The sequence below is a fragment of the Numenius arquata genome, chromosome 11 (genome assembly GCF_964106895.1).
Source record: "Numenius arquata chromosome 11, bNumArq3.hap1.1, whole genome shotgun sequence".
NCBI classification, from domain to species: Eukaryota; Metazoa; Chordata; class Aves; order Charadriiformes; family Scolopacidae; genus Numenius; species Numenius arquata.
Genome location: NC_133586.1, coordinates 43,760,851 through 43,831,723, shown reverse-complemented (window position 1 = coordinate 43,831,723; position 70,873 = coordinate 43,760,851). Strand labels below are relative to the sequence as shown.

Here is a 70,873-nt window from a genome sequence, read left to right as displayed (position 1 = left end):
GGAAGGGTTTGACACTGAAAGAGGAGAGATGGAGATGAGATGTGGGGAAGAACTTCTTTGGTGTGAGGGTGGTGAGAGCCTGGCCCAGGTTGCCCAGAGAAGCTGTGGCTGCCCCATCCCTGGAGGGGTTCAAGGCCGGGTTGGAGGGGGCTTGGAGCAACCTGGTCTGGTGGGAGGTGTCCCTGCCCAGGGCAGGCGGTGGCACTGGGGGGGCTTTAAGATCCCTTCCAACTATAACCATTCTATGATTCTATGAAATGGGTACCTTTGCCCCTCTGCCCAGCCTGCAAAGCAACACCAGCTACCGGACAAAGAGACGAATCGAGTTTAAAACCGCAGCCCACGCCTCTTCCTGCAAAACACAGTCTTTAACACAGGAACATGGAGATTTGAGGACTGAAACGTGCCCTCTGATACTTAAATCTGATTAATTACAAGAAGAAACCTTCTATAAGGTATTTTCTGGTCCCTGCTGGGATGGGAGGGGTGGACAGGGCTGGCACCGGCTTATCTTCGCTGGATTCGATAAGGTGGATGGGAGCGTGCGGGTCAGTGGGGCTCCGATATGCTCACGGATGCCAGTCCTGAAAAATACACGCTGGGATCTGTTTCACATGTCAAAGAAAATTGAGATTTCTGTAAAGAAACCTGGTGGAAGTCAAGCCTCCCATTTAAAACAAACTAAAAAGTGACTTCAGGAAACACGGCATTAAAAAGAAGAGGTTTTTTTACAGAGTGCAGGCAGGGAAGAAGGAAAGGTGACCTCTGGAAGCCGTGGGAGCTCCACGCTGACACCACAGAGATGTTTTGCCACGTCCTGCTGCACCTCCCTCTCCCTGCTCCGGGAAAGCTGGTGACTTTGCGGAAAAGTGGCAGAATTTGCAGTCCTTACAGATTAATTATCTGGGTGCTGAGCACCCCGCTCCGGGGCTGCCAGCGCAGCGCCTGCCCCCGGACCTTCAGACTTCAGTCGCTTGAGGTTAAGGGTCGGTGTTTTTTCAAATGCTTCCACCGATGCCAAAGGCACTTTGGCTGCAAAATAAACCCGGCTAAATAATAACTTGCCCATGAAACTCGGTTGCTTCCTGTGTTTCCCTCAGTGCCAAATGCCTCCTACCCAGCTGTTCCCTCCACCTCTTCCCATGACATACTGCACAGACAGCAAAAATTCGACGCACAGGGTTGAGCCTTTAAAACCTGTGGGATGTGGTAAACAGCACGGCAGCAGCCGGAGAGGGGTCGCCGTCTATAGGAACTCGCTGGATTTGACCAAAAAACCACACAAACACATCAAATCCATCTGACTCCAAGTACACCTGAAGCTGTAGAGTGAAAAAACACACCGTCTAACTCTAGATGCCATACCGCACACAGCATGTGGGATGTGAGGGGTGATCTATACCGCCCTACTCCATAGGAACAGCCCATCTTCTCCCAAAATACCAGCCTCCCCTGACAGAGGCTCCTGCCCCAGCGCCGCGCAGGGATTGAGCGTGTGTCGACACGGCAAGATTTCACTCGGGCTTGCATTTATTGGGCTTTAAGGCATTCATTGTATGTGTCCAGGAGTATTGCTGACTCCTCGCGAGCAGTACTTGGGGAAAAAAATGGAATTTAACTTAATTGACCTCGTCCTCCAAGGCTGCCTCCATCGCAGCCGGCACCGAGAGCACCACGGGCCCAGCCACAGCCCAACTACCTCCAGCTACAGCTTCCAAACTCTCCGGTACTGGACTAATTATTCATTAACCAGAAAATCAGTAATTCTGTAATGTCCCTGACTAAGCATACTGTAGAGCAAAGTTCACATAAGCTTCCAAGCAAGTGGTCTGAAGGCTCGGAGTAAGAGCTGCTCAAGAAGAACACTGTTAAATCACTTTATTACCATCAAATCCCTCTGACCTTTTCCCATAAGCTCCCAGCTACCGGAGGAGCCAATTCTGCCGGGCGCTGCTGGTGGGAACGCTGTGGATGGAGAAGCTTTCTGAAAAAACTGAAACTGCTGGAGAAGGTGCTCCTGGCTGCCCAAACCGACCCTGCCACCTGCGTTCTCAAACAGAAATCACTAATTAACCACCCTGAGTATCAGCCCATTCACAGCAGAGAAGCAAACGCTAACGGAGCCTCGTGTAAAAGGCCGAGGCTGTAACCCAGGGAAAACCTGACCTCGTTTCGCAGAGTGAATCTGAAGATGAACAGCTCAAGAGATATTAAAAGATCTTCATGGGTTGTCCCTCCATGCTGCACCCTGGGCACTGATGAGACCGGCTCCGCTCAGTGCACGAGTGATGGGCACAGACACCTCCGTGCCCAAGCACAGGGCGGGCTCCCAGGGTTGGGTAGGGCTGCTCATCGCTGCTGGAAAAAGCCAAAAGGGAACAGAAAAATCCTTCAGATGCCTTCAAACCACAGCGATTCACATCCAGCTTCTCACCTCTGTCCGTCCCAAAAGCTCCTGATTTCTGCCTTCCCCCAGAAGTCACGGCAGGGCTGGGGCAGGGGGGGCTGAGCGAGGGGCGAGGAGCCCCAGCAAAGCTTTTGGCGCTCGCTCTGCCCTTCGCAGGGGTCCTGCGAGGTGCCTGGGGGACCTGCCATGCCCTGGCAGTGACGGGCAGCCCAGCCAGGGCGTCCCCAGGGAGACAACCTTCCCCAGCTCAAGGGAATTACCGGGATGCTAACGCCTTGCTCCGGGGAGCAAAAGTGGAGCAAAAACTCTAATTATGGTCAGATCTCAGCACCGTTATCTGGAATTGAAGCAGAAGTAGGTTAAGTGCCAGACAAACGAACCCAAGCCTAACATAACAAAAATACACACGTTAGTGTTTAAATTAATTCCCAAGCACAGCTGGTGGAAAGCGGGAGGGTGGTGAGAGCAGAGCAGCCCCGCTTTGGGGCCAGGACCTGCTAGATCGGCTCAAACCCTCTTTTGTGCAAGCACAGGTAGCACCCATCGGGCGCAGCGACCACCAGGTTAGGTGGAAAATGGGATTATATTTATTTATTTATTTATTTATTTAATTTCATGACACCTGGAGGAGCTGCAGCAGATGAGGAGCTGCTCTGGAGACGGGGAAGGGGGGTGCGCGGGGTGGCTGGGAAAAGGGGTTCCTGTGCCCCAGGAGCACACCGAGGTGCCCGGCTGAGCCCTGTGGAGCAAAAGGGAGCCCTGCAGCCCCCTCACCTCAGCCGTGGGGTCACACCGAACCCCCCTTGACCCCCCGCTTCCACTTCCACACTCATTCCTATCACCCTGGCCTGATAATCTCCTTTTTCACCCGTGCTGTGGACATACTTCTCTGCCATCATCTTTATTTTAAGACTGAGCAGATGACCCAGTCTGGGATCCGCCGTTCCCGGGGTTTAGCACATCCCCGCAGCCCATGGAGCACTGGTGCCGAGCTGGCACCCCCCAGCCTGTTCCCTGGCACCCCCCAGCCTGTTCCCGTCAAGGCACAGTTAATAACAGGAGTTGATGCAACTGCACAAATCAAATAAAACCTCCAGCACTTAATCCTCTACCATCAAGCTTTGCTCCTCAATTGAGTTCTTGGACTGAAGATATTTTTTCACCGAGCTTTCCTGATGGCATGTCCCAACTTGTCTTTCCTAATACAGAGAAAAATATTGGGTACAAAAAGAATCATCTCAAGTTTAACCAAACTGCTGCTTTTCAGCGTTTCACCAGCGCCTGTTTTCCTTGTTTCAAAACCAAAATTCTGTATTTTTTTTCCAAATGTCCATGACAATTTTAAAACAAAACAAGTATCCTTCTTTTCCATCTGGCTTACAGATGGGAACCTGGCACTTGGTTTCCATCTCTGAGCGTGCTGTTGACTCTCTGGCGTGCCCCGGCCCCCCTGGCAAACCCCATCGCTGCGTCCCGTCCCACCCCGGCATGGAAGGCTCTGGTTTGGCATCTGCCAACACGGGTGTTTTGCTGCTCTTTAAGGAGGAACACCATTTCTCCTCCTTTTGCTTCATTTACTACCTCCCCCAGAGCAACTGCTACCTCCAAACCCCACATTAGGAGTTCGTGGCCGCCCTGGGATAACCCCCTCCCTCCGGCAGCAAGCCCTGCGGCACTGTCTGTACAGTGGCTACCAGCCACCCGGCCGTGCCAGCCCACGGGTTATGTCTGCATGCAGCACGTGGGCTGTCGCCGGGCTGTGGCTGCCACTCGCCCACAGCCAGGAGCGGGACCAGCTTCCTAAGCCACCCTTGCCTTGATTTGGTGTCACGAGAGATTCTCGGTGACCGAGCGGGACTGCCAGCACGAATGGCAAGAGACATGCAGACAAGGGTGCCACGTGTGCCGATGGCTTCGCCTTGGGCACGCAAGAGGTGGCTGGTGTCCCCTGCCCACATTCTGTCCCCCCCTCGACCTGGAGCCATTCCCTGCTCGCCTCTGGCCCCGCACGCTTCAGTGCGGCTGAGCTTGTGTCTGCACAGCCCTGGCACAGACCCTGGCCGTGTCCCCGTGGGACAGACCCTGACCATGCCCAGGGCACAGACCCTGGCCATGCCCCCGTGTCCCTGAGGGACAGACCCTGACCGTGTCCCCAGGGCACAGACCCGCAGCCACACGCCTCTCGGTCGGGACCTTTCCTGGCCGTGGCCCCATGCAACGTTTTTTTGGTGGCAGATGTTGCTGCTGAGTCACGGGGACTCGAGACAAGGGCCACCCACCCGCTCCTTGCCCTTGCCCCTCACAACGTGAGCCATCGGCACTTGAGCGGGGCGTCCCTCAGCCACCCGGGGCACAGCCAAAGGGTGCCTGCCGGCTGCCAAACGCCCACGCTGGGTGGAATAAGGATGAGCCCGTTATTCCTTAACCCCTCTCACGCAAGACAGAAGGAACAGCCGCCCCGCAGCTTCAGGGGAATCGTGTTTTCCTTCTCTCCCGCAGCTCCGTGCTCTCTGCCAGCACGGGCAGACAGACAGACAGCGTGTGCCTCCCGCATCATCACGGCACGGCCGCAAAACCCAAACAAGTGCTTACAGAACCCGTCACTGTCGGCGTTCCCGCAGGACACCCTGTACAAACCATGCCATCCTACAGCGTCAAACCGAGCTGAGCGCTTGGCCGCAGCCCGGGGCCAGGCTGGGGCGGGAGCCTGTCACAGCACGCCGGTGGCCACAGACCGCCACAGCACCTGCCTCGCACCAGCTCACCCAGCCCGGTGCCGATGGCCACCAAAGACACTGGGGTGGCTGGCACGGGCTGCTGGGGCCAGCCAGAGCCCACGACTGCTCTGGGGCCAGCTGGGCTCCTTGTGTGTTTACTGGAAAGTGTCCATGTCCATATCCCCATCCACAGCGATACTGGGAACACAGGATTCCATCAGATGGAAAGTTTAACGGGATGGCAGAAGGAAACTACCGGGCTTCTGTTTTCAGCCTTTGCCTACCCCTCCCCAGAAAAGCCCTCCCCAAGCAAATCGGGCTGATGTTTCCGTGGAAAACACTGCGAGAGAACATGAATGGGCAGCTTCTCCCGGGACCATTCACCCCACGTACCCTTCCCTCTCCCTGGAGCATTGCACCCACCCGGACCCCTTCCCCACTGGCTACTGCTCCCGATTCAACCCCCTCTGCCAAGGCACAACGACCCCCCCAGAGCCCCGGCACAGCCTCTCCGTGGCCGAGCACCTGGGTGTCCCTCCCCATCTCTCCTGGAGCCCCTTGAGGGACTGGAAGGGGCTCGAAGGTCTCCCCGGAGCCTTCTCTTCTCCAGGCTGAACCCCCCCAACTCTCTCAGCCTGTCCTCACAGCAGAGGGGCTCCAGCCCTCCCAGCATCTCCGTGGCCTCCTCTGGCCCCGCTCCAACAGCTCCATGTCCTTCTGCTGTTGGTGGCCCCAGAGCTGGAGGCAGCACTGGGGGGGTGTCTCCCCAGAGCGGAGCAGAGGGGCGGGATCCCCTCCCCCGAGCACCCCCGGTGCCGGCAGACCCTCTCCCACCGCTCCCCCCTCACCCCCCGCCGCCCCGCACCTGGGTGACGATGGTGGAGCGATAGATGTCGCGGCTGTACTCCCACCCGTCCAGGCACGGCTCCTGCTCCAGCGACTCCAGCTCCACGTCGAAGCCGGGCCGCAGCCCCAGCGCCGAGAAATTGGCCAGGGCGGCCAGGCGGTACCGGCGGCAGCGGCTCGGCTCCGCCCGCCCGCCCCGCAGCTCCAGCGGGATGCTGGCGTTGCGCCACTCGCTGCTCAGGTTGGCCCCGCGGGGCACGGCGCAGCGGTGCTCGGGGGTACCGGCCAGGAAGACGGCCGACATCCCGTTGAAGCCGTTGGGGACGATGCTGGCGCTGAGGAGGAAGAAGACGAGGCGCTGGAAGCGGCCCCATTCGCCCAGGAAGGCGGTGGCCGCATCGTAGTCGCGCATGGCGCGGTAATTCCGCGGATGGGCGCGCGGCCGCGGAGGCCCCCGCGAGCCGGCCCCGCCCCGCCCCGGCCCCGCCCCGGAGGGAGGGAGGGAGGGAGGGAGGGAGGGGGACACCGGCAGCATCCATCCCCCCCCCCCCAACCCGCCCCGCAGCATCCCCGGTGCCCCAGGGCTGCCCCGGCAGCCGCCGCCGGTGGGGAAGCGGCTCCCGGTGGGATCGCCCCGGAGCAAAGTGGGGGGCTCTGCCGCCCCCAGCCCACCCTCCCGCTCCCGCCCCCGGAGCCCGGCATCCACCCCCCGCGGGAGCCCAAATCGGGTTTCCCTGAAGGAACGCCGTCGCACAAGGCGCTCAAAGCCGAGAGTCGCGGTAATCGTGAATAGATCGGAAAAGGGAGCAATTATGGATCAAAGCAGGGGTTGCCGTTGGGGGGGGGGGGGGGAGCACAGCCGGGGGGCGGCGGGGTGTCTCCCCCCGGAGCTCCCCGGCAGCGGTGGCGTGAGTCCCTCCTACGCACTGGCACGGATAAAAATAAGCATCAGAGGCAGCTTCAGGAACCAAATGCGCTCGCAGCCCCCGAACACCCGCCGCTCTCGCCAGCCCGGTGCCTTTTCCCGGCAGCGTTTACTCCCCGCAGCCCACAAGGTCAGCAGAGGCTGCTCCGAAGAAGCCTGTATCAGCTCCGGCCTCGGGAGAGGAGCTTTTTATATTCCGGTTTGCTATCTGCTAACGATTATTGCTTCACGCGTGACTCTCGGCTTCGCCTGGAGTCAGATACGCAGATTGCCGGGAAAGCCGTGTCAGAAATCTGAGCAGCGCTGTCGTCTTCTGGAGTGAGCCAAGGGGCACGCGCTCAGAAACACGGCGGTGTTTAAAGTATGCACGGGGCTTGGATGGTTGGAGCGATACGAGCGGCCTAATCCTCCTCCCTGGAGGGGCACAGCAAGGTGCCGCTCGGGGACGGGGCGGTTTGGCTGTGCAGAGGTGAGGATACCTGTGCCATGGGCGGGCGAGGGCAGGCCGGGATGGCATCTCTCCAGCAGAGGTGACCAGAGGGTGACATGGAAGGTGGAAGCAGAGAACAGGAGCAATCGCTGCGGCGGTGGCCGGGGAGGAGAAGCAGATGGCGGCATTTATCTGGGCCAGGCAGGGATCCGCTCTTCTCGGGATAAGGGATGGGGAGCCGATGTTATACAATAAACGGAGAAGGTTTAGATCCCTCCTCCTTGGAAAGAGGCTGGAGGTGGCATCTCAATGCCCGGCCTGGGCCACCACACAGCCAAAGCTGTCCCCAGTGATAAGAGGGGAGCCGGAGCCGGGGCGGGGGCTGATTTGGGCAGATCAGGGGCTCGCAGGCAGCAGCCGTGCCCTGCCCTGCCCTGGGGCTCTGCAAGAACCTCGGTGAAAACAGGCCACGCACGCCTGCTCCCACCAGGAAACCAGGAGTTGGGAGTGTATTGTCTCAAGCATTAACGTTAATGCAATCTTAATAATTATGCAGTCGACAGTAATTGTTTACAGAGGAATAATTTGCAGTGCTCATAAAGAACTGTGGTTAGGCTGCAAATTTAGTGTAATAAAAGTAAGCGGAAGACACGTATGACAGACTCAGGTTTATCTGGTTTGCAGATGAATCCCTCATGTATTATAAATTTCACGTGTTCAACAGGAAAACACCATGGGGTTTTCTTTTATATTGTGAATATACATAAATTAGGAGCTATAGAAACACCTCGTGTTCTGGCCAGCTCTGCCACAGCACCAGTCTTCTGCATAGAATTATTTGAGCCCGGAGCGATGCCACTCTCCTGCCAGCCTTTGCTGGATGCTCCCCCGACTGCAAACCCTGCTTGTGATCCGGCATCCAACCCAGGCACGGAGAGGATGGGAACAGCACGGAATTCGTGGCCAGTAAATGGCTCAGGCAGCCACGGAGCAAATCGACTGCAGAGGAAGGTCGGGTCCCAGTTCTCCCCAGTGACCCCTCTGGAAGCGATGTGTTTCACCGCAGCCTTCTCGGACAGGCTGCCAGATGAAGAGCAGTGAGTGGGAAACGAGGGCAGGGAGATTCCAGTAAAGTGCAGTCGGATGCTGAGAAGCTGGCAGAGCAAAGGAGGAGCCCCTCTGGCACAGGGGGGAGAAGGGGCGAATCTTCCAGCAGCTGAGAAACCACCTCTTGTGCAAGTGTTTTGTTCTTGTGCAAATGGATTTTCCAACATGACCCAAACCACTCGGGCAGGGGTTGGTCAGGGAAGCAGAATCATAGAGTCATAGAATGGTCAGAGTTGGAAGGGACCTTAAAGATCATCGAGTTCCAAGCCCCCACCTCCACTAGAGCAGGTTGCTCAAAGCCCCATCCAGCCTGGCCTTAAACACTTCCAGGGATGGGGCATCCACAACTTTCCTGGGCAACCTGTTCCAGTGCTTCACTACCCTCACAGGAAAGAATTTCCTCCTAATATCTAATCTGAATCTCCCCTCTTCCAATTTAAAACCATTACCCCTTGTCCTGTCACTACACTTCCTGACAGAGCGTCCCTCCTCATCTCTCCTGGAGGCTCCCTTCAGATACTGGAAGGCTGCTATGAGGTCTCCCTGGAGCCTTCTCCTCTCCAGGCTGAACAACCCCAGCTCTCTCAGCCTGTCTTCATAGGGGAGGTGCTCCAGCCCTCTGATCATCTTCGTGGCCCTCCGCTGGACCCGTTCCAACAGGTCCATGTCCTTCCTGTGTTGAGGACTCCAAAGCTGGACACCGTATTCCAGGTGGGGTCTCATGAGCGCAGAGTAGAGGGGCAGAATCACCTCCCGCGACCTGCTGGCCGACAGAACCGACTGGCTGCCATGGAGCAGCCCAGCTCCTGCTCGTGTGCGGTCACATCACACTCCCTCTGTGACACTGCCACCCGGTAGGGATGTCACCAGAGCCCCTGGTCTGCTCCAGATTCGGGTGGTTGCTGCTCGCGGAGGCTCCACTCTTCCTCTTCGGCTTGGGCAAAGCCCCTCTTCAGGGATCCTCTGCCGTGCTGGGGCTACCGTATCACCCTCCCAGTAGCCATCTCCAGAGCTGCGAATTAAGAAAACACATGGTAATTTAGTTTTGGAATTCTGTGCTGCTTGTGTAGCACTCGGATCAGAATCCATTCTGTAACTGTGTTTGCTGGGTCTGCAGAGTGTCCCCCGAGGGGCTCCATGTGTCACCCGGCTCTGCCCAAAGCCCCGGACTGACACCCCTGCCCGCCTGCCGGCCACCCTGGAGCAGCTGGAGCCGGCAACCGTGTCCTTTAAGGTCACATCCCTGACATCCCCATGAGTCCTTTGGGGTCACATCCCACTGGGCTGATGGCATCTGGGAAAAAATTATTTTTGGCAGCTCTTGGAAAGTCTCTTGAGTCATTTCAGCCCTGCTGCTCTCCCAGCAATGCCGGGCAGGTACCCACGGAGCGGTGCCGGGCATTGCCCGGTGCACGGCTCACTTGAAACTCTATTAATTTACGGGGCACAGAGCTTTTAGGGGCAGTTGTGGCCATCGTTTGCCAGCATCTGGCCAGTGGTGCGTGAGCTTTCCCTCTCCTAAGCAGAGCTGGGCAGACAAGTGCTCAGGGCAATTATTTTTCAGGCAATCGTATTTGTGGTAGAAATTCCGTAAAAGAGATGGAGCCAGGGTGCTTGCCTGTAGCACAGGTGTGAGGATTTGGGATAAACCCCCCGCCAAAATGCTCCTGCTCGTGCTCCCATACCCTGGGGCAGCACCACCCTGTCCTGCTCCCTGGCCCCTCAGCCTTTGGGTCGGGGCGCGGAGATGTGGGTCAGGGCAGGCAGGGCTGCATCAGAGGAAGGAAAGGCAAGGGATCTTGCCAGAGAAGGGATGAGATGTCTGATGGCACCCAAATGCCCAGGGGACAGGCTCAAACCCATCGCTGCGGCTTCAATCCGCCTCTCCCGGAGCATCTTTGCCGGAGGTTTCCCCAAGCGCTGCCCCCTGGCTGGATTTGGCCGTTCCCACCCGGGAACCACCCCACGACGCCGGGAATCCGCATCCCGCTGGTTCTTCTCCCGCACTGCCTGAAACCCCCGGATATTTCGGTTTCCATCACTAGATGGTGCCCGAGACAGGCGCAGCGACCGCGGGGCTGGGGCTCGGCCTGTCCCCGTGTCCCAGCATCCCGGGGACCCCCTGTGCCCCCCCCGTGCCCCCATTGTGTGGCAGCCCCAAGCACAAATCCAGGCTGGACGGACAATGGCTGGAGAGCAGCCCTGAGGAGAAGGACTTGGGGGTGTTGGTGGATGAGAAGCTCAAAATGAACAGGCAACGTGTGCTGGCAGCCCAGAAACCCCCCGAACCCTGGGCTGCACCCCCAGCAGCGTGGCCAGCAGGGCGAGGGGGGGGATTCCGCACCTCTGCTCCGCTCTGGGGAGACACCCCCCCAGTGCTGCCTCCAGCTCTGGGGCCACCAACAGCAGAAGGACATGGAGCTGTTGGAGCGGGGCCAGAGGAGGCCACGGAGATGCTGGGAGGGCTGGAGCCCCTCTGCTGGGAGGACAGGCTGAGAGAGTTGGGGGGGTTCAGCCTGGAGAAGAGAAGGCTCCGGGGAGACCTTCGAGCAGCTTTCCAGCATCTGAAGTCAGTATCTCTGAGGGCAGGGCAACAACAGCCAGCTGCACCAGTTAACGAGTGGCCGGGAGCTCACATCAGTTCACCCCAGAGGTCTGGGGAAGAACTTCTTTGCTGTGAGGGTGGTGAGAGCCTGGCCCAGGTTGCCCAGAGAAGCTGTGGCTGCCCCATCCCTGGAGGGGTTCAAGGCCAGGTTGGAGGGGGCTTGGAGCAACCTGCTCTGGTTGGAGGTGTCCCTGCCCAGGGCAGGGGGTGGCACTGGATGGGCTTTAAGGTCCCTTCCAACCCCAACCATTCTATGACAATTCTATGTGCCCCTGTGCACCCCAGCACCCCCATGCATCCTCAGGCACCCCTACACATCCCATATAGCCCCCCTCAGGCACCCCCATTTACAATATCTACCCCATGCATCCCATACATTCCTCTGCACTTCCTGCACCCACCCATGCTCCCCCCATATTTTTGGAAACACCCCAGAACGGTGCCTGGGGAGCTGGGAGTCTGCATCTTGAGGATGGACTAGACAGCTTCTGGGAGGGACATGGGTGGCAGGTAAAGCCTGGGGACAGGAGCAGGGAGCAGGTGGCCTCCTGAGGTCCCCCCCCAGCCAGCATAGCCAAGGATGGTGCTCAATGTCCCTCGGGTGAACCCTGGCCACCGCTCGCCCCTGGCGTCCTGGCACCTCTGAGGTTTGGGAGCAAAGAACTACGGTGTTTCTTAAAAAAAAAAAAAAAAAAAAGAAATTAGTTATTTTCATTAAGAGCCTGAAGCGCGTTCGAGCGGCGTCTTTGCACAGCAAGAGAGCGACCCGGAGCACATCACCCTCCGGAAGCGGCCGCGTGTGTGTGTCCCTCTCCCCCTGCTCCCCCTGCGCAAAGGAGCTGCTTTAGGGCCAGGTAAAAATTCAGAATATTTAAACCTCCCGGTGCGAGAAGCTGCTCCCGGGCTGGGGGAGCTCCGTGGGTGTTTCCTCAGACACGGAGACACAGAGAAGGAAAATGACTTGCATGTAAGTTCCCTTACAGTCAGGAGCAGTTTTGTGTGTTTTATTATATGCGTGGGGAAGATTTTTTCCCCCCTGAAGTAATTAAAATAGCCTCTTTCACACATGAGAAAGGGGGGAGAGGGAACTTTTCCAAAGTTCCTCTTTCCAAAGAGCCTCTTCCCTCGGCATCCCCTCCTGTGTCACAAGGACTTTTACCCTGATAAAAATGGACCAGCTGAGATTTTTATTAAGGTTCCTGGGGCAGCCATCCAATAACAAAAGCAAAGTTAAACAACTCCAAACAAAAGCAGCAGAAGAAAGGGGGTGTGGTGGGGGAAATAATGCCCGGCTGAGGAGGAAACTTTAATGATGATACATGGAAAAACTTAAACAATTAGGACTTGAATCACTTTGGTGCCGGTCCCGCCTCGTTTAGTTAATAAACGGTGCCCTTCATCGTGTTTGATCTCACACGTCGTGTTTTCCACAGCAGCGAGGAGCCCGGGGGAGGCTCCTGGGGTTGGGCAGGTCAGACGGCGGCTGCTGTCTGGGGATGGGGAGAGGACCCTGTGTCCCCCCCTTCAGTCTCCCACCCGGGGATCGCCCCAAGGAGCTTGGCCGTGGGGCTGGAGCCCCACAGCAGCAGTGCCCAGGGCAGAAGCGCCCAGGATCATGGTGCCTATAGCATATAAACACATCCGACATACGTATGCATTCAAGGGCGAACAGAAAAATCACTAATTGGAGAGTCATAAGCACATTAATTATTTGAATATGTGCACTAATTAGGCATGGAGTTGCACAGACCCAAACTGTACGGAAATCTTTCGTGCCACACGCAGATCCTCGGAGCCTTTGTCTTTTTAAGTATTTTAGGCACATACAAGCAACAATCGCCATGTATGAACGCTTTCCAAATAAAGCCTTTTAGATTAAATACCTTCTGGAGGCACTTACACATTATTTCTGACCTTCCCACGTACCAGCGCATTGAGTACCGACCGTTAAAACCAGAGCTATCGGGATCTACCTACACAAGCAAACATCCCTCTCGGATGTATCTGCTAAACCCCACAAGCCTGCCCTCATCCTCCTACCCCCCGGCGGGTTCCTGTGGTTCCAGGGGCAGCAGTGAGGGGGTGGCACAGGACTTTTGGAATCGGTTTTGTCCCCTCCCTGTGCCGGTGCAGCAGCTCCAGGCTCCCAGTGCTGGCTTACGGGGAAGGAGCCGGAGCGGTGCCGCAGCCGGGGCTGTGCAAGGGGATTTTTGGGTGCATTATTTGCTTACAGCTGTACCACGGTTTACATCATCCTCGGGAAAAAGGGTGTTTTCCAGCCTGGAAACTGCCTGGATCCCTCTCATGGCGATGGGTCAGGTGACATCCCCAGCCCTGCAGATCTGGGCCATCAGGTGGGAGAAGGCGCCCTTGGAGCAGCAGCGTGGCTGGGTAAACGCTGCTAATAAATCCAGTCCACGGGTGCTCTGCAGGGGCAGATGCAGTGAAGCTCTGGATTGCAGCAGGATGAGCTGGGTCACAGCGATGGAGAGGAGCCGGGCACCCCGGGTGGTCACAAAACAGGAGGAGACACGACGGCCCATCCCGTCTCTGTGCCCAACAGGAGCAGGGACCCAGCGAGGTCTCAGGAGTTAAAAAACCCAACCAACACCCCACCAAAACACAGACCAAACCTCAAACAAGGCTCTCAATGCACAAGGCCGTGAGAAACGCAGCTCTCCATCTCCAAGATGATTTTTAAAGTCTATCCAGCGTCCCCTTATCTGGGTACCGAGGGACCCCTGCACGTGCGGGCACCGCCACGGGAGAGACCCAGCCGGGGCACAGGCAGAGGCCGAGCGAAGTAACGTGAGACATAAAACCCACAATACAATTTTATTTTGTATTTCATACAAACGGCTCCCTCCCCACGTTGTACAGAGTTAAACAGCATTACCCACTGACACCGGAGGCTCCCGGCTCCTACAGACCCCACAACGGCAACGAGGTGGCCCGAAGCCAGGAATCCACGTGCCCCGGGACGGGGTTGTGCGAGGCGAGTCCAGCTTTAGGCTCCTCGGGGGGGTCAAATGAGTTGATTACTCCTAAGGAAGGGTATCACGAGAGAATTGAGTGGAAAAATTCATTCATGGGAACTTGGCTTCAAGTTAAAAGAAACGTCCCGTGCCCAGTGCTCCCAGCACTGTACTGGTGCAGGAGCCGGGCAAGACCAAGGATGCCCTGCAAGCAGCCCACTCTGGCCTTCAAAATGAGGGCAATTAAACAACTGATGAATTTCTAAGGTGTTCCCTGTGCCAGGGCAGGACACAACCGCTGCATGGATGGAGTCGAACGGGGACAAGAGCTGCAGAGTGAAACACAGCCCCAGCTGGGACCGTCTGCCGTGGGAAACGGGAAAAGAACCCTGCGCCACTCCTGTCGTGAGTTTTCCATCGCTCAGCCCAGCTGGATTCAGTCCTGGGTTTGGGTGAAGCCTGGACTTTCAAGCTACAGGCAGGGGAGCTTCGCCCAGCAATGCATGAGCTTAATGGAGGATTTCAGAACAAACGTTTCCGACAATGGCACTAACGAGCTCGGAGCAGAGGCCTGCGAACCAGGGCAGCAATGCTTCCCACCTGATTATTGTTAGTCTCCTCATCAGCTACAGGTGTCCCAAACACTCCCCTACAGACAGTCCAACCTTCCGAGCAAGGCCATGCAGATACAACAAAAACCAGGCTCAGCGCCGTGATAAAAATTTCCAAGTGTTTCTTGTACTTTAATAATTAAAAATCCCGATGGCAGGAGGAGGGGGAGGTGGATGTTCCGCTACTGGCAGGGCCGTGCAGAGCCAGCATCCCTCCGGCTGTGGTACCCAGCCGGGATGCAGGCTCTGGATGCAGCCCTGCTGGGACAGGGCAGGAGCTGCCTAAATCCCTCTAAGGCACCACAGAAAAAGGGTCTAGATGTGGCCCTCTAACACCCTAAAATCCTTACTCCCTCTGGGGTGTAGGAAGAAATTCCATGCCCAGCCCCAACTGGGATAATGCTCCTGACCCTCCTCCAGTCCCGGATTTCTCAGACCCCTGTTATGGAGAGCCAGAAGGGGAAGAAGTGCTTTGGCCATCACTCCATCTCTTACTTTGCTTTTCCATGGAAGGTAAGCGAGCACAGACATTTCTTTTTGTCACTCACATCCTCCCTCTCTGAGGTGAGGAGGAGGAAACAGAAATAACCTCGTGGTACCAAACACACGGCTCCTACCACCACCTAAAGAGAGACTAAACTCTTTCTCCTCCAAACACTAATGTGAAAAAAAAAAAAACATTTCTCTAACAAAGCAACATCCCAAGATCCTCAAAAACTTTTTCCCGGCAAATAAAGTGGACAAAGGACCTGGCCAAAAGCGCAGCCTTGGGATGAGGGTATAAATCTGAACCCGCTGCCCCTGGACTCGGGGCTCACGGCTGGGTCACCCCCACCTCCAGTTACTTCATCGACACCTCCCCGCTGAGAGGCAGATGCAGGTGGGATTCTAGAAATAAAGAACTAAAAAAATATAGCAAAAGCTGGGGAAGAAGAGTCAGAACAGCCAAAGCAGGGACCACCGTGGGGCAGGAGCAGGGAGGCGGGAATAGCCGAGGTGGGCTCCGTGCTATTTCAGTGTCCTTCAAAGGCGCTGCTCGGGTGATTAGATGACAGAGAACAACTGAATTAGGAGTGAAGGAAGGAAAAGAAAAGCCTTGTCACACGCTCAGTGTGGAGATCTCTCAGGGAACTCGGATGGATCTGTGTCAGCCTCAAACTGCAGTGCCCCCATCCAGGGAATTTCACAGCAAATGCCGTTTTAAGAGACCACCCTTCCCTGGCACAACTGCTGGGATGGGGCTGAGCCAGGGACCCCGACCCACCGGTATCGCACCCCAGACTCCTCGGGGGGTCGGTTTTTAATCACTGGGGCAGCCCGAGGGCAGGAGATAGGAGTCAGCTTCTTTTGTTAAAGTGCCTTATTTTCTTTGAGCTTTAAAAACATCTTCCTTGCTTTTTCAGAAGAAGAGAGGGGCAAAAAAGGAAAAAAAAAAAAAAAGGAATACTGGTTTTATACGAAACAAAGTAGAGAATTAATCAATATTTACACAGATCTTGGGTAAGGTTAAGGCACAGACTAATAACCCAACACAGCAACCCAAAAAGCAGAGTGTCAAAAAGAAGGGAAAAACCTGTTCGTATGCTTTCAACACCAGCCCCCGGAGATCCCAAGCGTAAACGGTTTTATCTAGGAAAAAGGCATTTTAACTTGGGCTTTGGTAATGGGGGTTGATTGCAGCCACATTGCGCAGCCGGCGGGGAGGACGTGGGTGGGCGGGTGCCGACCTCTCCAGAGCACAGCCCGGGTTTAGACCAGTTCAACCTTGGCGTTGGGATAAACAGCCACCACGTCATATCCCTCGGGGGGCTTAACCCTCTCCTTGGCGTGCGTCTCGCAGTACAGCTGCTCTTCGATGAAGAAATAGCCTCTCTGCTTCAGGTTGAGGCCGCAGTCGTCGCACATGAAGCACTCGGGGTGGTAGAGCTTGTCCCGAGCTTTGACGATGGTGCCCCTGGGGGAGAGACGGGGAGAGCTCGGGGTGAGACCAGAGAAACAACGAGCACAAACAGCTTCTCCTGCTTGAGTAAAAGGGATTAAAGTGAAGGAAAGCGGCGTGTCGGGGCACGCGAGGGTGTTATCACGGGTTCCCGTCACAACGGCTCAGCCCACCCAAAGCTGCCACCCTGTTCCAGGGTGGCTCCATCACAGAATCACAGAATGGTCTGGGTTGGAAAGGACCTTAAAGATCATCCAGTGCCACCCCCTGCCCTGGGCAGGACACCTCCCGCCAGACCAGGTTGCTCCAAGCCCCGTCCGACCTGCCCATATTTCCATGGGAAGGGATGATCCATTCCCCTTTGTCTGCACCTCCCTGCGGCACCGCTCCAGGTGTCGATGCCAAGCGGAACCTCAAATATCTATGCTCAGCCTGGACCCAAACATTGGGAGCCACCACGGCCGCCGGGGCGCAGCCCTCGGCTCACAGCACCAGCGGGAACACGGGGACAGGCGGCCGCAGAGCAGACCCTCAGCCAGAAAATCCAGCTCGAGCAGAACGTAAATTACCACAGAACGTAAATCACAACACAACGAAGCAGAAAACGGCCTAAAGTCTGAAATCGGACCCGAACTCCATCCCTCAGAGAGTAACCCTTCAACAAACAAACAAAAATAACCCGCAAGCCTCTTCTACTTGACCCTCGAAGCGTTTCTCCCTCCCTAAGGCAGGGAGCCTATGAGCGCCTAAGAGCGCCGCCGGCGCTACTCATAGTCCCCGGGCAGTTACTGTGATAAGCAGGGCAGAAACCATCCCATGAATCATCCTCGTTTTTGCTGCAAGATTCCCTTAAAAGGGGCAATCCAAACCGTATTCCTCAATTCCAGGTTTGCATATACAGTCAGCAAGAACCAGAAAAGGGGTTCAAGGTATTCTGCTATAAACGCAAGGTTTTCCGCTATAAATTCCAGGTATTCTGCTAGAAATCCTAACCCGCGTGTCTGGCAGGACCGGACCCAGCTGTGTCCCTGCGTTACCGTCCCCACTGAACCGGGGGCTCCGGGCAGAGGTGACACTTACACGATGCCGTTCCCACAGCGGGTGCACTCGGGAAGCATCTGCAGCCCGGACATGGCACCTCCGAGCTTCGACACCGGCGACTTGATGTTTCGGGGGTTGCTCAGTTTGTCGAGTTTTTCACCTGCCAAGAATTTTAAACAGACACAGATTGAAAACTTGTCCTCTCAGGGCTTTTTTTTTAATTATTCTCTCTCCCCCCCCCCCCCCCCCTTTTTTTTTTCCCCCCTTAAGGAGTCAGATGAGTCTCTGCGTGTCACAACAGAACCTGCAATTTGCTTGTAAGGAAGTAAAAAGCAAATAGTGAGGCCGACTATCTCAAAGTCACACAGCGTTCAGGTTTGCAGATGAGGGCAGGACACTGTGCTGACCCTCTGCTCATCCTAACGAAGCACCGATGGTGGCAGAAGCCCTTGGCTTCATCAGCAGAGCATCTATCCATGTACCATAGCACCAGCTCAGCAAATACACCTTGTCAAAAGGAAAAGGAGACTTATTCTACAGATGAGAGAATAATTGGGCTCCAATACTATTCAGTGAGTTAAGAAATATAAATAGCAAAGATCTCAGAAAAGTTCCAGAAAGAAGAAATTCTATCACACCAACACTTCAGGTGCACTTGGTAGACACACCATCAGTGTAGGAGACACAGATGAAAGCCTTTTGGAGAATTAGGTAAATTAAAGCAAACAATAACAGAATTACATGCATTTTTCTTCTTAGAACAATCACTTAATCTAAAATAATCTCAAACAAAACATTGTGACAGAAGATAAGGTGTTCTGGGGCACCAAGCCTCCTCTCGTAAAGGTCCAGCGACAGGAAAGGAAGCAAGGAAAGTTTTGTGCACGTGAACAATGTCCTGGCAAAGTTTTCTGTGTTGCAGCTCCCATCCCTACAGATCATCTGTTACTGCCCTCGCACTTCAGACAATACAAACACGCTTGTTCCCAACCCTTGGGACGCTTAAAAGCTTCCAGAATTCACTGCACGGGTTTTCATGGCTCACAACTGACTGGTCTTTCAGGCGTATATTGGTCTGTGGTTCCTCTGTGACGGCCTATGGTTACAGAAGGGAAAAGCTCAGGAAGGACAATGTATTTTATTCCAGGAGCTGACACAGTTTGGAAAAGCAGCAGAGGACCTCTTGGATGAGCACACCGTTCTTCAGCATTGGGGCTTCCTGCATTCCCTGAGCTTCCAGGGTACTCCAGCCCATGGGATGCCCAGGAGGTCTCAGCAGGGTCCCAGGCATTTTCTGACCCAGGTGCCCATACACACTGCACCGGGTTTGGAAACTTCCACTTGGATCTCGCTCTGTAGTGTCCACCACGGCTCCAGGAACGTCTCTGTGTGGACTGTTAGGACCTGGAACTGGTGCGTCGTCGCTGGTGGTTGCTCACTGATCCTGTACAAGTTCATGTGGTACGTTCTAAAGGCCATTACTCTGCAGAGCTTCCTTCCACGGGGAGACCCTGCTGCACCATCCGGCTTGTCTCCAGACTGACGCTGTCCTGGTCCCTCCCTGGGGAGGAGGGACCGATCCCAGCCCCCAGGGTTACCCTGGGGACGCGCAGTCGTCCTCGCACAGCAGAACCCATCTCTGACCCAGAGACCAACGTTGCCAACGGTTCTAGCCAAGCGAGTAAACCCAAAAGGACTATTTTCCCACCAAAGCCCACTTTCCCAAGACATAACGCAGTGTTTGGAGGTGCTGAAGACCTCCACGTGTGCGAGACTGCCTGCCCAGGAGCGGGACCGGGGCTGCTCCACCCCAGAGGGGCTCCAAGCGCTTGGTGGGCTCCAGCCCAACTCGCCTGCCGAGCCCTTCCGCTGCCGTGCTGGGAATGAACCGAAACAACTGCTCAAGCTGTTGGCTTCCCCCAGCATGAGATACGGCGTGCTTAGACTAGACACGCTCATCTGCCAACATTTAACAGTTAAGCTGTCACTGTCTGTCAGACGGAGCGCTTGGATAAGCTGCTTAAAAGAGAGAGGAGGGGGTGGGGGGAGGACATTTTGCAGCAAAACAAGCCCTGCAAGGGCTGCTTCCCATCTTCCCAAACGACGGATCATTTCCTTCTATTTACCAGCCCACAGCCTCATGGTAATTTATGGTCCTCAGCAAGGCACGAGGTGCTTTAACTCCACAATCCTAACCATCGCCATCCCCGTTCGTGGTTCAGTGCTCATCCCTCCCACGCCAAGGGCACCCGTGGAGACGACTGCTGCGATTCCTCCAGCCTCCGCCAGATCCTCAGCACGAAGCTCCTTCCAGGCGCAGGATGGGGCTGGCGATGCTGAAGAAAATACAGCTTCCAGTAGAAACACCTTCCATATAAGACACCCAGCTCCTCAGGAGAGGAGATCTTGACTTTAAAAGGGCAACGCACAGCCGGCCCGGGCCAAAATGTATAATTTTAGGCTTAGGAAAAAAGGAGCAAGGGTGGAAGCTGTAAAACAACCTAGCAGGAACACTCCTGGGGATTTAAACCATGCTGAAAAATCACAGAGCTTTATGCCAGGAGAGATGCTTTTCACTTAATTTCTCATCCCTTATGAAATAAACAGCACCGTAGAGACCGTGCCTGCAGCCGGTCACACATCCCTGCTGCACAGCACAGCTGAGAGGGAACGGGCTGGTGGCAGAGCCCCGGAGGTGGTGGCGAGGTGACCTCTCCAGCCGGCCACAACGCTGGCTGGTACCCACCAGCATCGTCTCAGGCTCCAAACACGCGGTGCTGCATCGGCGATGGGCTGGCACCGAGACACTGCCAGGGCGAGTCCCAGGGTCTGGGGACCGTCCTGGCACCTTTTTGTCCACCCCTTTCCTTTCTCCCAAAGGGCAGCGCTCAGTTTCTCCCTCCCCAGCGCCGTGGGATGTGGGGGGAGGCAGCAGCTTTATTAATTGGGATTAACACAGTCACTTCCTATTTGCTCATTCCTAACGAGGAGACCTGGGGGTGCAGGAGGCACCTCACCGGGAAGCTGCCCGTGCTTGCTCTTGTTGAGGGACCTGAAGGTACATCTGGAACTTGGAATTAACATCAGTTTTCCTGCCAGCCTCAGAGGGAAACACGCAGTACTTCCAAGGCCGATCCCATCTCACGCTTTGCAGACAGCTGAGTAAAACTGGTAGAAACTCTTGATGCTCAGAAGTTACCCACCATCATGCTTCTTGCTTCACAAGAAGCAATATCCTTCTAGTCAAAGAATATCCTCCGCCGTCATTTTATATACACAGAAACTGAAGCGCGACAGCCTGACTCGCTGCCTCTCGCAGCTTCATAATGAGATTTGCAGTAGCTGGTATTTTCCCATAAAATCTAAGTTCCTGGATTCACATGATTGGAGTATGAGGCTCCTGGAAGGAAGCAGAAAGAAGAGTCTTGCCCTAATCATTGTAAAGTGAAGCCTGAAAGTTTGAACGTAAAAGCCCCAATGGTCTTAAAGTTGAAAGGCAAATTAAAAGAGCTGAAATGTATAGTTTGGGGATCTTATTATTTAATGCTCGGAGTTGGCTCCTGCCTGTGCTAATGACAGAGGCAGGAAGCTGTGACAGACCTGAGAAGTGAACCAAGAGCTCCTGATCTCTATCCCTGCTCGTCTGAGGACCATCCCACGTCCTTATGCAAATGCCATTTACTTAAACAGGCCGAGGGTTCTCCACCGGTGATCTTACACAACCGCTCCAGGCCATTACATTTCATAAACCATCTCAGGAAAACAGCTGCTGTGCAGAAGCTCTTTGCAAATCCAACTTTCACACGATGCTCAAGTGGCCGCAAAATTTGGTAAGCCCCCAGATGCTGGCCTGAACCTCTGCTTTGAGCATCTGAAATCCTGGTTTGAAACCTGCCGTCCGGGTGTTTCCCCTCACAGGGTACCTGCACCTTCCCGTGGAGCTGAGCTGCCTCAGCACCCAAGTGATGGGCAATAAAATGATGGAGAGCGGAGGAGTTCGCAAACCCACCCCATCAGCTCTCGTAGATGGCTCCTTCAGAGGATTGTCAAGCTTCTGGACATCAGCAAGGGAAAGAGAAAGAGGTTAAGCCCGCAACTCGGTGGTTGTGGAGCCACGGAATGGGGTGCAGAGGGACTGAATGATGGTTCCAGCCCCGCAGCCCCAGGGACTCACTGGGAGACGCTGTGGGTGCCAACCTCCTTACCGTTCTCGCCAGCCTCCAACATGCCCTGCAAGTATCGGAAGGATCCGGACTGCTTAGGCTCCGAAACGGGCTTTTCATAATCCTGAAGCATCTTGTAGACATCTGATTCCACGTCAATCCCATTTCTGTTCCTTGGGAGCGATTTCAAGGGGTCGAGGCTGTTTTAAGGAAAAGCGAGAAAGGCTCAGGTCAAATGGAAACAGTGACTGTCAGCTCATCAGGGAGGTACTGGAACCTCCACGTTCCCACAGATTCAATTAAACACCTCTCTGTTCCCATGGGTTTCTCCGCCTGGAGGTACGTCTGTCCCAGGAACAGCCATTGATCCAGGGAAGTTAAGCTCGTTCCTGTTGGGCTTCGATTGAGCAACACAGCTAGGGCTGGCCCAGTTACCAGATGCCTCCAGGAAAGAGGGCAGCTGCTTACAAGCACTGTAAATTGCTCAGCCACGCATGGAATTTATTGGAAAAACGGGCAAAACAATGCATTTCATTAATTATGGAGGACAAAGGGATCCACCCACCTGCCATACCACTGTTCACCGGGCTCTGGGAGAGCGGGCGCTGCTGCCTGGCAGCAAATCCCCTTACCATCCACAAACCCTCTGTTGAATTTAGCGTTTCTGTAGGTGACTGCACTAAAAAAATCCATTTGCCAGACCCAGCCCACAACCGAAATGAGAAAACCACCTCACAGGGCTGCTCAGCGCCGAGGATGGGACATGACAGCAGCCCCGTAATCTCCCCCAACGACCTTCAGCGTCCAGACCTGAAGCTGCCCCTTGTCTGTACGTGGCACAACTGGTGTACAATAGGCAACAAATAGTAATTTAAACCATTTTTCCAGTTCATCCAATACATCAAAACATGAAAAGCCTAGTTTGGAACCAAAAATATTTTGGGTACACGTTTAAGCATCCTGCTGAGTAGAGATGAATCCAAGTGCTGTTGTGCTTCGCTGAGGCCCCAAAGCACAGCACGGCTTTGGGGGAAGGGGCTCCTTTTCCTTTTTAAGGAGAAGGTCATCAAGGTCGTTAGAAACCCAATAAAAATAGCAAGAGCCCTGAACCCCAGTAGACAGCTTAACACATTTTAGGTATCATCTGACTCATTTTCTCCACCAGCATTATATTGATACCCACTTAAAAACAAAACAAAACAAAACAAAAAACAACAAACAAAAGAAACAAAATTCAGTTTCAAACAAAGGAAGAAAAAACCTAAACAAAATTCACTTTCAAAGAAAAGCCAAAGCTCTCTTTTCCAGGAGTTACCCACCAGCTTCTCCCGTGGCTCTGGCCTCTCGAGACGAGGGGCAGAAGTGCCTCTGCCATAGGAGAGGACCGATGCCCATGATTTCAGCCTCCCCATGTGCCCCAAGCCTCTATCTGCCCCACTACAGCCCTCCCGTACATCAATTCACACGTTTTCAATGAAAAAAGGCAGGTTTTGACCAGTCCGGCCTGATCAAGTCCACATTCAAAAAAGAACGCACTTCTGACCCAATTCTACTCAAACACCCAAGTTAATCTCCCGGCTTTTGGCTCACACGCAGATAACATCAGATTTTGTTCTCTGTATTTTTTTCGTGCTGTTCTCTTCTTTCCAACTCCATTAACTTTCCTGGAGCAGCAGAGGGAATACGCTGGCTCGCAGCGTCACTGAAAGATGGAGTTGTGCAGGCACCGAGTTCCTGAGCTGAAAAGAAACTCTCTTTCCTCTTTGTACTTGACACAGCCGGTACTTTCTTGCAGAATATTTTGCCAGTCTGGAGGAGCATAAATCAGCAGCAGCGTAAGCCCTGCGACGGCATCGCAGTCCACAACCTGGCCTGCCTCAAAGCCCGCGTTATCCACCCAAACCGTTCTTGGCTACACAAAAGCTTTTTCTCTCCTACGAGCATTATTTATTTCCCAGCCTCCCGCCCAGCTGCGTTGAGCAGATCTTACATTTATAAACATCCCAAGTTTACCGGGGTTAATTTTCTCTGCGGATCCCCCTCCCGCTCTCAGCCTGAGCGCTTGCTCCGGCGTCTGTGGAATTGTGATCCCCGCTCCGAGGAGGGCAAACCCCTTCCATCCTGCCTTGAATACATACTTTGAAAAACCAGGATACTAATGTCTGTGACAACCCCTGGCATTAATCCCAGCCTGGGGACCGGATCCGATGCCGCTAATCCACCTTCCCCCATCGGCAGTAGAAGGATCTTATGTGGATCTGGGAAACCAGCACCTTCACCCATCTCCAAGATGGTTGAACGCTGCTTCAGCATCACGAGCTTAAATTCAGTGTTGCAGTTGCTACATACATACATGTGGCCATTCTGTTCAAAACTTGGCATCTCCAAACCCCCTTTTTTTGCCTTTTTTAAATTTTTCCCTCCCATCTGCACTTGGCTAACAGAGCACCCAACGTCTCTGGAGCTGCAGGAGCACCACAACCTCAACATCCTCTCCCGAAACCGAGTTTGCATGAACAACAGCAGGACTCAGAGCATGGGCAACGATCTCCTCCTACCTCTGGGCCGAGGCGATGTGGAGCCCGCTGAGCTGGCCCGGCAGAGCCGCCTCGGAGCTGCTGTTGGCGTAGAGCCGGGTTGGGTGGTGGTGCTGCAGGTTTGCCACCTGCTTGGTGTCCACGGGGTTGCCCCCAGCCCCGTGGGGCATCGACCTCCTGCTCTGGGCAGGCCCGTTGTCCTGGAAGAGAAGAAAAAGCAGAAGAACCTGTGAGGTTTATAGCTTTTGGTGTGATGCACTCGGAGAGGCTGCGTTGGGACGTGCAGTTTGCACTAAGAATATTTTATATGTACTGTGGAAAACAGAGATATGCAGCAGGAAAAGGAAAACTCAGGCTTGACCAGCAGTTAAATCTTGCTGAATCCCTGCAGCTTCCCTTGGTCTCTGACCAAATGAACTTGCCTGTTTCTCCACGGCAAGCCACTGCCAAGGATCCTGCATTTATTCTCCTGTAAAAGCCTATTTGTTATTTCCGCAAAAGAAAAGGCTGCGAGGGTCTGCTTCTCATTTCGCCTTACATCACTCCCAGAGCACTTATCGCTCTCCTGACTTTGGGGCAATCGCTCCTGATTTGCATTAGCGAAACACGGTAAAACCTGAGCTCTGCAGCTACGAGCACCCGAAGCCAAGGGGCCAGAGTCCTGGTATTTTCATTTACTCGGAACTAACCCCCGTCCACACACATCCCTGTTCATTTTGGGAGGTTTTCTCCCCAAATAAGGTCGGTCGTTAGCAGTGTGAGAAACACATCGGTCAAGGGTTTAGCTTGGGATTCGTATTTTCATTGGCTTTTTAATTCCCAAGGCAAACTATGGAAATATTTTTTGTCCTATGACCTCAAGTCAGGAACTTGGATGCCATTAAAAACGCAAGTTTTCCATATTATTTCACCTACGTAAAGCATTACCTATGTGTTTTTCCAAGGCTTTGTTAGCCAGCCCGGCACACACCCATAAACCCAACAGTACCCGCAGCTAATCTTGCCACAAACCACCCGAGCCAGGCGTCACCCGGGTGGTGTGTGGCAAGAGAGGGGCTCATTCCAGCCACCGGGAAAAGCAGGAGAAAGCTGGACACAGCCTAAGGATAGTCTGCTATTTCCAGCCACATACAGTCAGAAACACGCCTGTACCGAGGGAAGAAATAGATGCTTGTATAAGAGGCTGTAATCTGTTTAATCTGGATTAATCTGTTGGGGGGCAGATCCTCGCACCAGCTTTTCAGTAGGCTGGAGCTGATGCAAAACCAGGCAGAAAAAGAAAACACCGTCCTGTGAACAAATAACAAAGCGCATACTGCGGGGCTGTAACACAAAGCTTACTTTTGACTAAAATAATCCAATAAATACTAATTGGAAACAAATGTCTATCACTGGTGCATGGCAGAAAAACTCTGGTGCTCCCAAGCCTTGTAAAAACGAGCAGCTAAAAGAAATAAAAACCAGATCCTGCTGGAAAAAGATCTGGAAAGTCCAATCCTTCAGCTCTTCCTAAGGCAAAACTCCCATTGATAAAAACCGGGTTTAATTAAGGGCTGCAAAACGGTGCCTTTGAGGTTTGTATTTTTTCTGCCACCAGCTGAAAAACTGCAGACTCCGGCAAGCTCCTGCCCTTCCACCGCCTCGAAAGCCCCGACAGCCGCCCCGAGCCCCCTCGGCACTGCTCCTTCCGCACCATGCGTGCACACACACGTGGGGAGAGCTGCTTCCAACGTAATAACTTCAAATTATCTATTAAAAAAGGGATTTCGCTGCCAGGAATAATATATTTTTAACTGTTCCCCGATTTCTATTCTTTTTTAAAAAAAAAAAAATATATATATATATAAATACAACCAGGCTACGGCTTTCCAGTTCCCAGATTTACATTATGATTTCAAGGGAAATAAAAAAAAAAACAACACTTTCAACTGTGACGCAGAGAGGAAAAGAAGGATCGTAAACGTTTCGGGGAAAAAAGCAATGGGCTGTGCTGCCTGGCAGGCCATTGCAAGCTACAGAGTTATGCTTTTAAAAAGCCATTATCATTAATTAGCTGTGCATGGGGGCCCAGATGCAATCCCTCTGCTCTTCTCTCCTCTGACCCCTCGGGCTCCTCCACACCAGGGGCACCCCAAACCTCGTCAGGGACCACAGTGGCTATTTCTGGCATGAAAACCTCCTCCATCAAAGGGCCCGGAGACCGTAATCTCTACAGACTTGCTTTAATCCAAGGTAGTTTGTAAAATGTTGGCCATTCACTCCTGTTAAGCTCGGCAAATTGTACATCAAGAGCAAATGTGGCTGTAAAGCTAAAACTTATTGCTTGGGTGGTCTCCAAAAGGCATGAAAGCTGGGTGATGGGACTGGGGTGTTTCGGAGCCCTCCCTGCCCTGCCGAGCTGCTCTGTGTCCCTGTTCTCCACCAGCTGCTCATCCCTGCAGGAGGAGGATGCTCATGGTGGTGGCAGCTCACCCCACATCTCCTCCACCGTGCCATAAAGCCACAGGTGACCCAGCAGCATCCATAGGGATTATCAGGCTCTTCCTGATGGACACTGCAGCCCTACTGCTACCCCAAAGTCTACCATTGCAGGCTTTGGAGAGCTGTGCTTTGGTTTTGGGGCAGCTAATGGCTTTTTGGGAAAGTATTTATCCCTCTGAGAGCACACCGGTCTTTGCCTTCCTTGTTGCTCTCAGTTTCTGTGCTATGTAACTTTCCCATTGCACAAAAAGCTGTTCCCGGGACTGAGCTCCATCTCCTTTTTCTCATCTCAAAGCCTGTTTCAGTGTTTTCCCATGAGACCTCTGCAAGGCTTCGCATTGTGCAAAACACTCGCACATTCGTTCTTGGAAACCTAGAACCAGATGGATTTCTTTCCAGTTTTCAAATGCAAGATCAGAAAAAAATCCCCACCCCCACCCCTCCCTTCGGGACCTAATTTGCTTTTCTTCCTGCTTTTTATGGTCTCTCTTAAATTAAGAGGGTTTGCAAACCCTTCCTAAGAGCTGGCCTGCGAAGTTTCACCAAGGAGAACTCTTTTAGCCTGCGAAACAGAAACTCGCAATCTGTTTTCTCACGCTTGCCTTCTAGGACCGTCGATTACGAAGCGTAACCAACCTCCTGACACGCAGCATTTGGAGCTCCTGGAGCCCAGGACTCCCCACTCCTGGCAAACGCCATTCACGCAGCTGTCCCACACCAGATAAACACGAGGCAGAGCTGGAAAGGAGCTGTTTGAAGGCCCAGTTCCCAGGAGCAGGTGGGTTTTGGGGTGGATTTTTGTAGGGGAAGGCAGCACGATGGGCAGTGATTGCCCTCATCGGGTGCCCAGCCAGAGCGACCTTCTATGGTCACCACCTCCCTGGTGTCCCCCAGCCTGTCCCTGCCCACCGGGCAAAGGAATCACCAGCGGAAAAGGGATTATTTGGAGGAGGAAGAGCCAGAGCAAACACAAAAGATGACCTGCAGCAAGCACCAGCCTTGGCCATCCCTTGTGCAGCCTCGTCAAAACACCTCCTCCTCCTCCAGACGCATTTATCAGCGTTGCACAAGCGCAGCCCGTGCCTTATCACGCACAGGTACGGGCTGCCCTTACTGGGACAGTATTTATATCCTGAGGAACTATTTCCAGCAGAAGGAAAACACGACCCAGAGGTGCAGGAACCCGGGTGGGCGTGCAGATGTCGCGGCAGCATGTTCTTGGGTACCAGCATTTATTAAAACAAGAGAAAAGGGAAATTTAAGTGGGTTTTGGATGCCTGGCTCTTGTCCCCACCACACAACGCAGCACCGAGAGCAGGAAAGGAAAGATTTCCCTTTTATATTTAAGGGAAAGATGCTGAATGACAGGTTGCTTGGATTTAATCCTGGGAATTCCTCAAAGAGCCAGAAACAGGGAGAGCTTTTTTCCTTCTTTCTTCTACAAGCACTTACCCAAATTCTAGCAAGTCCCTCTGTTCCGTACTTGCTTATTAGCAAATCTCTTCTCCCCCGTCTCAGCTGAAGGTATTCCGTTTAGCTACGGCGGGATGCCCGGACGCAGCCAGCGCAGCCACGAGCACCATCAGCAGAGTAACCAAGCTCAAATGCTTTTCACAGGGCGTATCGTTTCCAATTTCAGGAAACGTATAGGGGAGCACTGAAAGAAGCAAGCTGAAGATTCCAACAGAAATACAAACATATTCTGTGGCTTCACCAGGCAGAGCTAACGCGGACTGTAGGTAACGAAGATGAAGATAGGCTTTGCCTGCTCGTTGCAGTTGTGCCCCTGACTCTGCTGGGACCCCTCAGGGTTTTTAGTCAAACCTGTAATAGGACAGAAGACTAAAAAATTAAATACCTCTATCAAGTTAATCGCTACTGAAATAAGTGTTCCCCTAAGTAGGAAAACATGTGGCCAACCAGGAATTTTCGAAAGGTTTGAAAATCAGTCTCTGTCCCCATCTCTCTCGGAGAGAGTTTATCATTTTTGAAGCCATCTTTTGCTTCCTCAAGTTTTCTTATTCTTAAGGAAAATAAAAAAAGGATTTTTTTTTTTTTTGACATTTTGCAAAATGCCCTATTTGTCCTTCCAGCCTTTTTAAACTACAAGATTCTAGCTCTAGAGACCACGGGTGTCAGACGCAGCTTTAGAGAACATCAGACTTCATATTCTGACCCAAAGCAATTAAAGCTCATCCACTTCACAGTGTTTTAAATTAGACCTTTAAAAGGCCAGAAGTGCACACAAAATAATTCACCTCATTTCCCAGACTATCAGACAGAGATTAAAATTGAAGATTGCTAATTTGAGAGGCCAACGTTGGCTCCTACAACCTCCACGTGAGCACCTACACCCATGGCCTGATCTGGGAGAGCTTTGAGCCATGGCAGCTTTGGCACATCTGAGAAACCTTCCCCAGGAGCAGACCTGCCAGCACAGAGCCCAACACACCTCCTAAATTACACCTTTGAGCCCCAAATCCCTCCTGGAGCCCACTCGTAGAGTGGGAGAAGATCTGCTGGGACAGGACTGGCCACAGCAGGGATTGCCTGCAAGATGTTTATTTTCCTGAGCCCGGGGGAGCCAGCCCCGCTCTCGTTATAAACGCACCCTGCATCAGACCTAAACAGAGCTGAAGGTCATTAACGGCTTGGCTCAGCCGAAAGCGGGTTTCTGTTTGATGTACTTCAGACTCACTCTCTTCCTAAATCTGGAACACCATCAGTCAGTGTCAGCCAGACATTTGCTGCCAGAATGCTGAATTAGGGATGTGAGCGCTGCTATTTGTGCTCCAGGAGGTCAAAGCATCCCTCAGCCACGGGTTCTCCTGGATGGGGCACCTCCTGTGAGCACGTGTCTGTCCTCCAGCGGCCACAGGATGAGCCTGCGAGCTCCAGCTCCTTGCCAGTGTTTGACTTCTCTCTCCCTCGCTCCGAGCTCGGGTAATTGAGCCCAGCTGAGCTCCGGGAGAGCCAGCCAGCACTTCTCCGACTGTCTGCAATATATGGCGAAAAGCTGCATCCCTGGCGTCGGTCCCTCAGCAGCCTACCATGGAAGAGAAGCGGGCAAGAGCACTTCGCTGCAGAACTGGGCTAATGTTTGTCCACCGCTATTATCCTTACCAGGGCACCATCAGACCCTCTGCCTCAACAGGTAGACCCAAAAGGAGGTCGGCTTAGAGCCATCACGGTTCCTGTGGGGCTGAGCAGCAGTTTGGGACCTGTCCCCACCCTGCCTGTGGTCCAACGTGCCCAGACAACCTGGTGATGGACTCCTCGGCTTCTCCAACGAGCTCGGAGCTGGCAGCCAGAGAAAGGGAGAGGATATTTTTAAAGCAAAGGTGCAACTTCTGCCCGTGGCTGCCTTTTCTTCTGGCCCAGGGTGTACAGTGGGACTTTGATGAGCGGGTTCTGATCTCTCCTGGCAGAGGGCTTTTTGTGGGAGAAATTTTACTGCCTTCATGGCTGCAAGTGCTCTTTCATGCAAAATGTGACAAGAAATTAAGCCCGAAGACATAATCTAGCATATCCTGACACTGAGACATATCCTAGCGTATCCTGACAGCCTCCACACTGAAATCCAGCCTCTGCGCAGAGGACGACTGCAATCCCGTGATCCCTGCTGCTCCTCCCCCCAGCTTTTCAACAGCGAAGGCAGAGCTTTATCTCTGATAAACTGGTTCAGAAGTTGCAGAAATGGAAATCTTATCATTACCCCACCGAGGAGCTGGATGGGACGGACAGCACGGTTTCCATTTGAACCCAAACAGCAGATTTACAGCAGGATCCATTCTCCAGCTCACTGCCTCAAAGGAAGTCCCGTGTCAAACCCTTATGCCAAAGGCTGCCCCCAAAACTGGGGGAAAAGGATCCATTATAAACCTCTACACATTTTAATACGTATTTCCTTACAAGCACAGTTCAGATGGCCTGTCAAGATGCTGGTTTTACAGACAGTGCAGGCTTCAATCTGACTTTAAAAAGCTCTAGTAAGTACGATCCCACTATTTAGCTCAGCTCAGAAGATGAGCCGATAAGAAAAAAAGGTCGGGTGTGGTTTGGTGAAGCCGGATGAACGGAGCGTGTGGGTTATTTTACGAGATGGATTTCAAACATTCTGCCAAGTTCCTCTTTCAGCAGATACCGCGGCCTGAAGAAAAACTTTATCCATCATGGCCATCTCACTACACTCCTTTCACAGTCGTCAGCTAAACACCAAATTCATTTTTCAGATCCCTCTAAGTTAAGAGACCAAACCCTTAAAATCAGATGGTCTTTTCGTTAAAAGGACGCAGCCAACGTTCATGTGATACATGACTCAAGCTGGAGCCTGGCCGAGCCCCAGCCCGCCCCAGGATGCTCCATACCCACAGACTGTTAGTGCCCCCCAGGTGAGATCCTGGGACAGGGGCTCAAAATGAGCCCCACGGCCTCATGCCAGGTCTTGGACATGGTGAAAAAGACCCGTGGGTCATGTCCCAGTGGGCAGAGATAGAGCCCCTGCAAGCATCACTAAGGTTTGTTCAGCTCCGTGGTCTTGGACCCAGCAACCAGGCTCAATTTAAAGTGCTTATTTCTGTATTAAGTGCTGTATTAATTTCTGCTGAAACCCCTGCAAGCTACAGCAAAAGCATTACATGAAGGTCTCCATTACTTCCTATTTAATTGCTGTTACGGCAGCAAGCAGGCTGAGGGAGACAGGCTGAGAGAGTTGGGGGGGTTCAGCCTGGAGAAGAGAAGGCTCCGGGGAGACCTTAGAGCCCCTTCCAGTTCCTCAAGGGGCTCCAGGAGAGATGGGGAGGGACTCTGGATCAGGGAGGGGAGCCATAGGAGGAAGGGGAAGGGTTTGACCCTGAAAGAGGGGAGATGGAGATGAGATCTGGGGAAGAACTTCTTTGGTGTGAGGGTGGTGAGAGCCTGGCCCAGGTTGCCCAGAGAAGCTGTGGCTGCCCCATCCCTGGAGGGGTTCAAGGCCAGGTTGGAGGGGGCTTGGAGCAACCTGGTGTGGTGGGAGGTGTCCCTGCCCAGGGCAGGGGGTGGCACTGGATGGGCTTTAAGGTCCCTTCCAACCCAAACCATTCCATGATTCAATAATCTCCCATCAGTGTGACTTTCCAACCACAAAATCCCATTTCCACAGGTAAAACACACGTACCTTTACATACAGCAGCCTGGCTTTGTTTTTCAGGAAAAAAATCCATAAACACGAGTCCAGCCCAAAAGGTATTATTTTTTAAAAAATGGTTTTAGGCTAAGCTAGGAAAATATTCCAGCTCCACATTTGCACATGCTCTGCACTACATACTGTACAGCCCCCACCTAACCCAGGGACAACCTCTCACAATCAGAGCGAAGCTTCACAGACCCGTCTTAAGGAACAAACACTTTCCTGCCTCGGTTCGGTCACGCTGATGGCCACCAGTGAGGCTCTGGTGGCTGCTAGCTCCCAGTGACTTTGGCAACCAGCTTCACCCCCCGGAGAAGCCACAGCCCTGGTGTGACTTAAAGAACTCAAGAGGGACTTGAGCTGCAAGGCCACGACTTTATCCCTTAAGCTACCTGGCTCCCCAGCGGTCTCTTAAAAATCCCCAGCCATGGAAAAAAAGTTACCCACGACCGGCAAGAATGATTAAAATGTGTTTCCATTTATCTCGCCTGCTCCAGAGCAGAGGGCATGTTTTTAATATCAGCGGTGCAAGGGGGTGTTTAACAAGCAGACAGAGGAGGGCTTTGTACAAATGTCTTGGTTTTATTAACACTTTCATAAAAAAGCAAGATAGCCGGGGATCACAGGCTCCGCGGAACCGGAGGGGCACAGGATATACACACTGGCTGCGCTTTCCAAACGCCTTCGGGCGAAGCTCTGCAGCCAAAGCCCTCCTGTGCAGGCAGCGTAAATACACGGGGAGAGGGGAAAAACTGCCGTATCGCAGTAACAGAATAAACTCAGGCTCGCTGCGAGTATCTCCAGCTCTCACAGTCCTAAACCAGCCTCGGTTTCCCATGCGAGCAGAACTAATATTCATGTAAGCGATTTTAGAAGAGATTAGAGCGGGTGAAGAAGCCTAAGAATAGAAGAATTTCTGTGTATCCTCTAAGCAGCATTTAACTTTCATCCATATAGGAAAACCTAATAACCATTAACAGCGGGTCACACAATTGGCTGCAAAGAGCAATTAATTCACCCTAAGCGAGCAATAAGGAAAAATGAAATGGGGCGAGTTGTTTTTCCTGGTGGGTAAGAAGAGAAACACCAAACTACAGGTGTGCTTCCAAACAAACACTCGGGATTTCTGAGTGCACAAGCAGTTTCCTCACCTGCGTTAACAGAGCCATCACTGAAACTGATGTTATCGAGTAAAATAATAGGGCAAATATCTGTGTGAGCTCCTTATCCAGTGGCATTTTCTATTTTGTCCTACATCAACCCACATTTTAGCTCCTATTTGTCTTTGATGAAGGCCAACTATTCAAGTTTGTTACCTGGACAAAAGAAAACACTATTTTGAAGTTTCCACTCCCATTTTTTTTCCCTTTATCCTAAGATTGTTTTTCCCCTCTTTCACACACCAGGATTATTGAAGCTCACTTATTAAACACGCTCATTTATATAAGAGGTACAGAGGACTTCACATCAAAGGTTACAGCTACAACAGTTTGACGCATCGCAGCAGTACTGAAAAAATGCCTTTGCTTTCAAATGATTCAATATTGTCTCATGGGGAAAAAAAATAAACACAGGTGCACACCAACTTGTGTGTAACCTCTTCACCCTGTAAATCACCGTGTCAGAAATCAGACTTCGGTGGTGCACAAACGCTGATATTTGAGTGTGAAATGCAGCCCGAGTACCCGCAGCCCAAGGCTGACGCCGCTTACAGCAGCCGTCAGGATTCAGCATGTTTCTGCTGTTAAATCAGCCCTCAAACAACACGCTGGGAGTTCCCACGCGACGGCAACCCGCTCCCGTGCCAGGGCATTATCTCATCCTTTGTTTTCCCAAAAGGACGAGGCAGACGTTTTTCCCCTCTTTCCACCCCGAGAGCCCCAGCCGATGCCCACGCGAGAGCTGGTGGAGCTGAGGGTCCCAGCAAGAGCTTCCGCAGGAGCAGCTGTGGCCCATCCTGACGTGCCGACGGCAGAGGAAGGAAGGTCGGTCACCTTGGGAAAGGAAATTCCACCTCTCCAGGGAGGGGGCTTGAACCCCCGGTTCTCAGAAGTAAGTATGGCTTATGCCATTTGCTGGTGCAAACACGTGTGTGGAAGTTTCCTACACATCACCACCCCACTGAGAACTTAAAGCAATACTCAGAGCCAATTAATCAAACGAGGAATTCTACATCCTTAATAGAAAAGCATCGATAATCTACTGAGACCAAAAAAATAAATATGAGACGATTTAAGGCATTTCTAAAGCTGTTAAAATCAGTGCTAGGGGACACATTAGCACTAAACCACATTCCCTGCTCCACTGTGGGACACCACTGCTCTGCCCAGGTCCCAGAGCTGGGACACCAGAGGCTCAGGCTCACACCTGAACCCCACATGTGATTATTTTAATTAGGAGCAAGGATGATCAGCAGCATAGTAGACTGATGCTGTCAGGAGGTGGCTATTGCCGAGGCCAGGGCAGGCATTTCCATTGGCCCGGCTGACACGCGGCGCTGGGTTTCTTGCACTGCCTGGTTCAGGCTGCTCGAACAGCTCTGGTAGACACAAGTTGGCCCCAGTTCCTCCTCTTCACCCCATCCTGGTTGATATTTTCACACTGCAAGCTGCAGATTTCAGTCAGAGCAAACTAACACGAATCCCTACAGGCTGAGAATTTGGCGTCAAGCACAAAATAACACATTATAGAAAAAAGACTTAAGTGATGAGCAGAAGCCACCATGTCTCATCTTTCCTGTGCGATTCCCCTGAGCTATGGAAGGACCAGCTCTTCTCTACTGCTCAGAGCCCACCTCTCAGTCGATGGTTGGGCTTGGAAAGCCCTTAGGGCACAGCATGAGAGAGGACCAAGGCAAGAGGGACCAACCCACCTTCCCCATCCCTTCCCCAAGACCAACCCGGGTGTGGGGGACCACGGCGGGTCTGTGGAACCCTCGATTGAGGGAATGGAGTCAGGAATTGACCTTGCAGAGATTAAAGTACATCCTTGAGAAAGAAGGGAGTAGAAAACATCCTGAGAAGTAAACAACTTTAAGGTACCAGCTGGAGACCGACAAGATAAGGAGTGGCTTTGATGTTTGCAAAAGACAACCAATGACATATTGTTATGACAGTATGTAACCAATAGTAAAAGAACACGTGTTAAGAAAGAGTATATAAGAAAGTACGTGTGGCAATAAAGGTTACTGTTACTGCCTGTTACTGCTTGAAATTCAGAAGAGTGCTGTCTGTGCCATCTGTCCGTCTCAGCAACGACACCCGGGTGCCACTCTGCCAGACGGGTGGCACTGGGATGCCATTCCCGCGGGGACGGGGCTGACGACCGCCTGCGGGAAGTGCCTCTCCCTCTCTGGCAGCTGGAGGAAACCCAGCCTTTCACCCCACGGAGCTTATTTTAGCCAAATGTCCAGGTTTGGGAGGACTCGCATCCTATTCCAGCTCTGGCTACGCGCTACCGATTTAATTTCTGCTGCAATTACTGTCCCAACCAGACACTTGATCTACTGTCAATTAGCACTGACAGGACCCTGCCCCACAGCTCAAAGTCCACGTTTCCAGCCCCCCCGGGCCAGAAAGCTGCCAATTCTGGCAGTACGGGAACGGTCAAGAAAACAAACATCCTCTCCTTTTATTAGCACCACATGGCGGTATTTTGACTAGCGAGCTCAGGCTACAAGAAGCTGAAGACAGTGGGATTTCCAGAAACTGATGGATCGAGGCTCCCGCTCTCCCCGTCTGCCAGGAAGGGATGGCTGGGGATGGTGCCCACAGTGATGCCGGCACCAGGCAAACAGCTGATGGCAAAGCAAGACCCAAGATGCCACCATGCCATCAGTGATGTCACGTCTGCATGATGGGAACGCTGACTGGAGAGCACCGAGCCACCCCGCAGCATCCCCATGGGTCCCACCATCACCCACAACCAGGTCTGACAAAGACACGGTCTGTTGTCAGCGAGGACACAAGTTTGACTGTCACTGAATTTGTGTCCTCCTCCACAGACCCTTGCTGTTAAGGACAGGCTTACACAGTTTTACTAGCTGATAACCAAAGTCTGCTTTTCAAAAAAGATATTATTTCACAAAGGTGACTCACAAGCATCCTGTCCAGTGTCATTTCTGCTCATCGTGAACAAGCAGCTGTCTGCATGTCCAACTTCTTCAGCTGCGAGGGCAGTTATTCCCTGCAGTTGTGCTATTAACCACAGTTTTAATAAGGAGGATTGATTACATTCTTGATCTCTGAGCAGGGGTTTTCCACAAAGCACAACTGTCAAACCGCAAGAGATTTAGAAGGAGCAGAGAGCTCAGCAGCCACTCCATACCTTCCAAGCTCCCTTGCACAAAGGATCAGTGCCAGCCTCACTGCCTTCAAGACAAAGATCGCACATAAATAAACTAAAATATAATTGTAGGGTACGTGCTTTCCTAGAAATCACATGGATTTAGTCTAGCGAAAACTGCTGCAGTCACAAGTCAAAAGACTTTCAAGACATCTTTGCCCGGGATGATAGAAAAGTTGACCGAGTAAAACCTGGGGGAAGGGAAGACTCGTGCTCCATGTTACTGGAAAGGCCACTTGGGGTGAAACTCTCAAAACCCTTCCAAGAAACAACCCCAAAACTATTTTTGTGATTCAAGGGCAGAATTGCAGCAGATTTTATTTCCCCCGCCCCGTGTTTCAAAGCAGATTGCTTTTTTCCAGATGTGAGGAAGTGCACCTAAAGGTTGCACGTTTCAAGCCAAGCTATGACTTTACAGTGAGCCTTTTCTTTCTCACAGGCTATGGAGTGCTTTTGCTACAGGTGCTGAATGAACACGGCACAGGACAGCCTTGGGACACATGGCATTGCTCCACGGGGGACTCCAGCCATGGCCAGGATCTCCGTTCCTGGCGGACGGGATCCCTGCTGCAAGGGTCTGCACTCTGGGGTGCTGATGGATCACCCTTGGCGTCACGCAAGCCAGAGGACATCTGCAATAACGCAGGGGTTAGGAAAAGCTGCTGGCATGTGTCCCGAGCCACCAGCATGAGCCACGCTCAAGGCACAGTCGGTTTGGGGAGGGAGAAGAGTCAACCAGCACATCTTGGGTGCAACCACAGCAAACAACCTCTACTGTGGACATGGTCCCTCCCTTCACCTCCTTCCTGGGAGGCCAGAAAAACCATTACACAAGACGACGTGGAGATACAGCCATCAAAAACCAGAGCAAAACCAGGAACCTGCTGTCTTTACCCCCTTATTCTTCTTCACACGCCTCTCTCCATGCCTTGCCGCAAACACGTCTGTTTTACCCCCCAAGTACTCCCCAGATTTAGATGTTTTCAGTGTGGGCCTGGATTCAGGAAAAATCCATCCCTGCCCCCCTCATTATATTCTATGTAACTGCCTAATTTATAAAAAGATCCATCTGTAACATATATTAATAGTCAGATTCAAATCCAATCTCCATTAAACCTCAGAAATGTTGTATCTGGCAGTGGGACTGCTGCACATTTGGTCCTCATTTAATATTATTCATAGGGTTTTGGGCACATCAAAGTCTATTAAGAAAAAATATCTGTCAAATAAGATTGCTGTAATTGATTAATGAAGCAAACATGGCCAGAACTCAAAGCCCAAGCACAGAGATCACCCTGCTCTGTCAGTCAGGGCAGGCAAGATGAGCAGACCCACCAGTCGCTCGTGTGCGGTACCGGAGAGGGTTTGCTGATGCTGCCGTCCCTCACTGCCAGCGGCAAAGCCCCTCTGCCCACTGTGCCACGTGGGAATGCAAAACGTTTGCAAATTCCACATGGCTGCAACGGCTGATGGATTCACAGGTGGGAACTGGCTAATGAGAAGCTCAACAAGAGCTGGCAACGTGAGCTGGTAGCCCAGAAACCCCACACACACCCTGGGCTGCATCCCCAGCAGCGAGGGGGGGGATTCTGCCCCTCTGCTCCGCTCTGGGGAGACACCCCCCCAGTGCTGCCTCCAGCTCTGGGGCCACCAACAGCAGAAGGACATGGAGCTGTTGGAGCGGGGCCAGAGGAGGCCAGGGAGATGCTGGGAGGGCTGGAGCGCCTCTGCTGTGAGGACAGGCTGAGAGAGTTGGGGGGGTTCAGCCTGGAGAAGAGGAGGCTCCGGGGAGACCTTCGAGCCCCTTCCAGTCCCTCAAGGGGCTCCAGGAAAGCTGGGGAGGGACTCGTGATCAGGGAGGGGAGCCATAGGAGGAGGGGGAAGGGTTTGACCCTCAAAGAGGGGAGATGGAGATGAGATGTGGGGAAGAACTTCTTTGCTGTGAGGGTGGTGAGAGCCTGGCCCAGGTTGCCCAGAGAAACTGTGGCTGCCCCATCCCTGGAGGGGTTCAAGGCCAGGTTGGAGGGGGCTTGGAGCAACCTGGTGTGGTGGGAGGTGTCCCTGCCCAGGGCAGGGGGTGGCACTGGATGGGCTTTACATTGTCTTCCAACTCTAACCACTCCATGATTCTATGGCTATACAGGTCTGCTCTTTGTGGGGTTTGGAGAATCAAACCCCCATCCTCATCATTTGGTGGAGTAGCTGCTGCCAGTGCTTTCTCCCCACTTCTCACTGATGGAAACAAGGCCAACACCACTCCTCATAGCATCAACCCACCCTCTTCTCTCTTTTGAGGTCTTGCATTCCTTCTGGACTGAGCCAAGGGAAGGCTGTGGGGGACCTTGGGGCCCTCGTCAGGACACTCAAAGAGTCACCTCTAGGAACAAGCAGGAAAGCGAAGCCAGCAGTATCTGTGGGCGCGCACCTTGTGAGAGTGAAGAAAAGGCTCTCATGAAACAGCCCATAATAACACAAACCACCTTTGTGGAGAAGGAAACCATATGAGCAATATTTGAAGTCTCAGCACCAGCACAGGAGTGCTCCTGCGTTGCTGTGCCAATCGCAGGAGGTTTTTTGTCAGCCTGAACTGATGTACTTTTGTTTTCCAAAGCCTGCGAACAGCCCTGGTGCCTCTGCTGCTGCTCTGGGAGGGGTTGGTCAACCTACAGCACTGAAGTGCCCAGGTCTCAGAAGGCTTCAAGTCCTGCCATCTATGGGCCCTGGGAAAGCCTGCAGTGAGCACATCAGATCACTGCCCATCCAAGGAGGAGCAAGACAGCAGGAGCTTCCCTCTGCTCCATTCTTTCCTCCTGCTCTCCTCCTCATTCCCCAGATACCTCTACGTCATGCAACATGGACCAGCACATCCAAAAACCCAACAGCCAGCTAAGTCGCAGGCAGGAAGGGGGGAGCGAGACACCGTTCCTCTTCCTTTGGGGAACCAAAGGAGAACAAGAGTCATCTTTGACCTTACTACCAAGCTATTAGTCAAGAGCTGGGTAGGAAGGATGGAAGTCTGCTCAGATCCATCCACCTCCTGGTAGCAGGCTGCTGCTGGAGATGGCTCTGCCCTCGCCCCGGCTCTCAGAGACCCCTGGGTGGGAAGGCAGGGCAGGCTGCAGGCAGGAGGGTCGAGGGAAAGAGCTGAAGACAGAGGGAAGAGACAAGCAAAACAGAAGGAAGAGAAAGGAGTGAGACAGAAGGAAAAAAAAAAAAAAAGAAAAAAAGAGAGACCATCATCACAAAAAAAAAAAAAAAAATCATCCACTGCCACATGACGTGACTCAACGCCACGGGATTAGGAGGGTGCGGTGGATTTTGGAAGCAGCCGAGATGGAGGCACGTCGGCTGAGGCAGGTGCAAACAGACCCCGGGCGTGCTGCAATCCAGGACGGGCAGGCGTCGGGCAGAACCCTTAGAGCTCCCAACGGCTCCATCAATAACAACAAAGCTGACCACAGCCTTGAGGGGGGTCCGGTGCTGGGTGCTCCCCTCCCTGGGGCACATCCCAGCCTCCTCACGCCGCTGGCGAAGGATTCAATAACGAACTTGGGCGGAGAGTAATTAGGGAGCTGGGTTTAAACCAGATCAGTTCAGGGCTCTGGTTCACCACAGGAGCTTGGGCTCCACCAGCCCAAGGAAAGCACAGCACAGAAAAGCCTAACAAACACCACGCTTTAAAACCACGCACAGAAACTCCTTAACCCCTGGAAGGACCGCAGGTGGAGCAGAGGACTTTCCAGATTCTAGATACGGATCTCCCCTCCCCAGAAAAGCGAGCAGGGAGAGCAGCCTGGGCACAGGGCTGCTGGGGCCGTACCTGCGGCTCCGGCTCTATGTTGATCCGATACGCTTGAGCCTTGCCATCTTCCAGAACGGGGGGGGACCAGGTCTTCCCTTCGGCTCTGCAAGGGGAAATTAAGTAAACTCAACTTAAATTGCTTTAAAAAGCTCCACCACCCCACCCCTTCCCCCCTCCAAAAACCTCAAACAACAAAAACACAGACTTCTTAAAAATCAAAACAAAACAAACCCAAATATATATATAGTATATAAGCCTGCTAGGGAATGAATATATATACATGTTTGTCTAAAATTATCCTCAGAAATAGTACAGTGGTAAATAGAGAAGATTTCATGAAGCTGAAAACCATTCTTGAACCCCAGGAGCGACCTTAGCGTGGAGCTTAAGGCACAAACTTATTTCAGTTCAAGAAATCAGCAGACAGACTTGGGGTGGTCCCTGTTTTGCGTACTCCTGGCTGTGCCCCTTTACTCTGCCCCCGAATCCTGAAATGTATTCAGATTATGTGTGTATCTGTCTTTTTTTCCATTCCCTGGCAAGCCTATATACTAGAACACTGCAGGAATCATATAAAAGCCTTTCAGCTACAAGGCTTACATGACCCTTCGTGAATCATCTTGACCCTTTCCACACAGGTGCTTCATAGAAAGAGTCCTAAAAATCCAGTTTTCACAAATGCACCTCCACTCCTGGCAAGCCAGAGCAGGACGTTGCCACCATCCAAAGATTTTCCATGTGCCTGATCATTTTTTCCCCTCAGGGGCATCTGAGGGCACGGCTGGGATGCGAGCACCAGCGTGGTTGTCCTCTCCAGCGCCTGGGGGACGAGGGAGCCGCAGGGGCCCAGCAAGGTCCAGCAGGCACCTACACAGGCTTTTCTGGACGCTGAGAGGTTGAGTTGGGAGATGGAAACCACGTGAAGTACAAGATGACGTTTCCAAATGCAAACTATTCTGTTTATCCTCACAACCTGCATGTGCCCCACGTTCTGACAGGCAGAGATCACTCCCTGGCCAAGCATCCTTCCACGGACTCTGGCCCCTGCCACATACCACCTTCAGCTTTGGTTTAATTATCACCAGAGTCCAAGTTTGAAAATAAGGAGCATAGTTTTAGCCCCGGAATCCCTGAGGTGATTTTTTACCTTTGGTATTTTGCATCTAAAGCAGTCAGCAAACAGAGCCACCTTTCCAAGTTCAGGATCTGATCCAAAACCTCTCAAAAGCAAAGATTCCCACTGGCTTTAACACACTTTGGATCCATCCCCTGAGGATTTAAGCTTTTTTTTGTTCCAAACCACTACTCGCTACCATCTTCATAGCTTTTCTAACAGGGAAGAACTTGCTCTTCATCATAGCTAGGTGTCTTGTACCGATTAACTATCTTTCCCATAATAATTTTAGTTTTTACACTGGGACCTTTCTTTTTAAGCTGGTCTTCCCAATTGTTTTTGGTGGGACAAAGGAAACCAGCCTTCCCAGGAACAGCAGCATTCCCAGCAATCCCCCCTTGCTTTTTGCCACGAGCCAATGTTGTGGATATTGCTTCCACATTGAGAATTTCATCTGGAGACCCAGAACAATGAAAATGCCTAATGACATTGGCAGGGACCGTGGTTATAATTTCCGTGCTTTCTTCCCCACACTGACTCAGCCCGATGTGTGCTCCCACCGCCGCCGGGACGGGGCAGTTACGACATTCCCCTTCCCTCAAGCTCTGGAGCCCACATGCTAAATGCAGCTTAAAGGATCCCTGAAGACTTCAATTTGCCAGTAAATAAGAACCAAGATTCAGAAAGCGATTCTGATTGCAGAAGATAAGACTGATAGCAGTAAAAATTCTCTCTGCATGAAGCTACGGCATTCGGTCACTGCCAACACTTTCTACTTGGAGTGTCCCAGTTCCCCATACCCCTAAATGAACAAAGATCACACCCACTGTGCCAGGAAGCAGCTAAACTTGTGTTTTCCAAAAATCTCATCTCCACGCTCAATGAAAGACACAGACAGACTTAAGTTTGCATGTAGAAACCCATTTGTAGTTAGTGCTTTTAATGATTAAACTCCAGGCTTCACCATCAGTTCTTTAGACCAACCAAAAGTTCTCAGCATAAGCAGCACAGCCTCGTAGAGCTCCCAGCAATGGCCTGAGCAAAGCCAGGCTCACCTCAGCCACAGCTTCCGCTTGAAATACTCTGAAATCAAGCTGACTGGGCACAATTTAGGTTCTATTTGGCACTTTTAAAGGCAAAGCAAAGGGGATTGGGAGAAACACCAGCCCCACCGAATAGAAACACAAGTTTGATGAGCATTGATGCTTACACAAGGAGACTCCTCTTCTCCACGGGAACAGGGGACTACAAGATAATTCAAAATAATTAAGAGGTGCCCACCTGAGAGCACGATGCCCCGGGCAGTTACTGAGCATGGCTGATGCCCTGAGCTCACCCCGTGCCCTCGTCCTGGCAGGATCAGCAGCAGAGAAGTCCCCTGTACCCCCCAGGAGAGGGGGCCAAGCGAGCCCCAGAGCAGCAGGGCCACTCCAAGCCACCCTGGCAGCGGGTTCATGCTACTACAGTCACAGCTTTGTGTTTAGGCAACAGCAAAAACTAATCACGCTTTTCTAACGTAGCGGGTAAGAGATCCGACTTTGCGCTCAAATGTTCCGAGTCGTTTAATTTACAGCTCAAGGACAGGAAAAGTGTTTTCAGATGTGCTGTAGGGGATTAAAGTCAGCTACGTGGAAATCATTACCCTGCACTAACAACGCTCTACTCTATTTTAACGGCTGCTGGGACAATCCTAAGAAAAATAACTTGACCTAGGTTAGCACTGGGCCTTCAACACGGGCCTTCGTGGGAAACAGACCCATTAACAAGACATAACTAAAAAAAATAAAGTTGCAGACACCTTTTATCCCACGATTTGTTTTCTAAAAGACTCAACGTCATTCTCAAAAGATTACTTGCATACGCTCACGTACTTTACCAAAATGTTTTTTCACCTGGTAATGATCTGCAGGTCTCACTCTCTACATTGGTAGAGCCGCTTTTAAGTTGCAAGAATTCCTGGGTCTTATTGAATTTCTAATTTCTCCAGCCCCTTATAAACTAACACTTAGCACTTGGGAAAGCGCCAGACCGGAGCTGGGATGCTGCCGTCTGCTATTGTGCAGCCATGCAGGTGTGAGAGGGCAAGAGCTATGAAAGTCTCCAGAACAACCCTATCGATGGATTTCACCCCAATATGTGTAGACCTTTTGGGGATGAGGTTGACTCCAGGTTCCTGCCCATCTCCTGAACGCTGTTCACCTCCCACGATGGCACATCGCTATGGTCACCACTGATACTTATCACTGATACAAGCCTTCTAGGAGCTGAACTGAATCCAGAAGCAGCTACAGCCGATGCTTCTACTTGCCCAGGACTGCGAACGTCACCGTGATAACCATGAGGTGATGAATCCATCCCCGCAGCCTGATGTAGGGCTTTTACCCACCAAGCAAGGCTTTGCACAAGCTGGTGAATGGGCGCTGAGCTCGGCCGAGCACCCTGATGGACCCAGCTCAATCAGGGTACGGGAAGGAGAAGCTGTGGGATTTCTCCTCCTTCATTCCTCTCGGCTGAAACCATCGCTGTGTATCCAGGCTCTGGAAAGTTGCCGATTTTCCTCTCTATTAGTCCTCGAGGAGCTCCAGAGGGGAAGCTGTGATTCACTTTTCCAGTTGTACTTTTACTGGAAACTTGAGAACATCATACATTGTCATCCTTCCCATCTTCCAGCAGCGCAGCTCGTGGCACATGGACCCCAGGAAAATCTCCACGAGCTGGGGGAGGCAGAAGGGGGGGCTCGGGAGAACATCAGCTACGTGAGGTTTCAGGGACTTTTGGGGCTACGCGTCCAGCAGACTCACTGCTGAGCCTTCTCCCATAGAAACTTCCAGAGAAGCTCCATCTCTGTACAGAGGGCAGGAATAAATAGAAAATCTTCATTTCTCAATCTCAGATTCTCCAAGCAGACTCAGCAGGACAGTAACGGTGCGTGGGTCCATGGGGGCTCTCTGCACGGGAATTGGGGTTCGGTTATCCATCCCCCCCTCCCCTGCAGGGCACAGCTCGTGGATACAAGTTCTGCACTTGGGCCACTGCTTTCCTTGGTCACTCAGTCTCAGGCAAATGAGAACAAATCTGACCCGCAATGCAGGTCCAGAATTTGGGTTTTCCCAACCCAGGCACGCTGGCTTTTTTCCTCCTCAGCCCCTCGTCCTTGCTCTGCCGGGGTTGCACAGAGCAAACCAGCCCCCCCGAGCTGGGCAGGGGTGTCCACAGCCGCTATTTAAAAAGAAGAATGACCATTTCTGACATCCCTTCCCTCCACGGGCAAGGGCCCGGCAGTGCCACTCCATCAGCGGGCACACCAGGCGGAGGGGGAAGAAACTGCTTCCAGGATTTATTGTAGCCAGAAGGAACCAAACCTGAACCTTTGAGGATTTATGCTTTGACACCACAGTCAGGAAACACACACAGCGCAACGACCCCGGGGTCAGACCAGTCCTCAGCACCCACCCAGCCCCACAGCGTTATTACCCAAAAGAAAAAGGGCTGTAATTGGATTGGATTGGGAAGAACGGCATCAAATTTCTTTTTTTTTTTTTTATTTTTTTTTTTTTAAAAAGTCTCACAACACCTGTGAATTCCTCCTGGCACTCACAGGAATACAAACACATTAGTCCCAGGGTGAGGAGCCAGAAAGCACACTTCTTGCCGGAGAAGGAATTCCTTCATTTGTGTAACTTAGAGACAACTTCACAGTGAGAAAAAAAAAAAAAAAAGAAAAAAAAACACAAATCAAGTTTTACCATGTGATCACCCTTATCCACACATTTACATTATTTAAAACTCTGAAATCCTTGGCCACAGGTCAAATGCATACGTTTTGTGGCTAAATACCAAGATCTCCCTACCACGTTTCTGTGAGTAATAATTCATGGGGCTGCTCAACACCCAGGATCTTCTCCAGGCAGCAGCCACGTACCTGCCCTCACCCTCCCCTGCAGATACCAGTAAGGCAGGCGAAGCAAAGCAGCCCCTGGTTTAGGATTAAACAGCTGGGAAGACGATGCCGGAATGTCTGATTTATCCTGAACTGTCCTGCTAAGCCTTCATCGGCACCATCACCGCTGCCCTCCGCAGCCCAGGCACTGCTCCAGCCTTACTAAGCCCACCTGAACTCCTGGCCTCGCATTTTGGAGCCATTAACCACGACCTGAACACCCACCCCTCGTCACGGCGATGCCCAGGTAATGCCTCACACGTTACATCAGAGCATCAGTTACAGAAATCGACTCCTTTCATGAGCTGACGAGGATTTTCCTCCGCTCAGTTTGGGAACAGAAAGGCTTCTGTGCTGCTTTTGCTTTCTGCGGTGCCGCTGCCCAGAAACAGCCCCGCACGTCTCGGGGCAAAATGTGACCCGACGATGCTGGGGACAAAACACCCACTAAGTTCATGGGAACAAGGGTGTAGCCAAGAGAGGCGCTAGAGAATGGGGGCGTGAAGAAAAAGGGACTCCAACAGCATTTATAGTTCTCGATAAAGGACAGAGTAGAGATTTTAGAAAAAGAAATCTCTGTTAGTACAGGCTGAGAGCAGGGGCAGCCTCCCAGACACCAGCACTGACTGGGCTGCAGGGGACAGGGGAACCACAACCCCCAACACACCTAAAGCTGCAGCATCCCCTTCCCAGCAGTTTTCCCCGATGTGAGCTTGGGACCAGCTCCTCCAGGAAGGATGCAGCGCAAGCCTTCATGCTCCCAGCTGGAAGAAGGCAAGAGCCTCAGAGAAAGCTTTGGGGCTCTCCCTCCTTCCCCCTCTGGCACCGACGGGCAGGTCTGGGCTGTGCTGCCAAGGGCTTTCCCGCGGTGTGCATCAGCAGGAGCAGCATCGCTGACGCCACAAGGTCTCCTGCCCAGTGCCCCAGGTCCTTTGGGTGCTCAACCCTCTGTTCTCAAGCCGTGGTTACAGCAAAGCACGGCTCCAACCTAATTTTATGGCTGCTTTTATTTGAGGCGTGATCCGATTTGAAGTAACATGTCTTCCCTAACAACCAGGGCAAGCAGCGTGACCAGGAGAGACGTTAACATTCAAAGGAGCTGGGAAGGCTTTCTTCAAAAGAGATAAGAAAATAGACAATAATACATAAGCAAGAAGAGGGCAGGCTGCACTGCTGAGCTGCTTATCTCTGGGCTTGTTGTGCGCACTTGCCTGGACACTGTCTTCCAAGATAAGAAAGGGTTGTTTGCGAGAAATAATATTGATTTTAATGTGCAAGTACTCGTTCACCTGAGCGTACATCACTACAGAGAGCCCAGATGTGATTTATCCAGCAACACAGGCTTGATCCTTTGTTACTGCTAGAAAACAAACCAGTTTTTCCCTCTGAACAGATTCTGCCGTGCAGCTGGGTAAGAGAAGAGCCATCAAACCCAGCGTGACGTTGCTAATGACAGACTGCGCTAACGATAGATGCGTCCATCTATTTGCAGTCCAGCCACACGGTCACGCCTGACTGTGGCCAAAGCTTGGATCATAACAGAAATCCCACTTATTTCACTTGTTCCATCCCAAGTACAGTGTAGAGATATTGCCTGCATGGGAAAGTTTTCTGCTCTAGTCGTTTATTCCACCCACAAGCAGTCAGTCCTTCTGGCTCTTTGCTTGTTTCCCCACCGCTGTATCCACGTCTTAATGAATTTATAAACAGGATAATCACCCTCTCCTCCCATCAAATTCAATGGGCTCTCTGCATCCCCAACACCTCTGAAAGCCAGACGGACCACAGCAGTCTCGGGACATCCTGTGAGACCACGCAGTGACTCCCCCTTCTCTTCCCCAACATGTTTTCCCCCTGTTTTGATTTTCCTCCTGAACTTTCTTGTCAAAGGCCTTTTACTGACCACAGTGTGCAAACAAAACCAGTCTTGTTCTGTATCTCGGTAGCACATAAAGCCAAGGGTTCATGGAGAAAGGGCAGGGGATGGAAGAAGCCCAAAGGGCACCAGAAGGCTGGAAGCCCTCCAAAGGAGGGAGCCTCCTTTGGTGAAACAGAATTAACATCAAATTTCATACGTCTTCAGTACAGACATAAAACAAACGAGCTCATTATTTCAAATACATTTCAGACAAACAAACTTACTAAAAATAAAGATCTCCTTGTGTTGATTTGCAAACTATATTTTGCTGAAGGCAGCGTACAGAGAGGACACTGCTTGGAGAGCATCCTTCTGCCCAGGGGAGGAGAAGGTACTGACACATGGCTCTGCAGGTGGGGGCTTTCCTGGGGCTCAGACTCACAGCAGGGTCCTGGGATCCAGAGCTGTGACAAACGGCACTGAAGGGACACGCACACAAACCAACAAAATCCCCTGTCACTGCCCTGGGATGCATTCCAGCACCAGGTCTGGGCGACCTCCAGGAGCCAGGTGCTCTCCAGGAGGCTGGTCCCAGAGCAGGGATCTGCTCACACCCAGACATGCTTCCAGCGATGACTAACGGCTGGGCAGAGTCGCCTGCATCCAACAGGTCACTCGAGAAGCGGGAGAGAGATCCAATAGTCATGTCACCGAGCACTCGCTTTGGGCCAAACTAAAAATAGCCTTAATAAAGCATTACTGGAGCTGCTTTCCTTACTGGAGAAAAAATAAACTATTCAGTTTTTCCTATCAAGGGAAAAGCCACTCCCACAGACATCTCTGGGCATGGCCGAGGTGTGTTTGCTCTTGGAGGAGCCACCTAACTGACCCAAGAGCACCATCTCCCCGAGAGCATCAACCCTGCACTGAACACTTCCTGACCATCACCAGCTCCTGTCTGTTCCTGGCTTGCAGAAGCCTGAGCATTTTTGACTGACTATAAGATATGAGAACCTTTAAAATCTGCATTTATGAAGGTTTTAAGGCCTGACAAAACCATGGCAACCCTCTTGCCAACCGTCCTGCCTAGCAAAGCCCAGGCCACCTCACTCACAAACCCTGCACCACTGCAAGGCTGTGGGCCATGACCAGCAACATCTGCTGTAGAGAATCCGCTGCTCCTCTGGGCACACTGCGAGGTCCCACAGTTAAAAATATCCACCTTGGTAGTTAGAGCTGGGCAAACCCAACCTGATGCCACAGATGCTCCTGCTGCCAGAAGTCCTCCATGCAGCAGTCTCCAGGCCATCATGAGGTTGTTAATGAATATTTCTGAATCTCAGGGAAACTAAACAGACAAATCATGGAATCATAGAATGGTTTGGGTTGGAAGGGACCTAAAGCCCATCCAGTTTCACCCCCCCTGCCCTGGGCAGGGACACCTCCCACCACACCAGGTTGCTCCAAGCCCCCTCCAACCTGGCCTTGAACCCCTCCAGGGATGGGGCAGCCACAGCTTCTCTGGGCAACCTGGGCCAGGCTCTCACCACCCTCACAGCAAAGAAGTTCTTTCCCACGTCTCATCTCCATCTCCCCTCTTTCAGTGTCAAACCCTTCCCCCTCCTCCTATGGCTCCCCTCCCTGATCCAGAGTCCCTCCCCAGCTTTCCTGGAGCCCCTTGAGGGACTGGAAGGGGCTCTAAGGTCTCCCCGGAGCCTTGTCTTCTCCAGGCTGAACGCCCCCGACTCTCTCAGCCTGTAAGATCATCCTTAACCTCACCAAGGCATGTACCCACACTGCTGAGAGACCTCTGTCCTCTCCCCTCGTGATGGAGCAGAGCTGTACCAGTGTGACAGAACCCCTGCTCTGTGTCCGTGCAAGAAGTCAGCTCTTGGGGGAAGAGATGCCCTTTTACGGAGATATTGCTGACACCACATACACTGACACAGCAGCTCCCACCACCAGTATGGTCCCAGTTACCACCAGCAAGATCCAAGCTCCACTTCCTAACCACGAGGACCAGGTGGACACCAGCAGAAAGCTGGGCACACACTGCATGCCTCTTACAGAGGAGTACTCCTCGAAGGTCCCATCTCAGCCAACAAACAGACACCAATTGATACGGGTGGTTAAAATGAGGTGTAAAAGTGGGAAGTCACCCCATAAATTCACAGGAGAAACCCTCATACATAAGAATAAATTGCTGCCACTCTGTAGGTGAAAGTTGTTTTCAGCAAAACTTCATTCTAACTCCTGACAAAGTTGTTCTGCTGCCAAACCACCACAGCTGCTCACCAAAACCTCTCCTCACTACACAATTTTAACCACTTCCAAGGAGAGCTCCACCAGCCTGCGGACAGCCTGCAAGGGAACCCTTGTCCTGCCCCGGGTACAGCCCCAGTTTGGGTAGAAGATCATCCACTCTCCCCAGAACTGCTCCAAGTGGAAAGCAAAACACCCGTCCTCCTTGGCTATGGGAAATACTACCTGCATGAAGAGTTTTCTTGTTTTTCTTGTTTTCTTTCTATCCTAATGCTGAAGCCACATCATCCCTACATCATGGGCTGAGCTCAGAGGACTCCGCTTTGGCCGAGCAGCTCAGATGCCACTGTTGGATGAACCATGAGGAGCAACCAAGGCTTGGCTCCATTTACGGCAGTGCTCCTTCCCCACTGCCCAGGCTTCCAGTCACAAACTACGTGTCTTCCAAATGAAGTATAAACAGTAAACGATAGCTCTTTATAGCAGGAAATGCCTTTTTAATCTGAAGTGGAAAATTGTATAAACTTATTTAAATCAATTACAGATAACATTAGTCATTTGTGAGCCTTATAAGGAGCACTCATTTAGCCTGGATGGTTTGTGTTAGGAACCTTGAGCTACAGAATTACCTTCAATGGAAAGCAAAAAAACCCCAAGCCTTCGTCTTGCTTTGAAATATTCTAAAAAAGGTGAATGTGGCAGGACCTTAAAATGTCTATTCATTGAACAGATGTTTAGGAAAATGATAGGTGGATGTTAATGAAGTGGGAGGCTTTGCCCAAAGGAGATTTAGATCCCAGTGCTACTCTTCCTTGAGTCGATAAACCTCCATTGGGTTGAAGGATCTGACCCAGCTCACAGCCTGGACAAGCCTTGCAAGGTACGAATGATAACTCACAAACATAAATGAACTGAACTAATTTTTGTACTGGTGATCTTTTAAAAATGACTTTGTTTTACTCTTTTTAAAAAAGCAGAACAATTACACAGACCATGGGGATGCACCAAGAACTGAGCCTGAGGACACGTCTGCCCCCAGGCCAGCCACAAGCTCCTGCTGAAGAGCCAAGCAAAGCTGACCCAAGAGCACATCAAACAGAGGAGGACCTACCTGTTCAGGGAGAGCAGTAGCTGGTCCATGCAGGCTTTGATCTTGTTTTGTGCTTCTAGGTGTGTCATGTTCTCCGTGCTCTCTCCATTAATTGCCAGAATAATATCTCCCGGGCACAGGTTTGCCATGGCTGCTTTACTGCCAGGGTTAATCTAGGCAGGGAAAAATTAAAGGGTTACTTAAAAGTTTTAAAAAAGTCTGGTTTCTTAGAATAAGCAGCAGATAAAGGGAATAATTATTTCTGGAGAAGACATGTACTTTGCCTACACCAACGGCATCTACCAGAGGTTGGATGTCAGAGCCAGGGCTCTCGGGTCAGCCCCAGTTCTCTGAGGCCATCCTGTACAAAGATGCTCTTTTAAATCAAGAGATTTCTGTCACTGTGTGACCAGGTCCTCTCTCCAGATTTGTTTCTTGCTTAAAATAACACAATACCATCTTTCAAGAGAGATGCTTCAGACTCCTTTGGCTTGCAGGCCCTTAAATCATGCTGTGAGAGTCAGTCCCTAAAGAGCACATGCAACCCTCCTCTTTGGCTAACTACATAATTAGGAGATGAGCGTAGTCACCCTAATTGCTTCCTGCACAGGGGTTACATTTGACATCAGTTTTTCCTGACCATCATTCAAACGACCTGTCTCTTTCTAGCCCCGCATGGAATATCATGCAGCTCATTAAGTCTCCGCAACTCCTTCCTTCTGGTTTTGTAGGAATGCCAGAACCTTATAAAACTCATAACTTCTTTCCTGAGGAACTAATGACAGGTCCAGGTACCATTTGTGGTCAGCCATAAGACCAAACTTGCAGCACATAAAAGAGTTTCTGGAGAAATTACCATTTCATTTACATCAGACCAAATGTGGTTTTAATTTTTGCAATAATATAAAAAGATGCAAGGCATAGGCAGGACAGGTAAATGTGTCTGTTTAAACTCTTAATAGCTACATGCTTGCCCTCTAATTTCCTCTTCAGTCATTCAGAGCATCTGCTAACGCTCCACTAACCAACCATGGGGTTTCTCAAGTGAGAAAATTCAGCGAGTCTGACTTTCGGTTATTCGTATCTCACTGCACGTACGGTGCCACGGTGCTTTGAGTTGGTTTTGATTTACAGGGCTATAACCCCCTGTCTCAGGTGGTGGGTCTCTGCTCCATCACACCCCGCTCAAAAGATCCAGGTGACAGGATCACTGCTCTGTCCTCCGTCCCCCCTCGGACATAGCTTACGTCAGTGCACGGGGACAACCAGATATGTTTTTTCAGACAGTTTGAGATGAAGTGCTCCATCTGCTCCGTGGTGCCCGCATTGGAGGCCATCATTAAGTAGGCAGTCTTTCAGAAAGGGAAGAACACATGCCTCCCTATCATGTCATAGAATGGCTCAGGTTGGAAGGGACCTTAAAGACCACCCAGTTTCACCCCCCCTGCCCTGGGCAGGGACACCTCCCACCACACCAGGTTGCTCCAAGCCCCCTCCAACCTGGCCTTGAACCCCTCCAGGGATGGGGCAGCCACAGCTTCTCTGGGCAACCTGGGCCAGGCTCTCACCACCCTCACACCAAAGAAGTTCTTCCCCACATCTCATCTCCATCTCCCCTCTTTCAGTGTCAAACCCTTCCCCCTCCTCCTAGGGCTCCCCTCCCTCATCCAGACTCCCTCCCCATCTCTCCTGGAGCCCCTTGAGAGACTGGAAGGGGCTTGAAGGTCTCCCCGGAGCCTTCTCTTCTCCAGGCTGAACCCCCCCAACTCTCTCAGCCTGTCCTCACAGCAGAGGGGCTCCAGCCCTCCCAGCATCTCTGTGGCCTCCTCTGGCCCCACTCCAACAGCTCCATGTCCTTCTGCTGTTGGTGGCCCCAGAGCTGGAGGCAGCTTTTCATAGGGAACTTGAAGAGGGCTTGGCATCACCACCACAGCTCTTTGTGGATGGCACCGGGGCTGCTCATGGGATAAGGCCAGTAAAACAGCCGGTGAGAGGCAGATGGCACCTGGCGTAACATGGACCTGCCTCCCCACTCCCTGCATGATTACAGCCATGATGCCACTGAAACATGAACCTGAAGGTGTTTGAGGAGCTCCAAACCACTTTTTTTGCATTTAAGTAGAACTGGCAGCCCGAATTAAGCCTTTTGTTGCGTTGTCAGAATAAATCAGCATTTGCCATTTGCTCTTCAATAGTTTCAGCCAGGCTATTTTGCTCTAAAAAACCTGTCTGGGCTCCCTCTCCCTGCTTCCCGGGCTCCCAGTGCCTCAGCTCAGAGCAAACAACAGGAGGCATTTCTGAGCACAGCACACATTAGCTGTAAAGCTCTGACACAGGACATTTCAACCCAGAATAGGTCCATTTTTTTCCTGGCACGCATTTTGTCCTATTGTGTTCTTTGAACCCGTGTAAGAAGACACAGCATTCACCAAGTATTAGGGTCCTTCTGCAGCCACAGAAGCCGCCAGACCCACCAGAAAGTCAACCAGAAGCTCAACCAAGGAAGCATCTCCACGTTCTCCGCTTCCCTCAGTGTCTGCCCTGCAGCCCTGGCTGCCAGCAGGCTTTTGGACTAACAGACCTTCAGTTTGACCCAGGACAGCTGTATTTTGTTCTTGTCTATTCAATGCTGTCTAGATGTCTGATGGATTTTTTTTTCTCCCCACACTGATCTTAACCAGATTGTAGCTCCCCTGGAGAACAAGCTGTTCATAAATGGGGCTCTTAGCTGTTTCCTATTTTTAGATTCTGGTTTATTTCAAATTATTTTGGCAGTATCTTCATATTAGCATTTTCTGCTAGCTGTGGAGACGACCGAGGGCTTGAAATGGAGCTGCGCTCCAAGAACTCATTAATTTGAGATACAGCATCAGTGTCACAGCAGCTTGGGAATCAGTATTGTAACGTCTGTCAGATCCAAAGTTTATATATTAGTGATTCATGTTTAAAATACTTCAACCCAAGCTCTCCTAACTCACAGCTGTGCAAAGCCCTTGACACCAAACATGCCACAAAAAGCCCTACGAGCCAGGATATGGGTCAGGACTGCATCTGAATCCTCGTGCAAGGGTCCTACCTGCTTCAGATCCATCCAGAGAGCCTACTGCAAACCCAGGATCTCTTCAAGGACAAGGATGCAATTTTAAATATAGTAATTTCTGTAACAGAGTCGTGGTGTTGGCAGCTCACGGGGTGTCCATCCCTGCGAGGCGCTCAGCTCCCCGAGAGCTCCGCTTGCGCTCGGGGCGACAGCAACCTCAATACACATTAGGAGAGGAGCAGTCAAGCGTATGGCACCGAGAGCCAAACCCACAGCAAACACCGCAGGCTTAAAGAAATGTAAATATTTTTATTAAAGGTCCCCTAAAGGTTTTCCTTTTTCAAGTAGACAAGAATCCTGCCTCATTTGGAAGCGCCGAGCTCCCAAAGCCACAACTTTATCCAGCAGTGAAGCAGCACTGATGTGAACTCCCGGCCACGCGTTAACTCGTGCAGCTGGCTGTTGTTGCCCTGCCCTCAGAGATACTGCACTTCAGATACTGGAAAGCTGCTCGAAGGTCTCCCTGGAGCCTCCTCTTCTCCAGGCTGAACCCCCCCAACTCTCTCAGCCTGTCCTCACAGCAGAGGGGCTCCAGCCCTCCCAGCATCTCCGTGGCCTCTGCTGGACCAAGCTCCAACAGCTCCATGTCCTTCTGCTGTTGGTGGCCCCAGAGCTGGAGGCAGCACTGGGGGGTGTCTCCCCAGAGCGGAGCAGAGGGGCAGAATCCTCCCCCCTCGCCCTGCTGGCGATGCAGCCCAGGATGTGGGGGGCTTTCCAGGCTGCTAGTGCACGTTGCCGGCTCGTGTGGAGCTTCTCCTCCACCAACACCCCCAAGTCCTTCTCCTCAGGGCTGCTCTCCAGCCATTCTCCGTGCAGCCTGGATTTGTGCTTCAGATCGCCCCGAGCCACATGCAGGACCTTGCACTTGGCCTTGTTAATGATGAAGCAGATCCCCCACAGCGCTACACGTGGAATACCCACCGCCCATCGCCTCATCACTGCTGCATCTTCAGCGGGAAGGAACTGTAAGAGGACAACACACATGAAGGACCAACCAGCCTGCCGGGGATGTCACTGGCACTCAAGTTTTCACAGCTCCTTTTGTGCCCCCAGAAGCACAGTTGTGTGTACTCTGCCCGAGGGGACTGTGCACGCACAGCGCAGCCTCTGCTCCGGGAAGCCAGCGTAAACACGTGGCATTTTTAGTGCTCTCCCCAAATTAAATAAAGTCAATAGAGAACAATGTTCTGCATTTAACCCCGCTTCATAAAACTGAGCAGCTGCTTCTTTGTTTCTCTCCAAAAAAAAAATAAAAAAAAAATATGCAGATGCAAAAGAATATTTATAAAAAGAAAATGCTAAAAGAAACAAGAAACCTGCACAGCTAGCAATACTGTAAGAGCTGGGCGCGTGGAGGTTTGCAGAGCGTGTGTCCCTAGTAAGTAGCTCCAGGCTCTCGAGAGCACAGACAGCAGGCTCTCCCCGTGCAGCTCCTGCAAGAGCGTGCCTCCTGCAGGAATTCACTCCAGTAGGAAGCCAGAAGGCATTTTTTTCCACCCTTTTCTAAAAAGCATATTATTCTCCCTAACCCCCTCAGGACAAGTCTCAGTTGTGACACCTTTGTACATCCTCCGCATAGCACTGGGCTTCAAAAAACACTAGAGGTCCAATATCAGCACTCGTCTCAGTCCTTTTATATTATTTCAGCAGGAGAAGGAGAATTTTAAAAAATGAGACGCCTTCTCTCATTGTCCTCTCCCTCCTTGGTCACCACAGGAGGTTTGGTCACAGTGCTGTGAGCACCACCCCCACGTCGAGGACAAGGAGGGGAAAAGCGATCCACATTAGCACTGGACCAACACCCCAGAACTTGGCATCTCCTTTTGCCAAGTCATCAACTAGTGAACTATATCTGCACAATTACAAACTCATTTTTTTAAAATAACTTTTCCTGATTATTTTCCCCGGCACCTTTCCCAAGATGACCACCCACCTCTCTCCTCTCCTCCAGGGAGACCAGGACCAACAAGCAGCCCCTTCCCCAGCTGAGCAGGCACACTGATGCTATGGAACAGACTGGAAAAATCCCAAAGCCAGCAGCGGCTATCTTATCTGGCCACTGGAGCCTCATTAGGATTTACGGAGTTCTAGCATCTGACACCAGGCCAATAAAATAAAGCGCATTAAGGCAACTGTTGTCCTAAGCCAGTTGGTGTTGGAAGCCGAGCAGTCCCATTTACTAAGCGAGATTATTTGCGCTGAGGGGAGTTTACTCTTGAAACACACATAGCGTTAGACTTTATCCCCCAGAGAGATGGGGCGCAGAAGTGTGTCAGGGCTGTGAGATCTCTCACTGCAGAGCAAATCTCGGGGGGCAGGGAGGGAAGTCTCCCGTGCCTTGCCACACACATCCCCTGCCCACGCAGGGACAACCCCACGGGGACAGCTCAGCTCTGAGACAGCTTCGCTCAAGCCATCTCTAGAGTTGGGCCAACACCACAAGTGGAAACAATCAGCGCTTAAGTGGAAGGCTAATTTGTTACACTAACCCCTTTTTGGACTCTTTTCCCCAGAAGCCTGCCCCTGTAACATCACCCGTGTCAGCACCCAAGGACAACTGAGCTGGGAACGTGGTTCCTCCTCGCTGCCTGCACAAGTCTCGGCACAGCCATCGGAGAGAAAAAACTTAGTATTTATTCTCCCAGTAGTTTTTACTCAAATTATCAAAAGGTACCTATTCAGACCAATCACACCTACATAAAAAAGGCAGTTTCCTCTCTCCCAGATCACCTTCACTTTTACTCTTAAGGAAATAAGCGACTGTAACAAAACACAACACATCCCATCAATTAACGAAGCCATCTTCCCAGAATTTAATGGGTTAAAAGGTGCAATCCCATACAAGCCTACACAGAGCACTCCACTCTTCTCTTTAAATCAATGGCAGTTTGTTACAGGCCGAGTCTGGGGAAATTTTCTGTTCTGCAAGCGTGATCAAAAGGGCCTGATTAAAGCCTTCGAGAGGCTTTCAAGATAAATGTGACAAAATTCTCAGCTTTTAAACAAAGCAAGCCTGTTCTATGACCAGGAAGCATGCTATGGGGCAGCAGATGATCTTACGGTAGTCACATCTTTGAAAACAGGAAGAACCGAGAGTTAAACGACTAACTAATGAAGATAAATTCCCCAAATCCTTTAAGCATTCTTTCCAGGGATTCTCTTCAGCTTTTCCAAGCATCGTGCCTTGAACCCACCTACACTCCTCGCCAATTCATTTGCATTTTTCTAATTGCTTACACAGAAGATCAATGTATCAAGACATTATTTAGGTATGCTGCACAGCCCCGTAAACAAAGAGTGCTGTTTATGCAACAGGAATTCATTTAACTACTGAAAAAAACAAGATGAAACTTAAGAGCAGAAAAGGGAAAGAACCAGAGAAGAAGTGTTATAAATGACAAGATGCTTGAAAACCCTTTTGAATCCAAGAATCCAGAACCAAATTTAGAATCAGATTTACAGCATAGATCCTTGTCCCGGCTTAGGCCCCGTCCGGCATAAACCATGACAATCCTAACCCAGCTCAAAGGCTGAGGTTTCTGTGCAAAGAAACGGCTGAGAATCCACGAAATTGGCCACAAATTTTAGAGCAACCAACCACATAACCTGAGCGCAAAGCTCAAAGAGCTGACTGAGAAAGGCACAGGTCCTTCAGACGCTCCCATCTGGCTTATTTTGCCGAAAGCTTGCCTTGTTCAGCCCAAGGGCACCCAGAACTCCAGGACCTTAAAGCCTACCCGGTCCCACCCCCTGCCCTGGGCAGGGACACCTCCCACCACACCAGGTTGCTCCAAGCCCCCTCCAACCTGGCCTTGAACCCCTCCAGGGATGGGGCAGCCACAGCTTCTCTGGGAAACCTGGGCCAGGCTCTCACCACCCTCACAGCAAAGTTCTTCCTCACATCTCACCTCAATCTCCCCTCCTTCAGTTTACAGTGACCCCTTTAACCACTACATCTGCTATTACTCTTAAATCTGCTTTATGCTCACTCTGCCATGTCGAGGAGAGAGAGGTTCTATTAGAGAGGTTGGTGCTGGTCTCTTCTCACAAGCAAATAGCGATAGAACAAGAAGGAATGGCTTCAAGCTGCAACACGGTAGGTTTAGACTAGATATTAGGAAGAAATTCTTCACAGTAAGAGTGATCAGACACTGGAACAGGCTGCCCAGGGAGGTGGTTGAGTCACCATCCTTGGATGAGTTTAAGAGTCGTTTAGACGTGGTGTTGGGGGATATGATATAGGGAAAAACTTTGTAGAGTAGGGTAGATGGTTGGACTCGATGATTCCAAGGGTCTTTTCCAACCTGAATGATTCTATGATTCTAAGGCCAGGGTGGGACAGCCTGCCCAGGGGACACTCGTCAACCCTTGGTGTAGTGTCCAGAGCATCACTGCAGTCCCTCAGACACGGCACCATCACATGCTACTCGGCAAACTGGATTTAGCAGCAGCAGAGTTCGTGTTCATGAACATAGTCGGTTCATCTCCATGAGATCTTTAGTGCTCAGCTCTCCTGTGAAGCCTCTCCTCCTCAGAAATCTCACAGCATGAGCAGGGCTTCCTGAACCCCCATCTGGGGAAAGCCCTGGGTGGTTTTCAGAGGACATGCAGGGGCTGCTTGGGGCTCTCCCTGTCAAATATTTCACTCGCCTTCTCAGCCAGGAAGGTGGGTCGATGCTTTCATAGAATGGTTAGAGTTGGAAGGGACCTTAAAGATCATCGAGTTCCAATCCCCTGCCCTGGGCAGGGACACCTCCCACCAGACCAGGTTGCTCAAAGTCCCATCCAGCCTGGTCTTGAACACTTCCACTGTCCTATCAAAAGAAAAGCAGCAGCAGAGGTATCTCCAAAGAGAAGAAAATCCTCCAACACAAAAGGTTTGGATTCAGCCGGTGAGCAAACCTGGAGCTTCATTCTTGTGGAACAGGCAGGTGCTAATCTCGCACAGATTGCAGGGATTTGTGCCTTTGCAACGCGGCTGCTCTCTCCCAGTTTAATTGCGAATGCTAGATATTTTGCAGGGTTTAGTCTTTTGTACCAGAAGCTTTACATGTGCTAAAAGGCTTCTGGGAAGCGTTTGGTGGCTCGTGGTGAATGACAGCACTCAGACTGGGCGTACTGGGAACCTCCCAGCTGAGCTTCTGCTCCTGGTGCCTGCTATTGAACAGTCCTGGATTTAACTCCTCATGACAGTTTCTCTTCTCACTGTGCGTTGCCCATATCTGATAATTAAGAGCGATTGCTCTCAATAACCTTCTTTAATCTGGTATATTTTGCTTTCTTTACAGCTTGTGCTGTAAAGCGTCATTCGCACGTAACCTGCTATCAGTCCACACAACGTGTAAAACTACTTAAGGTTTAATGGGTGTGAATTTGAGTTGCTGTGCTTTGGCAAGGAAGACTGAGCGTGGCACGGGCTTTGAGGCATCTTTATGATGTTTGGAAAATTCATTGGCTGAAATACCCTTGCACAGCAAATTTTTTTTTTATTTTTTTTTTTTTAAATACAGCTCTGTTCTCTCTGGGGTTTATTTTAGGTCCCTAAAAGCTACTCGAATGCCATGCTGCAGCTCAACATTTTTGCAATCGCACCGAGTCACCCAATGACTCCTGGCTTTGCTCGACCTTGTTGTGTTAAGCCCTGAAGTAGAAACCAAACACAACCTTATTTCCCAGGGCTTGGGGCAAGCGTGGTGTCAACGGCTGTGGACAAACCCACCGCCTGAGCCACGCTCTGGCCAGATACGCCGTGGTTTGCTTGAGCTGTGCCGACAACAAATCAAGCAGAGGATTTTCTGTGAACATGTTTGTTTTAGCTTTTTTTATCAACGCTACCAGATCTTGAGAGATCTACTGTTTTCTTTCACACTCTAGCACCTGTGGTCACAGATGACTTAAATAGAAACATTTTCACTAAGTGTTTGGGTATCTAAGAGCCCCGAGTCAATGCATTTTAAGAGCTCAGAAATCAAACAACAAACACAGTTAGAAATACTGTTTTTGAGAGGACTTGTGCCTTTTAGGATTTGCCATGTGACTCCTGCAGACTTCTGACACACATTTTCCCCCCAAGCTACAAAAAAAATATAAATAATTGAATTGCAATAGTCTGCACTAATTCCACACAATCTATAATGGTGCATTTGTATTAAAATTAAAGGATGGATCCACCCCAACAGCAGGACCAGGATTATCACCATCTATTGTGCTATACCACAACAAAACGTTTAAGAAAAAAAAAGAGTAACTCCACATATTTCCCTTGTATGCTTCCTACCCTAACAGGGCCATGTTAGTCAGACCCAGACCGCCATCTAACTTTATTCTCTTTTATCGCTGTATCTCTCTGTATTCTGTCACTGTATTCTCTTGTATCACTGTAGATAGGATACAACCACGTGCTTTTCCAAAGTAACTCTGAATACCTGTCCCAACAGGCAATCTTTCCATCTTCAAGAAGTTAGAAAATTTACATCACCATCATTTAAAAAAAAAAAAAAAAAGAAAAAAAAAAAAAGCCTAAATCACAACCCCCCAGCTCTAAACCCCGCAGTCTCACAGAGCCTGTTCTGCTTTGTTCAGCCTGGCAGAGGCCCCCAGTGTTTTCAAGGGTGTGCTGGGTTTATTTTGCTAAACTCGCCCCAAGGTCAGACCTTGCATGAATGGACCTACATGAATCATCCTTTCCGCCTGCCTTCCCACTCCGGATTATCAGCTTGCTTGATTACGGTAATTAGCATTAGGCTTTCATTCCAGCATATTCTACCACTACTGTCTCCTGAACCAGCACAAGCCTTTATTCTTCTCTTTCAGTTATTAAATAAAGCCTCGGCGATAGAATAACTTCAGCAGCAAATCTATTACGTACGCACTTTCTTTAGCTCTTGCCTGTAGTTCACATTAACTGTTAAATAACAGGACAGCTTCAGGTGTAACCACCCAGATCTCTCACCCCAGACCTTACAAGCAGCAATCAGTGGAAGAATGACGAGAACAAAAAAAGAATGAGAGGCAAAACTACTTCCTTCCACTTAAAAAAAAAATCATCCCTACTAGAACTACTACTGTCTTCTAACAAACATTAATATGCAACCAAATGAGAAATAGCTGGCATCACCAAGTTCTGCACCGGCAATAAAGACACCAGCAGAAACCAGCCGGGGGGTCCTGGTTTCAGGATTCACCAACACAGAGCAACTACTTCAGTCCGTTTGGGAGTTTTTAATGGAAAGTACATCATTTCCATTTAATAAACAATCAAAATACATACAAGTTATGTGTAAAACCAGGAAAAACCTTATGGAAAGGTTCACAGAAAGAGTGGTTGGGCGTTGGAACAGGCTGCCCAGGGAGGTGGTTGAGTCACCATCCCTGGATGTGTTTAAGAGACATTTAGATGTGATGTTGGGGGATATGATATAGAGGAGAACTTTGTAGTGTAGGGTAGATGGTTGGACTCGATGATCCCAAGGGTCTCTTCCAACCTGGATGATTCTATGAAAGCAAAGAGAAATGCCCCTTTGGTGGCATCTCTGGTTCTTCCCTTCTCCACCAACAAAGGTGGAGTTCCCAGGGTAGCTACACCCAGACCCCAGAGCTGCCCAACCAAGCTCTGCAGAGCCCCCCGTGCTCTGCTGTCCCCTGACACCAGAAGCAGCCTCGCAGGCCACCCCAGGAGCTCTTACTCCGAGCGCGTACTCTCTGTGCTCCAGTGGGATCACAGCAACACGCTCGGGCACTCGCTGGCTGCCCCGATAGAGTCAACAAGACAACTTTTACTGGAATTCCTCCCTCAGCAGAATTCCTTCTCCAGTGTCCTACCCTTTAACGGGGCATGTATTTGCTCACATACAAAAGCTACTTAAGTTTAAAAGTCAACCTTAACTCAAACAATACCTGGGTAATGGATTGCAGACCAATTATTTCTCGCCCTTTTTGCGTTACAGTTCCAAGCCAACACTGAAAAATGCATTTTTGCTGCTCAGCTACAGACTTAGCAGGTAAACTGATGGTCAAGCCGGCAGATAAAGGAAAAACTGCAGTAAAAACTTTCTTAAAAATACTGGAATCGGTCCATTTTCAAATTATCTGTTTAGCCAAGTAATTTATCTATGACTCTGAAAGCAGTAAGTGCTTGGATTAACACTGGCAGAGTCGGGTAGATGACGACATTGACTGCTCGAGGAGCTGGACAAGCAAGTTTAGGTGATTAAATGCATTCAGCTCCTCTAGTTACGCTAATGACTGATTATCTTTTAATCCCAGGCAAGGGGTAGATCAACTGTGATCCCCCACAGAACTGCAGCGCTCACTGATGTGGTTACAAGCACAACACTGAGAGCAGCCGAGTCAGTCCTTCCATTCCTGCTCCTGCACCCTGGTTGCTGGTCAAAGGCGATGCTGGCCCTGCACTTGGCCAACAAGGGCAAAACGTGTCCAGTTGTCACCCTCCTCAACCAAAAAAAAATTAAGTTTCTGGTAGCTGACAGCTGCTTAAGTCTTAAAAGCTTGTTCTATCAAGTCATTGAGGCCAACTCTAAGCAGATGTTTTGGGTCATTCCTCTACAAATATCACTAGGAGGAGGAACCGTCAATTACATGATGTAATACACCCGGCATTAGCTTACTGTGACCCTGGGGATAAAACAAGCTGGGTTTCTTCCCCAGCGCACAGCCTTGGGCTACCATTCCTGTCCCAGCACCGGGAACGTCCCACTGCTCCTGACAACGCACCAGCATCAACTGCTCTGTGCCCCCCAAACTCCAGCCATCCAGACTCACCTGGCTCCCCCAGAAAATGCAAGAAGAAACAGGGAGGGGGGGAAAAGCCCCAAGAAAGATGTCCCAAGTGCAACCTTCTGGATTTACATTTCTCTTTCCTCCTCTTTAATACTAAAGAACTGAGTACCCCAACTCCAGCCCCAGCCTCTCTAGGGCAGCACTCAGCTGTTCCCAGGCACTTGGGCAACCAGGTCTTTGCCACTTGTCACTTCAGATGGATCAAACCACAGAGGGAAGTGACCTGCTTTCAAGAAAAACAGATCATTCCTTGATTTCATGAGTATATTTGAAACAGCTGCAAGGGATTGGGCTCGACAGCATCAGCTGCACCAGGACCAATGCTGTGACCTCGCAGGGGGCTCAAGGCTAAAGCAAGTCCTGGTGAGACAAGTCCTGTGTGATGGTTATCTTCCTTGCTGTCAAATCCATATTGTTTTCCAAGTTTATCCCTTGACAACACTGTCACAAACCACTTTTAGGGACTACCTTCAGCTTTCTTTCCAGCCCCATCACGCCGATGCTTCATTATTTCCCCTCTAGCAGCGACACTTGGGCTTCAGGTCCCACAGATGAAACATTAAGGAACTCTGCCCTCATTTAACCCAGAGCAACGACCCTCAGAGAGGCTTTGGAGAAGAAGCTGCACCTTTCTATGGTCCCCCCAGCAGAGAGCAAAGGATCACTCGCTCTCTGTGGCTCCTGGGGCAGCAGCACATCTCTGCGCTGTTATAGTGAGGGAGAGGTCTGGGGAGAGATTGTTTCCTGTAGCAGGGTGGCAAAGTGTAGAGAAAAACAACCTATTAATGACCAAATAATTATCTTTTCAACCCCTACACAGATGAATTTGTGTTTTCTAAGGAGGCAGCCAGCCTCTGGCACCCAGACCTGAGTGTGGGTGGCTTTTGGATGCTGTGAATCCCAGACTACAACCTTTGAGTTCCCCGTGTAACCAGTCCAGGTAGGATGGCCCAAACACCTTGAGGCACGTCAATCCTCAGCCCCCCCTCAGGCACAGAAACCCACATCCCTAGGGGGGCCCATCCCACCCAGAGCACGCCAGCATCTCGGGCTCGCAGCTGGATGCGGGAGTCCCCGAGTCTGGTTCTGCCTCCCAGCGGAATTTCTGCTTTTCAAAATATGTTTGCAATTTAATGGCATTTTAATATAAAACAAATAAAATTTAAAAAAAAAAAAAAAAGCACTTTGAAGGAAGCATAAGTCAGCCAAAAGCCTCAACAATTAGGTTACAGCAAGAGGCTCCCTCCCTCCTGCAGAGACCCAGCCCAGGCGAGGGGGGAGCCCCCAGGCCCCTTTGCCTGGATTTCAAGCTGGGAAGAACAGATTTACTGGTTAGACAATTAAACTAATAGTCTAACTAGACAATTACAGAATGAAAGCAACTATGGCACCACACCAGCCACGCTCAGAACCCCACAAAGAGGCAGGATGGCACGGACCCACCACCGAGCAAAGCCCCAACTCCCCGGGGGGAGCCCCCCAGCAGCCCCTTCCTTCACCCCATGGCCAGGAGCTGCAGCAGAGGCCAATCCTCCCCCCCGGTTTTAACCTTTTCAGGTACTATTTGCAAAGCCAGTGAGGTCTCCTCTTGTGTTAAGAGACCAGAGCCCAAGCAGAGCACCCTGCACCCATATTTATGTTCCCAGCGAGCTGTTTATCGCCCTCCAGGAGCAGCCATCGGAGCATCCCCCCCTCTCTCAGTGGGAGCAGCATTTAAAAAGGATGTAATTTAAAAGGCTGCCATGCTCAGGAACACGAAATAACACCCCACGACTGCTACTTGCGTTACAGGTCCTCGTGATCCACAGCAAGACTGGCCTGATGAGAAGGATCCTCACACCCCCCAGGTTTGCTGAACCAAAGGAGAAGGAATTTGGCACGCCACCTGCCTAGGCAAACGCAGACTTTGTTTTTTCTTGTTTAATGTTAAACCAAAACTTTTTTTCAAAGTAACAGGAAAACACACTCCCTCCGCTAATTACAATGTTCCTTTTCACAACCGGAACGTTTTTACAGTTACCAGGAGGCGATTTTATGTTTTGTTGTCATACATCCCACATCACCAGGGGAGGAAGAGGACCTCCCCGTGCCCGCGAGGCGCAGGCTGAGCCCCGAAATCCGAGTGCCTCCCCTCGCAGCGCAGACACCCCGACTCTGTGTGCACCCTGGCATGGCCAGGCCCCCTGGCTGCTGCTCCCTCCACCGCCCCAGCCTTTCCCAGGCCGGGATTCCCCTCCTCTCCATCCATCTCCTCCTGCTTTTCCTCCAAAACAGCCCTGGCTGGAACACTCGGTGAAGGACAATCCAAACTGAAAACAGAGACATAAAGCTGTATAACAGGCGCATTTGAACTCAAACACAAACCAAGTCTCTTCAAAACACGCTCTCTTCCATAATTATTTCTTTAAAACTCGGGGTACATGTTTTCCCTTTTCTATCACAGCTTTGGCAGATGAATGAAAAGATGGCCAACAGCTTGTGCGTGTTAGGATAATATTTTTAAATTATAGCTCCTTTCAAAGCCTTTCAATAGTCTCAGTGTTTGCTCAGGCGCCCCAGCAGCTGCCCAGGAGAGCCTGGAAATAATACACAACCCCAGCAAGGCCGGGCAGCTTCGGGTGTCCAGCCCTTTCCCAGGACAGCCCAACGGCGATGGAAACACCAGTGCCCGCAGGAACGTGCCCGGCTGGGGCACAGCACCTCATCCATCACCCCACCTCGCCACGCTCCTTCCTTGCACGGGGAATGGTTTGTTTTCACATATATCTTATGCACAAAGCCCATTTCAAGCTAGCCGCGGTGTCTTCGTGAAGAATTTTCCAGAATACATCTTGGTGAGGTTAAACACAAGTGTGAGTGCACTTACACAGTAATTACTACCAGCCCACAGGGACCCCATAACACAGCAGCCTGCGCAGAGAAACTTCTTGCTGACTTTACTCCTGCCTTCCTAAAAAAAAAAAACCAAAAAAAAAAAACCCAAAAAAAAACCACCCCAAGAGCCTGTGAACTCGGTCCAGGGCACGAGTCCAAGCCCTCTGTAAATGCTGAGCACTAAAAACTTTGAAAGCGAATCTTTATGAATTAACATCCAAAATAAAATAAAATGCAGCGTGGAGAAGGCTATCTGCTCTGCTGAAACTGTGCTGCGGTCAGAGGGGAAAAAAAAAACTTACTTGCGTGTATTTATGTGTATATGTAATAATAGATAATTAAAAAGACCCCAAACGCTGCTCCCCGCCCGTCCCGGGTACCAGCGGACCCACCCCGGTCCCGTCCCCGCCGGTCCCCGCTCCGGTCCCCCACCCAACAAGGCTCACCCTGGAGATGGTCAACGGGGCGCTGAAGTCTTTCCCCCCCACCAAGCGAAACCCCCACGGCGAAGGGCCACGCAGGACCACCGAGTGGGACATAGCGAGGGCAGTGGGGAGCTCCCTGCCCGCTGCAACTCCGGCTCCCACTCGCGATCACGATCCGAATCGCTTCGCGCGCCTCCCAAACTCCGGGACGGGTCGGTCCCGCCTCCCCGCCCCGCCCCGAGGCGGGGCGGGGCGGGGAGGCGGGACCGACCCGTCCCGGTCGTCGCTGGAGGGGAGCTTTATCAAGGATTTACCCCCAGACGTTTTTACCGGTGGGTTTCGGAGCAACCACTCGCAGTCGTAAAGTGTGCGTTTGGTGCCCCTTCGTCCTCCGGAGTGGAAGGAAAATGATGTAATAGGTCGGTAAATGTGTGGTCGCAACTATTTCGTTCATCACGAGCAGTATGTTGAAGGACAAAAGGGAAGATTTTTGAGAAAATAGGCAGGTTGGGTTTAAGGCAGTTTGGGAATCCTTCATGGTTGTCCCTTGACCAAAAGAGAAGCTTCCAACAAAATAGGTTGGGTTTAAAGCCTTTTGGGAATCCTTCATGGTTATTGCTTGGCCCAAAGTGAAATTTACAAGAAAATAGTCAGGTTGGGTTTAAAGCAGTTTGGAAATCCTTCACGGTTATCACCTGGGCAAAAGAGAAACTGCCAAGAAAATAGTCAGATTAGTTTTAAAACAGCCTTGAGTAAAGAACGCTGAGGGGTGACCTCACCACCGTGTTCCAGTATTTAAAGTGTGGCTACAAAGAAGATGGAGACTCCCTTTTTAGAAGGAGTCACATGGAAAGGACGAGGGGTAACGGGTAGAAGTTATCTCTGGGGAGATTCTGATTGGACACAAGAGGAAAAGTTTTCACAGTAAGAACAGTCAGCCCTTGGAATAATCTCCCCAGGGAAGTGGTGGATTCCCTGTCACTGGATACTTTTAAGGTTCAGCTGGACAGGGTACCAGGCCATCTTGTCTAGACCGTGCTTTTGCCAAGAAAGGTTGGACCAGAGGATCCTTGAGGTCCCTTCCAACCTGGTATTCCATGATGCTCTGATTCAGTTTGGGAATCACTTGGCCAACGCATCACTGTGTGTTTGCAGAGGTCTCAGGGGCAGCACCAGGCACCACAGAGCATCCCTGCTTCCTGCTGGTACAGCAAACCGGTGACTGTCAGAGCACCCAGAAGATGTCCATGCTGCAGAGGGTGTTTAATGTGATGGCTTGCAGGCATGTGGCAGTAGCTTGGAGGTGGGATGGGTGGGCAGCAGAGCCGCTCAGCATCTCCCCAAAAAGCCGAGAGCAAACCTCAAATCGCCTGTAAATCTCCCTCTCTTCCTGGAAGGGCTGGGCCGGAATATCCCACTTCAATAAAAGGACCTAACAAAGGATCCATTGTTTGAAAAGTCCAGTTTCATCAAGTGCCTTCTTGTTGTCCGTTTTTCTGTGAGTTTGATTTATGTGCTATTTGCTGTGCATGATTTTTTACACACGTCGGCTCGTGATGCGGGAAGGTTTGTGTGACCGCCTCACCCCCGTGCCCGTGGTACCCGGGAGGCTTCGCTGTGGGGCAGGGCTGGGAGCTGAGACTTTCAAACACGCTCCCGGGGCTGCGCCGCAGCCTTGTGATTTAGCACCGTGAACACAGCGAGCGCAGTGTGTTACAGACCCAAAACACCTTTGTTTTGCTTTGCTAGAGAGGTGCCTGCGGAGGAGTGGCTCGGCTGCGGCTGGTACCAGGAGAGCTTTCACCCGGACTCTTTGTTCCACGCGAGCGTGTGCCTCCACGGAGGGCGGCTCTAAAAGCTGACTTTTGTCTGTGCAACGGGGGATGAATCATACCTCCTCATTCCTGCATGATATCACCCAGCCTGCAGAAGTCTGGGAGGAGGCTGGCCTGAGGTTTCCTCGCTTGCATTTGAAAATCCACCCAGCCGAATGCCGTAATTTGCCCTGCTGGAGGACTAGTTTATGTCCCACCTTCCCTGCTCTCGCTGCTCGCTGACAAGGAGCCGTTTCCCGAAGGAACTGAGTTAAATACGTGCACAAATGCAGCGTGGCAGCACCAGCATCTCCTCCCTCTCAGGAGGGAAACTTAAAAAATCCTCTCTGTGAAAGAAACTAAGTTTGCTGGAAAGGAGCGGCAATAAAAGCAGAGAAAGGGGAAAGAGCAGAGGAAAAAAAAAAAAAGGAGACTGCAGATCTGAGGAGTCAAACATTTTCCGCTGGCATTCAGCGGGGCTTCGTTACTGGGGTGCCTTCTAAGTTGCACTCGGGCTGTGAGTGACAGGCTCTGCCGCCCAGCAAACCGCCGGGGGTTTCAAAGTAATTCCCTGGCATAGGAAATAGCTGATCAAAACACAGAAATCCCCACTCTTAAAGTATTCATTCCGAAAGCTGCCGGGAAAGCTGCTGCCTCCCGGGCACTCTCTCTTCAAGGCCTTTTGAATGCTCAGCCCAGGTTTCCCTCGCGTAACTCAAGGCTCATCAAAAACTTAACCCAAGTAAAATACAATTAGAATTAGCCAAATTGGTATAAACTTGTAGGTGTGGTTATTCCAAATGAGACTATATTCCAAAATACATTAAACTGAGCTGAACTAGAGGCAGTTTTACTCCGAGTAAAAATGTCTGCAGTAGAATTGCTCCTGATGGAAAGTGTCCACGTGTAGAGCAGCCCTCAGATTTCAGAAGTCCATCAGGAATTAATTTGGCACCCCTCTATCAGCAATAGATGTTTTTTCCCAGGATTCGGGGAATGAGACCATTAGCTAAAGAACTTCACCTTTCACAGGTGCCTCATTTCCCTTCATTTCCTCACACCTTTTCACATGTGCTTTTTCTTTGAGCTAAGCCAATACAATTTTGCAGCCTCCAAAGGTCCCAGTCGTACCCTCACTTCAACCAAAGTGAGCTCATAAGTTTCTATTTTTCTTTGATAACTTGAGAATTCTTAGATTATATTTTAAGTCATTTCCAAAAACTAATTGGAGTCCTCCTTCTGGAACAGAACTCAACATGACCAACAAAAGATGACATGACACTTGCTGTGGGAGCAAGCCTTAACTCTCAGCTAAAATACAGCATCTCCAACGTGTTCCTTCTCCTGCCAAGTGCTGAAACCCTATAGCGAGCTCGAACAAAGACCACACATTATTCAAAGGAGAGGTCAAACCTGTTCATGAATTCAATCTCATCACCCCATTTGCTTTATCTTCCTCCCCCCCCCTCAATATTTTCCTCGGTGCTTGTTTCCAGTATTTTTCCACCCCGAAGCCTTATCACCTCTTTGTTTCTGTTTTGAATATTCCATTCTGGCTCTCCTTTGCTGCTGGTGACACTCTCGGTTTCCTTCCTTTGTTATCACAGACCGACTGGGTAAACTACGGATATTCAGCTTTGTGTCCCATTTTGAATGAGTGTTCAGGTTTTCCATTTGCTGCCCCCCCTGCCAACATCTAGCAGAGGTCCTGTGCTTATCTGGGGGGCCTGATAATGACCCCCAAAAGGCTATTTTTGAACATCTGCCCATGAGAGTGATTTCAAGCATTGTTATGGCTTCATAGTTCTTCTCCAGGTCAGGAGATTTTCTTGCTCTATAAATTGCCACCTCCTGGACTATGGCTGCTTCTCCTTAGAGGGCTTTCAGGAGGTTGAAGTTATCCGTTGAGTCCTCTAAAGCAGCACGCTGGGTGTAGTGGAAGTAGAAATGAGTTCCTCTGATGTTTTCACATCAGTTTAAGGGTGGTAAGTTGATGTATGGGTTGTTATGAACATTTTATTCAGTGTTTTCCTTCTTATTAGAAGTTAGTCTTTCATAAATTGCTTGATAGACACAATTTGATGATCAGTCAGTGATAAATCACTGTCTTCTTTTCACTGCCCCCAGGCCCTTCATAAAATATTTTATTTTTAGACTGTTAAAAAAATACCCGATAAACCTTTTAAGTTCAATAAATGACTACATTTGTCAGCGAGATCTGCAAAGGGCTTGCTAAGATAAAGCTTCTTTGTTTTTCAGAGTTTAAGGCAGAACTCAGCTGCTCTACAGATGGATGTTTTTTTGATGTGGGGCCTCAAAACCTCTACCCACACAACGGTGATTGCCAGAGCAGGGACATCTCTCCTGGTGGGGTACAGCTCAGCTTGACAAGATGCTCAGTGTATCACCCAGCACCTTCTGCCCTACTCCTGGTGGGAACAGCGTGGGTTTTGAAGCAGCTTCATAACATTCATGTGGTGCTTATGACGTCCTGAAACCAGCAGCATCTTCTTGTAGAGTCACCCAAACGTTTGTGGAGTCCCCAGTTTAGCTACATCAGCTACGTCTCCATTTCTGGCTGGAATATGTTATGCGTCACTGCAAGATTAACTATTCAACAAGGATGTATGACCTGTAGCTGGGAATATGCTGGGAATTACAGTTTTCACTCATCCATCAGTCGTGCCTAATTTGCCTTCTAGAAAGGGCGCATTTGGAAACGCTAATCCAGTGCATTGATGGAACGGCATCTGAAGAAGATGAAGTCAGGCATTTTTTGGCTGAAGACGCTGATTAAAAGGCCATCTGAAGTGTGGGAAGGTGATTATTTGGTACGAGTACAAATGATTAAATGGCCAGAAGTTTTAATAAGGGTTCATTCAGCGGGTCCATACTTCACACAGAAAGCTAGTGAGAAAAGCATTAACCGAACCTCTGAACCTCACATGCCTTTGGATGTAATATATGCCCAAGTGAGTTCTTGCTGGTGCCTTCCTAACCCGACAGGATTCACGTTACAACAGACTCTTAAAGGATTCCAGTTTATTTCTTTACATAGTAGTTATAAAAATCCAAAATATCCAAAAAACCAACATCCTGTGAAAACAGTTAATTTTGACAGTCATTATTTGGATTAAGTCCAGGCAATTCTCAACCCCATGGCAGATTTAACTGCAGGTTTCCAAAGGATTACTTAATTTATAGGCTTTGCAGGATCTCTCAGATCTGAGTTATTATTTTGGCTTTTGAAAGTTCCTTGGCGGGTGCCCAAGCATTGGGAACTGTCATTCTGAATTCTATTGAATTTGTTTGTCTAAATCACTTCTAAAAAGCTTATCTCGTGGATCTAAGCATCCCACAGAGGAAAAATCCAGCTGTGATAGAAATCATTAGGATAATGAAAGAAATCTCATTGGCCCAGGAGAATTTCTTTTTCTGTAATCGCCTTCAGGTGGGACAGCCGGCTGCCTCCTGAGGCTTTCGGGATTTGTAGGATGGCT

The 70,873-nt window shown here is 51.0% G+C and overlaps 2 protein-coding genes across 3 annotated transcripts in view; both read right to left on the bottom strand.

Annotated features, from left to right (window-relative positions):
• Positions 1-6,382, bottom strand: part of SLC22A4 (solute carrier family 22 member 4) — a 24,138-nt gene extending 17,756 nt beyond the window's left edge. For both annotated transcript variants that reach the window (XM_074155571.1, XM_074155572.1), the window contains exon 1: positions 5,990-6,382. In XM_074155571.1, coding sequence (XP_074011672.1) covers positions 5,990-6,382 — 393 coding nt within the window. The remainder of the gene's footprint in view (positions 1-5,989) is intronic.
• Positions 6,383-13,860: 7,478 nt separating this feature from the next.
• Positions 13,861-65,764, bottom strand: PDLIM4 (PDZ and LIM domain 4). The gene is made up of 7 exons (XM_074155577.1): positions 65,581-65,764; positions 50,383-50,534; positions 40,116-40,200; positions 24,325-24,503; positions 21,809-21,966; positions 17,643-17,763; positions 13,861-16,577 (listed from the first exon to the last, which is right to left on the bottom strand). Exons 1-7 carry the CDS (start codon positions 65,671-65,673, stop codon positions 16,373-16,375), a joined length of 993 nt encoding a protein of 330 aa, XP_074011678.1. The 5' UTR covers positions 65,674-65,764; the 3' UTR covers positions 13,861-16,372.
• Between the last annotated feature and the right edge of the window lie 5,109 nt (positions 65,765-70,873).

Excerpts from the sequence above, each read along its gene's own strand:
- PDLIM4 (XM_074155577.1), bottom strand. The coding sequence starts at position 65,673 with ATGTCCCACTCGGTGGTCCTGCGTGGCCCTTCGCCGTGGGGGTTTCGC. Across the intron at positions 50,535-65,580 it reads CCCCGTTGACCATCTCCAGG|ATTAACCCTGGCAGTAAAGC; the intron begins GTGAGCCTTGTT and ends TTCCCTGCCTAG. Across the intron at positions 17,764-21,808 it reads GTTGGAGGCTGGCGAGAACG|GTGAAAAACTCGACAAACTG; the intron begins GTAAGGAGGTTG and ends AATTCTTGGCAG.